The sequence below is a fragment of the Haliotis asinina genome, chromosome 11 (assembly GCF_037392515.1).
Source record: "Haliotis asinina isolate JCU_RB_2024 chromosome 11, JCU_Hal_asi_v2, whole genome shotgun sequence".
NCBI lineage: Eukaryota > Metazoa > Mollusca > Gastropoda > Lepetellida > Haliotidae > Haliotis > Haliotis asinina.
This window is the reverse complement of record NC_090290.1, coordinates 56165292-56237380: the sequence shown is the minus strand read 5'-3', so window position 1 is coordinate 56237380 and position 72089 is coordinate 56165292. Positions and strand designations below refer to the sequence as shown.

At 41.1% G+C, this 72089-nt stretch overlaps 1 long non-coding RNA gene across 1 annotated transcript; it reads left to right on the top strand.

Moving 5' to 3' along the window:
- Window positions 1-47470: 47470 nt before the first annotated feature.
- Window positions 47471-70931, top strand: LOC137255822 (uncharacterized). The gene is made up of 2 exons (XR_010954535.1): window positions 47471-48908; window positions 68957-70931. It is a non-coding gene; the product is annotated as an uncharacterized lncRNA (long non-coding RNA).
- The last annotated feature ends 1158 nt before the right edge of the window (window positions 70932-72089 follow it).

Genomic DNA, 72089 nt, shown 5'->3' with positions numbered 1-72089 from the left:
TGTATATTTACATTAGTGGCTACATGTATATTTACATTAGTGGCTACATGTATATTTACATTAGTGTCTACATGTATATTCACATTAGTGTCTACATGTACACTCACATTAGTGTCTACATGTGCACTCACATTAGTGTCTACATGTATATTTACATTAGTGGCTACATGTATATTTACATTAGTGTCTACATGTGCACTCACATTAGTGTCTACATGTATATTCACATTAGAGTCTACATGTATATTTACATTAGTGGCTACATGTATATTTACATTAGTGTCTACATGTGCACTCACATTAGTGTCTACATGTATATTTACATTAGTGGCTACATGTATATTCACATTAGTGTCTACATGTATATTCACATTAGTGTCTACATGTGCACTCACATTAGTGTCTACATGTATATTTACATTAGTGTCTACATGTATATTTACATTAGTGGCTACATGTATATTCACATTAGTGTCTACATGTATATTCACATTAGTGTCTACATGTGCACTCACATTAGTGTCTACATGTATATTTACATTAGTGTCTACATGTATATTTACATTAGTGGCTACATGTATATTCACATGCAGTCTTATCTTCTTTGTAACCGTATTCCTATAAAAAATCGCTCATGTTCAAAGCCTTAGAAAAACTTCAAAATGAGTATTTTGAGCATCTGCTATGTAACATTCCCCATATTTCAGTTTCATTATATCCCATAAACACATTTGATATCTTCAGCAATTTTTTTTTCAAATATTTTTTTTCAAATACATTGTAGCATTGCTTGTTACATCTTGAAATACTTATGCCCGAGATGTGGTACGAGGTACTGAACAACTGTAAAGTTAACAAAATGTATAAATACCATTGCTAAAAATACACACTGTCTCGATAAAAGTGAACCCTGGAATGATAAAGTGTTGATTTGTTTCTTTCTATTTACCGATATAACCCCGTACACGGCAATAGTTGAGTTACATCAGGGTGGTCTGTAAACAATCGAGATTGGATCAGACAATACGGTGATTGATATGAACATCAGTTTACGTAACTGGGATACGATGGCATGTAGCAACCACGTCAGCGAGCCCGAGCATTCGAGGCCTATAGTCCTCTCTTATGACAAGCGTGGGTTGTTGAAGATCCATTCTAACCCGAGTCTTCACGGGACTCACGGCCGACAACAAATATTCCAGTCAAGAAAGAGACAAACCAGTGACAGATATTATGAACACAGCCCAATGCCACCAGGGCAGGATGGCATACAATCAAGAAAGTGAAAAGTTCCTTCTAACCCTGATCTTCACGAACCGGTGGATGGGGAACAGTAAGGTACGGAAAAGAACATATTTGGTTAAATAAACTAGTCTATAAATAAACTTAAAAACACTACACTTTTAACATAAACATACATTAGATTTTAAACAATGTGTTTAAGTAGGTAGTATGATTCAATTTTCCTCACAAAGTTTCAATTTCGAGATTGTTTGTAAAAAGGTCCGAGGTACTCAACAGGCGGGTCGTCTACGTCATTCCGATTGTTCGCCTATCCGCCGTAGACATAAATATCACTTCCGATTTGCCTCCGGACACGGAAGTGGGTATTATGCGATAGACGAAGGATTAGAAAACTCACCGCCGTATGAGACACAGGGCCATGATGTTAAGGAGAGGTAAATGAAAGGGGATTTTCGGGAGATTTCGTAAACGAAAATCCGAATCAACTTGGCTCCGTTTGAAATAATTTTTTGAGCTGTTTTGAAATTGAAAATTAGGTATCTGTGAGGAAAAAGGCTGGGTCGAACAGCTGCGTAGAGTTGTGTAATAGACAAGTTGAAATGTACATGGCGTGCATTTGTCACGGTAATGAAAGTAATCATCCAAATGTCTAAATATACATCGCGGTGCCATGGTCAGTGAAGATGGTAAACAAGTTAGAGGAACCGATCGTCATTCCAGCCATACCGTGCATGTCGTTGACGTAGACTGGCTCTGTCTTCACGTTATCATCACATTGGAACCGATGTCTGACATAATCTCAGACAGAAAAACATACAACAATGAAATTCTAATTCGGATGAAGTTGCTTAAATATGTTTTCATGAATTTAAAAACATGTAAGGTCTATTTTCAAATTTAAAAGTTTGAACTATATATTAGTCTGGAGCTTTTTTCTAGTCTAGCTCCAATTTTGTCCACAGGCATACCGTATTCATGTGCTGTGTAAAAAGAAGCGCCACGAGGTAGAATTGGTAAAAATACCTCGACAATGATTTGCATGACATTTCTGACAGATATCTGCAACACGCGTTTAAATGATAGATTGGAAACTGTATTAGGACAGCTCGGGGTTGATAAACATTTTTATGCTAAATGTAGGGTGAATATAATGCATGAATACCTCGAAAGACACATTGCCTATGTGTTTTCGTGCACAGCTTGACGGGACGCAGAGAACAGATATTGACACATTATTTGATTCAGACTTTGCTCAAACTCGTCTTAAACATTCAACACTACATTTGTCATTCATCAATGGGTAGATAGAAGTTTGTAGACTGCCAGTATTGAATGTTGGGCTAACCAGTCTGTGAAATACCCTATAAAGAAGGCCTAATGATATAACGCGTATATTCACATCATCCTGAGTTGCATCCCTTAGCCATTCCCGGATGCGCTGATTGTAGGTTCAAATGAACATCTGCAACCAGCATCTTTTTGGCTACTGAAACAGACACCTCGTAATCTGAATGAAAGAACTGAAAGTGGCGTTTTAACTCCTGACCATCACACGTCGTGCAGATCTCACACGTTAGCCACACTGTTGAAGGTCACGATGACATATATAGAGACCTTGGAAATAGTTACCAGCAACTACCAGCAGCTACCAGCAACTACCAGCAACTACCAACAACTACCACCAATTACACCAACTACCTTCAACTACCAGCAACTACCACCAATTACCAGCAACTACCAGCAACTACCACCAATTACCACCAATTACGCCAACTACCAGAACTACAGGCAACTACCAGCAACTACCAGCAATTACTACCAACTACCACCAACTATCACCAGCTTCCGTCGGTCGTGAAAGGGCACCAATGAATCGGGATCGTTGGCTGGGTGTCATCTTCCCGAAGATGTAGGACGCTGACATGAACATCAATCATTGTTTTTTTCTGGACTAGATGCTATCATTTACAACTGGAACATAGTCGAGTCCAAACTAACGACTAGTCTATTGCACTGACAAAACGTCCATAGTGAAAGAAACTAAATGAAATGAAAGGAAGCTCTGACACTTTCTGTAGAAATCTAGACTTACCACATTTTCTAGACTTTCTTGGATATTCTTGCTTCAGGGTCTCTGCGAGAGACTAGGTCGATTCAGACGTTTAACAACAAACGCATGTACAGATTGTATTTTGGAAATTATGACGAGTAAGTTGCTACAAAACACGATGCTTTTATTTCTAAATAGTTTTAGAGGGAGAATGTCATGAATGAATTCAGGTTTTTGCTTGTTATTTCCCTGACTGGGGGAAGCCTCCTACCAATTATTGCTCAACGCCTTGTATCAATCTCGTTTCAAGATCAGCTAGTGTCAGAGACTAAACACGTTAACAGGAGACCCCGAACAACTACGTTCCTCTGTATGCGCAGCGGAACATGTATCTAAACACCTTGCTTTCATCGTAGAAGATAAGACTGTTTGTGTACGCAACGGCATGTTTTAGCCGCAATAATTGAAACCCCCAGACCCGTAGCTCCGTGATGATTAGATCTGCCACTCGACTGCGGAGGACTTTATGAATGAGCGGTGAAACTTTCCTCACCAACACCTTAGCCATGTTTGCACCTGCAAAACATCATGGCGGAATGCGCAGTGACATAACCTGATCACTCAGTGTGCTCTCGCGCCGTCTAGCACGTGCTGAATGTAAACAAAGTAGTCCCGCCCACGGAAGCAGAAGTGCCGAGTTCTAGCGCCCAGTTTCACTCCATGTGGTTCGCGTTTTCATTCGTCCCGTTGAATAGCTTTTGAAGCCTTGTCGCTTTAATTAAGAGCAATGGCGAGCCGTAACTCTATCGAGGATGTGGTTGAGGTGTGAGATATTGCGTCATATTTAGATAAGTCCCTGTTTGTTGTTATATTTCTTGCCTGCCTGTTTATCCAAACTGTGGTGTGTTTACTCTGACTTCGACCGGCGAGTAGATAGCCTTTAAATAGGCTCTACACTTATGTGTATCTGGATATATCTGTGAAGGTCCTTAATCCCGACTGGCGAATGGACAGATAAGTGAGCATAGGCTAGACTGACGAATCAGCCGTTGATCCTGGCTGATGGACGGTTAGTTCTATTTGACCAGCACAGAAGTTAAGGAAAGGTTCTGGTGACTGCTGTTACATACGGGTTGTGTTGACTGCCGTTAAGCATAAGGATGAGTTCTGTTGACTGATGTTGTAGAGCACGTGGATTGATGAGTAGACAGGTTATGTTGACTGAAGAGTAGACAGGTTATATTAAACAATGTTAAGAAACAGTTATGTTGACTGATTTACTGGAAACGTTCTACTGACCGGCGTTAAAGGCAGGTTATCGTGACTGATGAACATGTTGTGTTGACTGAAGGTGTTGTTATGTGGACTGAAGATGTTGTTATGTTGACTGAAGGTGTTGTTAGGTTGACTGAAGGTGTTGTTATGTTGGCTGAAGGTGTTGTTAGGTTGATTGAAGGTTTTGTTATGTTGGCTGAAGGTGTTGTTATGTTGACTAAAGAGTAGACAGGTTATATTAAACAATGTTAAGAAACAGTTATGTTGACTGATTTACTGGAAACATTCTACTGACCGGCGTTAAAGGCAGGTTATCGTGACTGATGAACATGTTGTGTTGACTGAAAGTGTTGTTATGTTGACTGAAGGTGTTGTTATGTTGACTGAAGGTGTTGTTATGTTGGCTGAAGGTGTTGTTATGTTGACTGAAGGTGTTATGTTGACTTAAGGTGTTGTTATGTTGACTGAAGAAGGTGTTGTTATGTTGACTGAAGATGTTGTTATGTTGACTGAAGGTGTTGTTATGTTGACTGAAGGTGTTGTTTTGTTGACTGAAAGTGTTGTTATGTTGACTGAAAGTAGGTTGTAATGTTGACTGAAAGTAGGTTGTTATCTTGACTGAAAGTAGGTTGTTATGTTGACTGAAGAAGATGTCGTTATGTTGACTGAAAGTAGGTTGTTATGTTGACTTAAGAAGAGGTTGTTATGTTGGCTGAAGAAGATGTCGTTATGCTGACTGAAAGAAGGTTGTTATGTTGACTGAAGAAGATGTCGTTATGTTGACTGAAGAAGATGTTATGTTGACTGAAAGTAGGTTGTTATGTTGACTTAAGAAGAGGTTGTTATGTTGACTGAAGAAGATGTTATGTTGACTGAAGAAGATGGTGTTATGTTGACTGAAGAAGATGGTGTTAAGATGGTGTTATGTTGACTGAAGAAGATGGTGTTATGTTGACTGAAGAGGAGGTTGTTGTGTTGACTGAAGAAGATGGTGTTATGTTGACTGAAGAAGATGGTGTTATGTTGACTGAAAGTAGGTTGTTATGTTGACTGAAGAGGAGGTTGTTGTGTTGACTGAAGAAGAGGTTGTTATGTTGACTGAAGAAGATGTTATGTTGACTGAAAGTAGGTTGTTATGTTGACTTAAGAAGAGGTTGTTATGTTGACTGAAGAAGAGGGTGTTATGTTGACTGAAAGTAGGTTGTTATGTTGACTTAAGAAGAGGTTGTTATGTTGACTGAAGAAGATGTTATGTTGACTGAAAGTAGGTTGTTATCTTGACTGAAGAAGAGGTTGTTGTGTTGACTGAAGAAGAGGTTGTTGTGTTGACCGAAGAAGAGGTTGTTGTGTTGACTGAAGAAGATGGCAGGGCGTATTGACTGATGAGTAGGCAGGTTATGATGTCAGACGAATTGGCTTTCAGCTTCACCATTGTAAGACATGTTATATCTGGGATTATACTTTCTCAGTAAAGTACAAACTCTTTTGCCTTTGTTGGGGTGAGATCTGGGGACCATGGCTAATGGGTTAGGCGGCTGACTTTAAGTGCTTGCGATTACGTGCCTGACTCTGAGGGTGTGGGTTCGAATCCTGGACGGTACTTATGTTGAGTCAACTAACAACTTGTCTCTGGAATGAACATATATTACTGAAAAAAGTTCATTGTAAAAGAAATGTAAAATGAAATGGAGCCCAGAGACGTTCTTCATTTTCCCTGAAGCTAATGGAATCTAGACATCTAGACTTGCCACATTTCCTGACTTGCATTTGCTTCAGGGTGTGTACGACAGACTAAATGGGACTCAACCTAAAAAAATATTAGAATCGTCTTTACTAAGAAAGTGAAATCCCAAATATAACATGTGTTACATTTGACCAAATGACAAAGAGCGTTGTGTATTCATTACTCCACCATTGTCCATTCTGACACTGTCGGATCTAGAATGTTCCCGTTGGGTCCAGTAATCAGCAGTAAGTGGTCATATTGTTCCTATTCCGTGATGTCATGTTATGTTTTGGGTTTAACTGATTGGTGAGATGTACTTGGTCATCCCCGTGTAGTAACTGTTGTCTCTGTGAGTAGGTCTGCCACGCTGTCCCTATCATGAGATATAGAATTATACTAGACATAATGAGTAGTCCGTAAACCCCTAACAGTTTCACTTCTGCAGCCACGTGATAGACTAAACTGTCCGTAAGAGTTACTCGGGTATCTCAGACAACAGTCCTCAAGTTCAAATGACCCTGAAGCACCATGTCCAAATGCGCCGTCATGTCCAAAATGCGCCGTCTCCGCTATTGTTCTGACTGTATTCAGTATGAAGTATGCATGACTGTCATCCAAAACGGAAGTTCCGCAGGAAGAATTCCCGATACGATGAAACCACAGAACATTTCAAAATGGCCGACCGTGTCGTCTGCTGCCATCACGTGGTATCATATTTCACGAGCTGTATATGGTTCAATGATGTTTTGACATTCGTCTGTCTTTCTTACAACAGCGTGCACCATCTGACCTCGGGTATGCTGGAGTATATTTGTCAGTGCTGGGTGCACGTTTCGAAGATTATGTCGGGAATGTTCTCGAGATCGTGGTCCTCAAAAGTTGCGTGGTTCCTGCATACTACTCAAGCATCCATTTTCACACACCGCTGTCACGTACGTCTATGGTCTTCCTTGATTCATCTGTACATCTAAGCGGTTGGATGAGGATGGAAGGGAATGTGTCCTGACACTGGAATTTTGTTATCATACACTTGGCAGGGGTAATACTTCATGATCAATAACCCCTTACTGAGTGTGCGTAGTAACATTTACGACGAAGGACCTCCTGAGGTCGGATGTTGACTTCATGTAGACTTTGGTAATTATAGAATATTTTTTCCAACATTTTTACTTTGTTAATTGAAAGTGAATCGGGACAATCGTGAACCACATCTTCTCCGTCTTTACTTAAACAGGATCTATCGACAGCTATTCTGGCCAAGGAATGTATGGGATCTTGAATATATTTTGGTGATATTTCATTGTAGTTAGACATAATTCAGAAGTATACAGCACATATTGTCACAAGAAACATCTTCCAAAATATTCATGACCTTATTTCTTTTTGTTTAGTTTTATTGACTCCAAGTCAATTTAGTGTTTGAAGCCGGGGCGTAAGCAGAAGCTGAACCACTATGATCGCAGTTGAAATGGTGATGGAAAGAATTTTACAAAGGCCCAAAACCAATCTCACTGACTATTTTGTTGAATGCTGACCTTTAACTTAATTCGACGAGTTCCGGGGGTCAGTGTTCTTAAAGATCCTGCAAAAAGCCTGACTTGTAGCCATATCCTGAATACTGAATGCCCGATTTGGTTATGTCGAAACACGGTACATCTGAAGATGTCTTTTAGCATCTCGTGCGTCTTTCCAGCATGAAGGTCCCTGCGCATTTTCCAAAGATTACAAGTAAGTAATACAGCTAGTAGTGGAATGTGGGCACATCAATTGCCTCCGCGGTCGGCGTCTCCAGCAAACCATCAGCCAATTATGTAATAATACTCAGAATTTGCTTTCAGCGTTTCTGATCAAGATGCTGATTGCTACGCGTGCATCGTCTTCCCTGTTATTGGGGAGTTGCGTTGTTCTGCGGTATGTTTCTGGGGGCAAAAGCCCAGCAAATGTCAGGCTTTGTTGTGACAGAAGCTGTGCAAGCCTCATTGATCTCAGAGTTTTCATTAACGTCTCTGATTTGGTGAAAAACTGAGGACTCCCAGACTGGCCGATATCTCAGGTGATACTCCCTCAGACAATAACGGCAAGGAATGGGATGTATTCCGTGCTAGAGCAGGGCGGCATGTTGGTTATCTTGTTATCTTGCATTGTACGTGGGGGTTCCGTATACACAGATAGCCTCCGGCAAATACCCGCATGTCAGTTGCTCGACTGACCCACCTAAGAATCTCTTCCTCTCTCTTTTTTAGACCTGCAGATTACTAGTACTTTTAATAGGTTTTGGTGTTTGACTTTCATCTATGAAAATTGCAGATTTCGAAGATGTATGACAATCTGTAAAGGACAAACGTGCTTCAAATTTGTAAAGCCGTTTGTTTTGTGACAAGGATCGATATTAATATAAAAAACAAACACACACCCAAAAAAACCCCAAACAAACAAAAAACAAACAAAAAAACCCAACGAAACAAACAAAAACAACAACCTAAAAACAAAACAAAAACAAACAAAAACAAAACAAAAAACAAACAAACAAACCGCGTTGTTACAGAAACATCTGTATTTCTGAATACAACACTCAAATATTATTTTCAGATTAAGAATGTACGTAGAACGTAGATAATGGCTTTTCCAAAATAATGAACGGTCCCTTTTTAATGACTATTTTCTGGCAGGTTTGTGCAGAAGGATATATTTCTTTGATAGTTTCCGTTCCTCATACATTAACTCTAACAAGACTCTGGAGCATTCAACGATACTGCCTATTTGGTTGCAGGAACGTAACGTTTCTTACCTAACAAGTCGCGTGTTCTCACGAACACAGTAGCTACGCCACCGCGCACTATTCCCCGCAAGACTGTTTATTTATTTTGACTGGAAACGCGAGCATCTGATGATTTAATCTGCCTCCACAAACCCGCGTTTGTTTTGATGTTACTCGGGCTTATCAATATGAGTAACCTATTTAACACACGGAGTGCAAGGCGCTGACAGTGTGTTGCAGCTCTGTGGTGGAGCTCCGCCAATTTGCCTTTTCATCTAAACTTTGTGTATTGAAGGGTGCAAGATAATTAGACCTGTTTTGTCGCTTTGTGTTTAATGCTTTGTCAGACGTTGTAAGGAATATATGTTATGGATGTGTGTTTAGATCTGATCAACCAAACCCAAATGTAACGTCTTGTTTATTGTGAGTGGTGTATGTTGCGCAACACGCGTCGATATGGGATATCGATGTCTCAAGTACAGTTCCCCGGACGACCTTAATTATGGAAGGACCTGGTTCTGGATCACACGGATAGTGGTATAGGCCCTGGAAAGTTTATGGAATCTGGTAGAGTAGACCCTCTTTTGTCCAGACCCCCGTAATATGCAATCGTTGTCAAGACGATTTCAGCGGCAATGGGATAGCGTTCGCTCGTCACGCCGAAGACCCGGGTTCTATGCACCCCACTGGAACAATGTATGAAGGCCATTTCTGGTATCACCTTCCGTGATATTGCTGGAATATTGCTAAAAGTGGTGTACAACGAAACTCGCCCAGTCATTCCCAGACCATTTCAACTGAGACGCCCACGTAATAATCGATTTATTTACCCGGGAAATTTTTAATTCGACGTAGGGCCTACGTACGGGACCTACTACAGTCGTGTGAAATCCAGGAGACACGCCCCTCCCCTTAGGAACCTACTGAGAAGAATTCCTTTGACCTTCAGCCCTTCTCCTTAACTCACTCATGTAGGGAATCGAACTCAGGTCTTCGGTCTGATGAGCGACCACTTTAACCATTAGACTACCCCACCGACCCAGAAATACATGAACCAGTAAAGGATATTTTACCATCTAAAATAGTCAAGAACGTAATGCAGAGCGGATACAGTCCTGTTTTCTGTTTGGGCATATCATCACTAAAGTTAGGTCAAATAAAGTTAGAAAAAAAACTAACCCAAATGCTATTTAAATAGCTATACCCGTTCGACTATGAAATATTTGTAACTTCAGGAGCTGGGTTAAAGTTTACGTGCATGGAACATCTTGTGATAACTTGGAGGGGCTTGGAGTAGGCTGGGTGGAAATATAACTTTCCAATTCGGTCAGTAGTAGAGTTCAGGATTGGCTACAGGTATCACCAACACTAAAGGCTAACCAACCGACGTCTCACTTTCAAAGGAGCCAGAATCCATAGCAATGACTCTCGTTGTTGGAACCTGTGGACATCAAGGGGAGATACTCGAACCTTCCATATACTTCGCGGTGTTTCTATATAATTGCCTTGTGAAGCATTGATCTACCTATGTCATTCACTGTGTGATTCCACCGACACTGGAGGGTGTTGGGGGAGGATAATTGAGAGGAAGGTAAACCAGTAAAGTGGGGTCAGTTTTGTTGGTTTGACCTGTGACCTCCTCCTTCCCCCACCCCCACCACACACATACACACAGAGAGGCGGTGTGGAAATCGGAGTTAGGGCGCGGAGAGCTACAAATGGAACAAAAGTAACAGACTTCCAGTCAGCAACGTACGCACGCTTCTGTACGATAAGACAAAATATATCCCATCGTTATGCTAGAAAACCAGTTTAGCTCACTAGAAACAAATTATTTTTTCTTCACCTTTGTCTCAAAACCACGGCGCCGAATGAAAGTAAACAGTCGGATAGACGGAACCAAACAGAACCGACTCCCAGGTTTGAGGGTAGCTGCAGATGAAGACGACAAATGTAGTCAATGATATCAACATTATTGCTTTATTAGACCGAAACTATAGACCTTATTAGGTCCGTAAAATATGGACACGTAAATCATTTGATATTAAGACACAGTATGTTATGTAACAATACTGGCAAGACATATTGATTCTGGTTCTGAGTTAAGAAGATAACTTGGCAACTTGGAGGGGCATCCCAAACTAGAGAATACTAGTATTTATGACAATCAATCCGAAGCACGAGGTCATACCAATATATTTGAAGTTAATTATTGCATATACCATCATTGATGACAATTAATTATTGGGTAGTGAGTAAATGTAATCGATAGTAATGTGTTTGATATGGGTAATTTTGGACCTTAAATGTCAGTGTTTCGGCGACAAAAATCACCATGCAACGTTAACCATACATATATCCCACCTTACAGCTGTCCTTTTATGGTAGGTACAGCTGAGGCTGTACTGACAGCTTCAGTGTGCTAGAATAGAGTAATCTGTTTATTCCTTTCGTAAACAAGAACAATGCGATGATCAACAGATGAAGTGAATTAGTCAGCCTGGGTGGTTCCTCGCCATAGGCCGGGGGTAGGTAGATAAATGTCAAGATAACATTGTCGCTGCCATTCTCTGAAGCTGACGGTCTCGTCACTCTCACTGTCTAGTTACTCTAGCCGTCTAGCTACTCTAGATGTCTAGTCACTCTAGCTGTTCAGTCACTCAGGTTCTATAAACTATTGTGTAGACTTGCACAAGCCTCTAGGGTTACAATTAATAGTTTAAATGATACTTTCTGAAACAAAATGGTAAATAAGGTCAGTGCGCATGGGCTTAACATTGAGTGCAAACTGAGGATAAGGCTAACCCGTGTGCAGTGACTGAAGTTAATCTTACTCTAGCGTCAACAGACCAATGATATATCACCGAGGACGTTGCCATGTGTCATCACTAAGATAGCTTTATTGTGTGATTCATAGGTTACGTTTATAGCCCTCTGGAACACAGTGTTCTCACTCCAGGCAGCTGTGGTCTAGCCACTAGATCCAGTCAGCGATCTGCTCACTGCAACTCACACAGACTCACGCCTCATCACAATAGCATGTTTAGATCCATATGCGATCACTGCACTTCATCATACCCGTATGTGATAACTGTACTTCCATAGACACACATTTTATCTCTGTGCGACCCATGTGTGATAATTGACTTTCTTTAGACCTGTGCATGATCGTTGCACTGCAGAACGTTCAGTTTGCACATCACATCACATCACAGTCAATTGCTGTATAGAGAAGTATATTTCTATATCTTTGTACCTGCTGTGTCTATATTTGTACCGTTTGCCACCGTTTCTTCTTGGAGTGCTATGCAGTAAAATATCTTACTTTATCTTATCCTGTCTTAAACCAGTCGAGTGGTATTTTAAACACAAACAAAGAAGATACTGTTTCAGTTCCATTGTATTTGATAAAGGTACATAAGACCTGTACGTTTGTGGTCAAAATTTCAGCAAACAAACAAACCAACCAACCAACCAACAAACAAACCAACCCCAACAAACTGTTTGGAAGGAGTGACCAAAACTATAGCTTGTCTCCAACTTAACATACCAGTGCCCAAGAATGAATGGGTCAAAAGCCTCGTTCTGGACGTCAGTTGTCACGCTGTACAGACAAATCCCTTTAATTCAATTATCACAAAGGGAACATTAAGGAATACTGTTTCTAGATGTCTAAGATGAACTTTGCGATACAAGACATTTGCCGGGAGCATAACACGCGCGTCGGTTGACATTGAAAACAAAATCCAAACGTATAGGCCAGAGGGAGGGTCACGTGGTTTCCATCATCCGATGATGGCCAAAGGTCAGGGAAAGCATCCCCCAGTGAAAGACAATCTAATATGATATGCTTGATGATCCGATAAAAGATTCAGGTTTTGTATAAATTGTATTTGTTCTTGGAACATCACGTGTGTAACCTGTTGATTTCCGGTTTGTTTACCGGAAGTGAAAGGTCAACCCAATTTGGCGGCCATTATGCAATTGGATGATACTTGCTCGTGGAATACGACTCGGTATATCTTTGTGTTATATAGAATCACACCGGAACGACTTCAAGACGAAAGTACAAAGTAATTGCGAATCAGATGTGCGCGTGCGGAGGAAATACTATTTTCCTGTTTCCTATTGTTAATTGTGCATTAAAAGTGCACGCGGTGAAATGAGATATGGCTTCAAACAACGGATTTCAAGTTCTAAATATATTTAAATCTTGTTATTTTGAGATTCGAAACCTGGAAAAATGATCTAAGACCGCTGTCCTTACACTGAAATGTTGCTTCATTCCAGTCGTAAAACAAATCTTCAGCAGAAAATTATTTTATCCATTATTTTTATGTTGCTTTTGTCATGTGTTATATGGGTTTTACCAAAAGTAGAATCCATATATGCCTGCTTATATTTAATCTTTGGGGCAAAGAATCTAAAGCAATTCTGCCCGCTTCAGTCCGTTGGTAATGCAGACTATTTTCATTTAGGATTCATTGACAGTTTTAATAATATCTTTTTTCAGCATTAAGTGTTCTATAACGTTGAAACGTTTTGCATCTTGAATTGATTAGTCGCACATGTGTAGCTTCAGTAACTGTAAGCCCGTCGTAAATATTAATTTAACACAACGATTGAGGGGTGTTTTTAAGTGAGCGGGTTTTAATGCCGTCTTTAACTGTGTTTCAAGGATATCTAGCTTCTTACTAAGTTCAAACAATATTTTAAAAAATATTCGAATGTTAAACTTATGTAAATTTTGGGGTGAAGCACCAGGTAAGATGGATTTCAACAATATTCATGCAAATCCCATTACAAAAATTTAAAATTAAAAACTTTAAAGACATTAGTATGAAAGTCTCGTAATCAGTTCACAGTGGCCAAAACTTCAATTATGTCCCTACTAGAGAGGCAGTTTGGTTTATCGAGGTTATAGTGTTGTTGCGTTATGTATAGTTATATCACGGCGTTGTAGCTCCATGTAGGAATTGATGTAGGTCTCAGGACGGTTGTGGGATTCGAACCCCCAATCACTGTCAGACAACAACAAACTCAAACTCACAAACACCGCCCACCCAAACACACACAAAACGAAACATTAAGGCAAATATAACACAAGAACAAACAGTTTCAATTCACGTTGGGCAAAAACTCATGTGTCACGAATGGTCTGTAATGACAACCGTTTTGACAATCCTGTGACGCTAGTCATGTCATGAACATTTGTATGACGGAGTCAATTTGTATCAGATCATTTATTTTCCTTCTTGAAATTCGAATTCTTGACAATTCATGATAAGGTACTAAAAATGTCTGATGGTTGATTTTTCTAAAGAATACAATTAATTCTTTCTAAGTCTGAAGTGGTATTTTGAGAGTTCAGTTTTTCAACAGAGTACCCACGTATCTTGAAATCATAACACATGACGTGACATTTGAACATGTCAACTTGAATTTCCAAGTACAAAAAATCCCCAAACAAACCAAATATGACCCTAATGCATTTCCGTTGAGAAATATTTTCAGTATTGATTCATAACAGATATTCTAAATCTGACCAACTAACAACGTTTACATTCTCTTTTTTCAGTGTGGACACCAAAAGAACTAAATTCGGCATACGTAAAGAATGTTCAGTTCGTTTAAACAAGGTTCTCAATAAGTCACAGGAGCTAGTTATTCAAGTCGATATATGCTGTGAACTGTAGAGTATATCTCCATCTCATGTTTAACTTCGCGTTTGGCGAAGGGTCTTCTTCGGCCCAGAAAACACCTGTGACCCTAGATTTAGGTTTAGCAGGTGGAGCCAAAAGGTCACAGAAGTCGCCCTTGTTTCAACAGGCGGTTTAGCTCTTTTGAGAAAATATTGATATACAAAGTTCCATATTTTGTCAAAATACCGAATATCATATATCGCTCCCCCTAATTCCCCTAGTCTTTGCACTGGGCATTTCATACATGAACACCGTATCTCGCGCTCGTGGGCAAGTCGGTACCCAGGTGGAGTGCATTACCCAGGGGGCTTCGCGGTTATTTTAATATTTCTAGTGTTTATACACATGGCTTATTTCGACATGAATTAATGTGTTCCATGTTCCCTGATTCCTGTCGAGAGTATTGTTCAGGGAAATAGTATAGCTTCGTGCACTTGGTCACTGGCTCTGAAAATTGGCGACATTTGTTTTTACTTTTGATAGAAGGTGTGACAAGCTCACATTAACCATACGATCAGCTTCTATTGAATCGTTACTGCCCAAAACAACTGTGTAGCGACAAGCCGTTGTTTGTTTGGCCAGCGGTATTTAGAATGGATGGTAGCAATTGTTGGACAATTACACTTGCAAAACATTTGAATTTTCAAACCGGTAGACAAATGCCACATTGTGAATATATCTTCCATCGGTTAAATAAGGGCAGTTTGAAAACGTTGCTATTTACACCATGAACAGGACCATGTGGAGATAACTTGGAGACACGTGAATAGAAATATAAAACCAATCCTAAGAAAGAAAAAGGTTAAGATGTCGGCGCCCTCACTGGCTAACGACTAATTCCAAATGCCTTTTTCAGAAAAGTCACTGTAAACGATTTATCCAGATTTATCATATTTGTGTGTTTTGTTTTATTCATAGGAACGCAGTGTGACAGGAAAGTTATATTTTCGTGACAGCATGACATGAGCAATAATGAGCTTGAAGCCAAATGCGTGCTAGTTATGAAATAGTTTTGTACATTACTGAAAACAATTTCGAAGTTAAAGAATGTTTTTAGATGATTAAAATTCCTCTGTAATAGCTGGTGGGACTACACAAAACAGCCTTTCAATAGACGTACTTTAACTTGTTTTGAGTGGCAATAATGACTGAACTGCAGTGTCCATCCCGAGACATGTGAAATAATGAGTTAAAACATAATGTCACATCGACTGTATTCCGCCATATCGTGGCGACCCGGGACACGTGTACTGGAAATAAATATTTTACATTTAATCGCAGTATTCCCTGTTTGTTTTCAGATTTGCACAATGTAATACATAGCTTGAAGAAACCCTGAATAAATATAGACATATTTGCACTTCCAAGTGTTTCCTTATTTGTGGCCTTCAGTATATTAGGGACCACGTTCACTCGGACAAAGGATTACCAAATGATCACAAGAATCACATACAAATATTCCTGGATGAAAAGCATGGACCAGCAACAAAAGAAGACGGATTTTTATGTCTGAATGTATCTTTGACTATCTTTGACTATCTTTGACATGCACTGAATCGTAGACAGAATGAAATTAGGCAGAGTCATAAAGATACAATATTAGCTTTCGAAACTTCAAAGACTACACATAAACCATCCACCATCTCATCCAATGAAAAAATATTACTACTGTTTATTTTATTGGTTCGTAAATCTTGTCCCCCTTGTCAATAACCGGAAACAGTGTATTCAAAAGGTAAACTCCGAAGTCATAAGAAATCTAAAACTGACTTTTTATGGCAAAGTACGTGATTTACATAATATGGTAGGGCAAGTTTTATACCCTCATTCATCCAACATAGCCCGTAATGTATAAAGCAGCTCCACTATAGGAGGGCAGGAGGTATTACGCTTTACCATACTCGCTTCCCTGTCAACTCCGAGGTTCTCTCTACAGCACGGGAGGTGGATCTGGCCGTGAAATGTTGTGCTCTCAAAGTTTAACAGATATTGCGGCTAACATACGTCATTAGCTACTTCAATGGTTTTCTTGTCGATGAACATAAACTGAAGTTTTAAGGCTGTTTGCGTGGTTAAAGGGATGGGTGTTGTAGCAGTATGTACACCGTACATTGCTTGCCGTTATAGTCGACTGCCGGGTTTGGGGGGTCATATAGGGCGACTTGACACGTTCATCTCTGTTCATGTTATTGATCACTGGATTGTCTGGTCCAGATCCCATTATTTACAGACCGACACAATATAGTTGGAATATTGCTGAACAAACAACCAATCTACACGGAATGTGGTCTTTAGCATTCCATGCCTGTCGTAACACGGGCGTTGATAGTCAGGATTGTCGACATGAATTAGCTCATGTATCTCGTCATATCCCTAATGCGTTGTTCCATGCTTACGACGCCGTCATTGGTTCGTAGGATCCAGACTCGATCATTTACAGATTGATGTCAGATGAAAACAATAAAGCCGGGTGTGGTGTTAAACATCGACAACTGACACTTTTATTATCGTGTTACGTTATTCTTCTTAAGTATTAACGCACAGTGGTAGCTGCAAGGATATTATGATAAAACACAAAATATGTTTGATGGAAAAATCATTCACACTAAAAAGTTGCTTTTTTGATATTAAGAGTTTTGCTATGGATATAGTAAAGTCCAAAGAAAAGCATGTTCCTAACCTTTTCGTCTTTCGGATTATGATTAAACTGCATTGTCCGAATCATTCAGATGTAATAATATCAAGTGTCGTTCAATCACAAAGAACTGTCAATTCAGAAAAAGAGACACCCATCTGTCTGTAATCATATATTTTCATTAAAGACCGATTTCAGTTTGCTCTCGTCACAGTTTCCTCCAAATAAATCATCAGTTCTCTCCAAATAACTTGTGACATGACCGATGAGAGCAACACTTCTCTACAGAAGACAAAATCAACATGGCGGCGATCACGTGACGACCTTTCGTATTTTCACAGGTGTGGAGAGTTCTACAGGTATCATGACGGTGCGCGGAATGCGATCAGGCGGCGAGAGTGTTTGTTTGCAGTGTCATTTTGTTTGTCGACACCTGCTTGGTTTGATCCCGTGGAAAAAGAAGTTATTTTCATTGTTTTCTGCGGAGCTACAGGAAACAGGAGGCGCCCCTGGTGGCAGAAATGTTTAACTATTTCTTCCTGTTGAGGCAAGCACTGATATGTTTCAGATTCGTGACAGGACACGCTGGTTGGAAAGGTTGGAGTTGTGTTTCGAGAGGTCCCTGAAGTATGTGACTATCTTGGCTGTGGAAGATGTATGAATGCCTTTGGCGAAATCAGGATACCATTCACGCTACTTGTCATAAGCCTCCTGCTTATCATCATCTTCTTCATCGTAATGGCCACCACCACCATCATCATCATCATCATCATCATCATCATCATCATCAGCAGCAGCAGCAGCAGCAGCAGCTACAGGTGCAACTTTCTATCAGTCACACCAGCAACACCATAGGCATGATTATAATTACTGCCAGCCTCATCACCCTCATCACCCTCATCACCCCCCCCCCCCACCATCTGTCACATTGATGTATTAAGGGTATATATCCTTAAAGATAACGTAAGAGCAGATCCAGCCACCCATACATGTATCCATTATCACGGCTATCACCGTCATCAATATTAGGACGAAAACTATCATTATCTCCACCTTCACTTTCATCCGTATCGTCAGACTCTGAAACATCCTTCCCTCACGACCTCACCAACAGCCCCTCTCTCAGCAGCCTCATCAAAGCGGGAGGAATCCCACATCAGCGAATGGTTTCGCTCACCACTGATGTCTTGTTCCCATGTTGCTACACGCTTCCTAGACTCACACCACTGTCTCCAGTTGCACAAACAGCTCCCGATACGCTAAGCAACATCAGAACACATGAAGTAGAATTTTCTTACACAACTCTCCGGGGCATTGTATTTATATCTGAGATACTATTTCTATCATATTTGCTAATCAGAAGAGGTTGGCACGACAGGATCGCCATGAAGGAAACAGAACTCTACCAATTTGACACCTGGCTACTAAAAACGAGCACCGAGGTGTGTATCAAGGCAGCAGAGTGCGGAAGTGTGGGGAAGAAAAAGACCTCCAAGGATTTTAATGATAAAAGCGAAATTACCTCACACCTGGTGCTAGAAAGCATTGAGGCTCAATAGTGCTTGGTGGAAGAGCGGCCATTATGGGCGAAAATATTCCACCAAACCAAATATATTAGCCAAAGTTGAATCTAGTGCTATTTATTAAGCAAGGCTTTGAGATTCGCGCCTCAATGGTCTTTAAGCAGCCAAATTAAACTGTACTCCACGACTTCATAATGAGAGGGAGTCAATCCTGTCAAGGAAGCACACAGAGGCGGACCGTTTCGCATAGGGACTTCCGGTTGACTAGCCTCACTTTGAAATCTATTTTCCAAACGAGGTTAACGAAACACCTGTTCTAACGCTGGCCTGAAGCTGTTCCTAACAGTTTAAATGGTTAACTCTTGTGTAATTATAGCCCGTCTACTATGTGCAGGAATTTTTTGTTATGGAAATCACGGACATGCGCGACTGATGCACTTTTAAACGCCTGTGCGCCTAAGTTAAGACGTGGTGTGGAGAGAAAGGCCACTCAATTACCCCAGCCCCCGTCACGTCAAGCTGCGTGTCAGCCATATAACTTATTTTAAAAATATTTTACTGAAAAATCATTTCGAGGGGAAAAACATTCGAACAGTAGGATGTATTTTTTGTTCGTGTCTTTGAAAAAAGCAACATATTTATAGCGTTATAAGTTATTCAGTCGCCAAACGCTTCACTTGTACCATGACGCGACGCATGGAGGGAGAAAAAAACGACAAGGTTGGAAGAGCCATTTTTTAGTCTTCAGCAAAAAGATTTTTTTCTCAAAAGCAAAACAGAGTATAATTCTCAATAATAAATATGTAACATAGCCAGTCTCGGCACTTAAAGCATGGTTAGTTGGCTCCTTAACATCGCACTCACCTATTGTCCAGCTATATGTCGTTGGTCTGTAAATAATTGAGAGCGAATAAGACAATCCAGTGATCAACAACATGAGCTTCGATCTAGGCAACTGGGATTCGATGACATGTGTCAACGAAGTCACCAAGCCTGGGGAGTGTAAAGGGAAAATGATGGTAAAGGTTAAATGTACGGATCATTTAAACACTCATGCCTTTCTAGACAATCCCTAAACTCGTAAATAAAATTTAGGACATGATGATATATTATAGGTAGTCGGGTTAAATTTAAATCCTTTACCCTAAGCTTGTTATAAGAGACATGTATGGATCGAATGGGCAGTTTAGTAAACTTGGTGGATTGCCACAGCGTTGAACGCTACTTATGGCTTGCTCTCCCGACATCCATCACGCGGCTTTAAACAATGCACAACAACCGGTCCTGCCAGTCTTGACCAGTATTTACTTCTCCGTCAGTACCTTTCTACTCCCCAGACCCGCTGACTTGGTTGACACAAGTTGCGCAGCTCGATGCTCATGTTGTTGATCACTGGATTGTTTGGTCCAGAATCGACTTTTTACAGACTGCCGCCATATAGCTGGAATACTAGTAGTGCTGAGCGCGGCATTAAACAATAAACCAATCGACGTCTATCCAAATATGCCACAGGCCTAGGCCCTCAAAGCGTATTAATTCTTTCATCTAAAGGTGTTGAAGCCTTCATGTTGTTTTCTTTTATTGTTGTTTTAATCAACAGAGTGAATGGCCTTCACGTTGGATAATTTGTTTCATGGGAGCGGCGTTTCTCTAGAGGTCAGTACGCATGTCACGGCGACCATAGAATCCATGTTGCCGGCCAGTGGTTAGCTTGTGTGAACTATACATACATTTCCGACCACCGCATTCCGCTAACTCGCCATAATGGACAACCGCTGTCCGTTGTCAAAATGTTTAGCGAAAGCCATTTCTCTTATCCAACCGTCTGTGCGCGTCATACGTAACATATTTACGTGGCCAAGGTGTATGAGCTCAGCGGATGTTTTATGACGTAATCCAATCCCAGGGTTCAATTTTCCGCTTGTTGGCACGTGCCATGCCATGGTAACCAGACATGCATAAGATACGCTGATACGGGAAGATACAACTTTTATATCCAGCATGACCAAAGACACGTGGTTCTCGCCCTTAATGGGAAGGTCAACAGACATCAAAGCCCGGCGCCAGTTATTATTATTAGCTACCTACTGTGCAAAGAGGCGAGTCGGAAAGACCGCTAACTTCTTAAGGAGGATGTACATCATTGTCGAGTGGCTAATTAAAAGACGGTCAGAGTGAATTTATCATGTCTACATATCCTCCGCGAAAATAAATAGCTTCGTTCATGTATATGTAAAATAATACGGGTCCTCCCGCCGGCACTTGGGGAATGAAATTGAGTGAAATATACATCGTCAGTCATCACTCATATTTGACGGGTAGGGAAACAAGCAAGGTATTGGTTCACATACACACCAGTTGACAAGGCTTTCTGTTCTTTAGGGCTTCCGTCACACTGAGGGAGAAGAGGCTAGCATAAGGAAGGCTGTGAGGAAGAGGTTGCATTTGGCTGGAGAAGCACCTATATAGCACATATCAGCAAGGATTTCATTCACTTTGAACGTTTAATGTGCGTAGTGTCACGGACACTATACTATTTCGCGGTCGCTCCCCAATCTCCGCACCTAATTTCCCCCAACCCCACCCCTCGCATCAAGTCATTACCGCCTCTACCCGAATTTCCCACCCCAGCCACTACCACGCTCCAAACCTCCATGCCACCCCTTCCCAACCCCGCCCCAAGTCACTCACTCCCTCGACGACTCACTCCGTCAACATCTTTCAAGTCCACAGTCCCTTTACCTTCAGTTCACCTCTCCCAAATTCCGTGTTAGCAACTCTGCGAGTCCACTTATGCGGAACTACAACATCATTGACGATTCTGTGAATGTCGGACATGCGCCATCAACAGACTGGACAAGCCACGTGTTCTGGACATTACTCCTCCCAGCACTGCAACACGTGTCAGCTGAGACCTGGAATAGTTCAGCGGTAGCGTGCACGGCAAAAGGTAGCAGCTAACCGTGATTGCTATCAAGAGCAAGACGTATAAGAAAACATGATTTAACGATACCTAAAGTTGAGTTTTGTTATGAACTGACGAGCGAAAGAAAAACATAATGGACGCTTTATAATTTGATGAGACCAACAGCTGACAAACGTTATCGAAACGTGACTAGGCTAAGACGCTCCAAACTTGATGTCGCACCAACAACAGCGACACTCGTGTCGCAAATATCGCCGTATGTCCGATTCTTTCTCGTCTGAGTGAGTGAGTGATTTTGAGATTTTCTCAGCTGCATATAGAAAACCGAATGAGGACATCAACCAAATGATTTCGTTCATTTTTGAAAAGCAGTAATAAAATAGATTTTAGCACACAAATATTTTACAGATATATAGGTTCCAAATTAAAGCGTTGTAAATATAAATGAGCGAATGGAGTTTTACGCCGCTTTCAGCAATATTCCACAGATGTAACGGCGGGCAACACTACAAATGGACTTCACACATTGTACCCATGTGAGGAATCGAGCCAGGGTCTTCGGCGTGACGGAGGAACGCTTTAACCGCTAGGCTACCCCACCTCCCTGGAAATGTGAGGATTCTGATTTGGTAAGGTCGTGTTTAAGAAGGTTGAACTGAATGCACAACACAAATAACATCCTTACACCCATGCCGCATCTGTTGATGTAAAACTCCTGTTTAATATTTTGTCTCAGACCAGATCATAACATATAAGATATAAAATAAGACAGAAAGTAATATAAAATATAAAGTAACCATATGCTCACTGTCTAGACAGAGCTAATAGTTGGTTGATTCGTTGTTTAATCCTGGACTCTTATTTCACCCACTGTGGGAGTCTGTAAATAATGTTGTCTGGACCAGAAAATCAGTTGATCAGCCTCAAGTGCATCGATCTACGCAGTTAGGATAGACGGCATCTGTGAGTCAAGTTAACGAGCCTTACCACCTGATCCTGAAGATCAATTCCAACACGGATCTTCTCGGGTCTGTTAAGAAAGCTGGGAATATTTTCGTCGTTTATGTGTTGTTTATCACTCAGCAATATTCAAGATCTGTCTAGGCTGAAAGTAACCTGGACTAGAAAATTCGATTATTGACCACATGAGTGTCAATCAAAGCAGTTGGGACAGGAAGGTCAGTAACCAAGACACCGATCCTGTCCACCCGATACCGTCTGACGCGGCTGAAGACAAACATAGGTTGCGCGAGTTAGTGTAATTGAAACTTAAAGGTTCCATAAACATTGCTCAGTGTTTTGTAGATACTGACATAAGTACAATCTTTTACCACAAACTGACGCACTTGTAGCTTATGACAGGAAGTGAGGTAATAACTTTATCCACGTGATCGCGAGACTTTAGCGAGACCTCACAAGACTGTTGAAAGAATGTGTGAAAGTGTGTTTACTATGTCGACCTGGTTAGACCAGCGATGAGTAATTATATCTGCACGTGTGTCGCTTGCTAACGAGGCGTGAAACGAGAGTCGGCGAGAAAGAAAGAGAACACGTTAATGACTGGATAATCGAGACTGGTAGATCCACAGCGCGGCCATAAAGGTTGTGTTAAAAGTCGACTTGGGAAAAGATAAAACGAATTCGGAGTATCAGTGTGAGGGGAAGTGTACTTGAAGGTTTACGAGAATGCTTTACACAAGGGATGTGTAATTGAAAAGACTCCATAAAACGATACAAGGGTGATGCGTATTTGAAGAGGTATGAGTGCTGTAGGTTTCAAGTCAGATCGTAAGATCTGAATGGCAAGGCCTCATGCTACTGGACAATGGACCACCATGTCCACATCGGAAGTGACGTAAAAACAAAAATACAACAAATAGCGATGTTGCCACTCTTGCTCGCCTTTAGTTAATAATATGCTCAAGTAGCACCACGACATTGTTTTAAATTTCTTTACATTCATCGACTGTACCGAAAATCAATGTGAAGGGTCGTTTCCTTTAGTCGTGTTAGATCTAGGTTAGTCAGCAACATGTCTTTGCCAGAGGGTTTTACCAAGGAGGCAGATGGCCAAGACCACTTCCGACTCGCCTCCTAAGTCAATCTGCTCACGCCATCAGCCACTTGTTTGGCTGGGCTTTGACCCAGGAGTCCTTTCTGCCGCTTTTGCTTGCAGCTACTGGTTTTTGCTGGCCCTGGTTGTGTATTTACTACAGTACTATGTATTGTCTTGTGTTACTATAGGTCTTCTACCTACGTCAGCTCTTTTCAGTCTTCTTCAGTCCTTTCTAGATCCGCTTCACAACATACCACTCTCTCTCTCACCCACCCACCCGAACACTCACCCTTCCATCCACCCATCCACTCACTCATCCACCCAATCTATCAATCACCCACCCACTCACCAACTCACTCACTCAGTAAACCTTTGTTCAAGCATGTCAGTTAGAATCATGTCAGCCCAAATATCGCCCTGAGACATATCCACGTTTAGGGAAAAAAATCCACAACAAATGCCTGCTACATCGTAAACAAAATACGACGAAACAGTTTTACGATGACAGTGAGCCAAATAGCAGTGAGCCTAGGTACTGGATACATATAGACCAGTAGCATCAAATATGCTGGACAAAACTAGTTAAGGATAAATTCTGAAATGATTAATAATGATCTGTTTATTCATTGACACATTGATGAAAAATACCAAAATCCCTAACTGAATTTGTCCAGCGATCCTAATAACGCTAAATAAAAATGAAAGGAAACATAACGTACACTGAAAACCACCAAATAAATACATTTACCAGTAATTTCCATATAACTAATCGGACAAACAAATAATTACTTCAGTGGTCTGACGAAAGTTCTACATAACGCCTAGGTGTGCTAAGGTCACGTTTGACCCAAAGATGGGTTACTCCCCTGGGTTACAGCAGGAAGCTGTATGCATGTTACCACTTACAGTGTGGTCTGATCGTCAACAGCCGGACGGTCAAGTAAACACCATGACGTTGGGCCACGACATCACCTACATGCATGCTACCATGACAACGGTATTTACTGCGGGATACTTTACAAGGCCTATGTATGTCGACAGGAAACAGTCCTGCAGACAGAAGCACACAGCGATAACGGTTACACACTCCGGCATACACACATATAATTTAGATATGCGGACATACAGTCAAACAGTTACACACTCCGGCATACACACATGTAATTTAGATATGCGGACATACAGTCAAACTGGTACACACTCCGGCATACACACATGTAATTTAGATATGCGGACATACAGTCAAACGGTTACACACTCCGGCATACACACATATAATTTAGATATGCGGACATACAGTCAAACAGTTACACACTCCGGCATACACACATGTAATTTACATACGCGGACATACAGTCAAACAGTTACACACACACACGAAGGCACACGCACAGGTCATCGGTTCTCAGATGAACAGATCCATGCTTTTCTGTTGATCACTGGATTGTCTGGTCCTGACTCGATTACATACACATTCCACATAGCTGAACTACTGCCGACTGCGGCGTAAAAATCAACTCACTCACTCTCTCACACACTATCTTTCTCTGTCTGTCTGTCTGTCTGTTTGTCTCCCCCTCTCTCTCACACAAACGCACTCATAACAACAACAACAAAAACAGTCCATAGGCGGCGGGGATCCAGAGGGGTGCAGGGGTGCGCACCCTCCATTTTGTCCTGAAATTTAGTTACATGACCATTGAAAATCTGGTGAAAATGAAGTGGCCCCCTCTTCCCCAAGTATCACACACACACACACACACACACACACACACACACACACACACACACACACACACACACACACACACACACACACACACACACACACACACACACACACACACACACACACACACTCACACACACTCACACACACACTCACACACACACACACTCACACACACACACACTTCCTCAATAGTGTGCAAACACCCCCCACCCTCCTTCACTCCTTCACAAAAAGCTGTATCCGCCCCTGCAGTCAAACATGTACACACGTTCTCCTTCATACACGCACGCACGCACGCAAGCAGGCACGCACGCAGGCACACACACTCAATCATGGGGCACTCACGCAGGGAAGATGGAGATATCTGAACGAACGCATACGCAAACCCAAACGCGCACGTCACACGTACACATGAATGCACACATCAAGCTTTGCCTGCATCATTGCTGTCAGTTTTTCCAGACCCGTTTGTCCAGCTTCTGTCAAACCGTCTCAGGTGCAGTGTGTGCGCACATTGGTCGTGTAGCAGAAATAACACCAGTTTATTTTCACAACAATTCTCCCTGCACAGAATATTGCTTGCTTGCTGGTAAACAGAAAAATGTTGGCCGAGCAACTTTACGAACATAATTACATCACAGACTTCGGTAGGGGCCACTTAATGGTTTATAACAAAACTTCCTGCTTGCGGGGAGTGCTTCACTTTGGAGGCCTTCCAATGTATACTGTGAGAGTGGGGACAAGTGTCCCCCGAGGGTGGGGAACACGTGCACTGGGGGTGAGGTACTTGTGGAGGGGTGTATAGGTTTGGGGAGATAAACAACGCTCCGGCACAGAGAGGGCCCAGTGTCCCAGTAAATACGCTTGTGTAGGTTGTGCATCTACCCACAATTCAGTAGGGTGAAGCGAGAGAGGGGTGTATATGGGCTTGGGGGAGATAAACAAAGCTAAGGGCACAGAGAGGAGCCGGTGTCCCACTAAACACCCTTGTTTGGGTTGTGCATCATCTACCCACAGTCTAGTAGGGTGGACTGATTGATTGAATGAATTGGACCGACGATCTATCGATCGATCGATTATCTGATTGATTCAGCCACGTTTGCTGCTCTGTGGTCCAAATTTTGGATTCGCAACTCCTTGATTCTATCATCTGGTGTTTTCAGTCAGGTGAAGGACATCTATACATTGACGAGGTCTGTCGTGCTAGACCAGACAATCTGATTTTCTTTAGCAAGCTAACATTGTTTTCAATACATAACCGGGTGCAAATAAATGTAAGATCAATGGTGGATTTGTGTTTAACTCATGTGGTCCGTCTTTATGGTTAAATGTTTAGGTTTAAGGTTTGAGGTTTAGGTTTAAAGTTTGAGGTTTAGGTTTAAGGTTTGAGGTTTAGGTTTAAAGTTTGAGGTTAGAGTCTAGTGTTATGTGTCAGGGGTTATGGTTAAGGCTTAGAGATTATGGCCCAAATCAATTGCTAGCTGTGAAACGGAGAGGTTATGATCAAGGGATATTAATTTGGATCTGGATTCTAATTCGGTTTACTAGTTGTTTGTGATATAAGGTTTTGGTTTTGCACGGTATATGTGCTTTTGTGTTTGTTCCATCAGTCCCGGTGTTCCCGGTATGAGTGTCTAAATGACGTCCTGGCAGGTTCGGCTCATGGCTGTGGGGGTGGGGTAGAAGGGGTGGGGTGGTAATGAACATCCCGAGGTTCAAAGGTTGGGGAATTTGTTTTTTTGGGGAGAGAGGGGGTTAGCACTCCCGTAACCGTCTGTGGATCAGTCTCTGCCTGGAGTTGTCTACGAGCCCAACAAAACACATCTGAGGCGCGGTCAACATGACGCAGCAAACGTGGCCTTGCCTCCAATGTAAACGTCCAAGGCATGAACAATTGACAGAGCGTCCTCCATACAACACCGCAGTCGACGATGAACGACCGGTTGCGTTTATGCGTGGCTGATCATAACGATTTAGGAACTGCCTATGGCTCATCTGCGCTGCTGTGCTTTGTCAGAATAACCAGAAGCCCACCTTTGGCGAAACTTCATTTTCAGATCCCCAAACACCCCCCTCCACCTGACAAGGTCAATTAGAACGCTCACAAACACCGTCACTGCAGCACGCATGAACCGCACGTGCATCGGAGGGGGGATGGCATAATTGTCTCATTGGGGCAATAACAGAGTAGGGAACAGACGAAGCGGGAATGCCAATAGGCCTTGTGGGTTGTGTTAGCGAGTGGGAATTATGAAAATTAACATCCCTGCACGTGGGTCCCCATATCATCAGTGACTGTATTTGATAATGAAGCGATAGACCAGAGTCTTGGTGAGGCTTTGAGAAAGTACAGAGAGTGTGGGGGTGTATGTATGGCTAAAGGTTATAAAACAGGTAGTGAGCGGGCGACAGACGACAGAAGTCTGGTACCGGGTTGTATGGTGAGGGTGGAGGCAGTGTGTTGGGGTGTATAGTGAGGATGGAAGTAGTGTGTTGGCGTGTATGGTGAGGGTGGAGGTAGTGTGCCGGGGTGTATGGTGAGGGTGGGGGTAGTGTGCCGGAGGTATGGTGAGTGTGATGAAGGTGTTCATGTTGGGTAGTTTGGGGTATTGTGTGAGGCAGCCTCTGTGTGTGTGTGCGCGCGCGCGTGCGTGCGTGCGTGCGTGTGTGTGTGTGTGTGTGTGTGTGTGTGTGTGCAGTGACGCACAGTTGATGTATAGCGGGACATTATCTCTGTCAGGCCCTGAACTATATTATTCTCCCTATAGCCTATTCCTCCCGTCAGTGCTAGAGCCCTAAATGAATCGAGTCTTGATTTCCCCAAAAGCCTGGCCTGTCTAGGGCTCAATTTCAATTGATTAATTGGTTGCAATCAATATGATACAATCATGGACTAAATATTAGTTTAAACGGTACAATGTGTTATGCCATATGTGGAGATATGCGTAACGTCACAAGGAGCCAGACAGGTTATCATATGTTCTTAACACATTCTTTTACAGAACACAATGCCTTTATCTCCCCACTCCACGCAAATGGCAGGTCCTGGTTACACCTTTATTCTCACACAACATCCGTAGTGACCATCCGGTCAGCAAAGTGATTGGTAAGCTGCCGACAAGGAAGTTCCGCTCCCCACCACTCTGCCAGGACATAGATAGGCTACCTCCCAAACCCATGAGAACCAAATGAAAATGAGTCAACTTAGATCAGAACTGATTTGTCAAGTCCAGATCGTTTAGTTCCTAACGCTGGGACATACTTCTGAGCAGTATTTGGGTTTTACTTGAAGTGTTTATATTGTGGATATATAATTTTAAATAACATAACTTTATTTCTGGAACAAAACGTTATTCTAGGAAAGAATATATGAAGTTCCAAGATATAGCAGACTGAAGGTTGGAACTTACATGAAGAATGAGTGAGTGAGTTTAGTTTTACGCCGTTTTTAGCGACATCCAGCAATATGACGGTGGAGACACCAGACATGGGCTTCACACACACAACCGGAAGACCATCCTCGAGGTATCGACATAGCTCCCTCTTAGATGGTTCAACCGATGACGTACCCCTCGTGTGTTGGGTTTTTGAAAAAAGACATTTAAAATATCTTAAAGGTTAGTTAATTCTTTTAGCTGCCTTTTTAGCTTATCTCTGTTTGTTCTATACAGGGATGATTCCTAGTCAAATTTCGAGAGTCATCGATTTTCGAACCTTTCACTTGTTGGAAATTTAAATTTTATGCACATTTTGTGAATGACAGGTGTTACCGTCAGCGAAGAACATGGAAATCCTTCCCGAGAACACCTGGTGTCATCACTCATTTTCACTGACCCATTAGTTTTCACACTGTTTTCCTACACCAAAAATGGTGAATGTGTTTCCATGAATAATCCAGACTGGCTATTCTCTGTCTTTGACTTTAATTTGTATTCAGTCATTTTGCTCCCTTGCTGTGGATTGTTAATCTAGAAATTTGTTCATTCGGACGATATGTTTTCTCTGTAACTGTTCAGTTGTACATTTTTCAAATATCGGCTTCATCGATCTGTTCCAGGCGGATATATTGAGATGTGCTCAGAGCTGAACGGATCGGAGTGACGGTTACGTGAATTTTACTCCGATTCGAACAGTATTTAGGTGGTCTTTTCATGCCGTGTCAGCTTTAGTGTCAGCTTCTTTAGTGTCAGCACTAGTGTCAGCGTTAGTGTCAGCAAATGCTGGAAGATTTGGCAAAATCGTTTATATTCTTTAAAATACACATCAAGCTAATTAGAAAAAAGACTTTGTTCTTCGCGACCACGGGGAATGCATGGGACATGGACGACTAACAATCTGCTCAGGTCGTAAATTCGTATGGAAATAAACTGATCAGGTGGTCATATTTTTCATATATGTAACTGACAAGTGTACACGACAAATGGTGTTTCTTGTGGTCACCTCAACAAATTAGATAAGCGCAATTCCTCAGATGAGGTAACCACAATACAGCCTTGTGCATGTTTGAGGCGGGGATTCACAAGCTTGGTGTTTTTCCCTGGGTGCGTGCGTGGGTTTGTGCCTGTGACATGAGAGACAAGCCCCGACAACATATTGATGTCTGGAGTTCAACATGTGTCGACTTTGTCCATGGCGGCTTCCGTGACCCGGAAAACCCGTAACGATTTGTAGAGACACTGTGTAGGACTTGTTGACTCATTTGTAACTCACATAGTCGGTATTGTTCAAGTAGTCAATATACTGACGCATATCTACTGTCAGTGAGTCAGTGAGTGCGTGAGTTGGTATTTCAGAGAGAGAAATGTATGTATGTATGTATGTGTGTGTGTGTGTGTGTGTGTGTGTGTGTGTGTGTCTGTCTGTCTGTATGTATGTATGTATGTATGTATGTAAGTGTGAGAGGGGTGGAGGTGAGTGTGTGTGTGCATGCATATGTCTACTGAGGTGTGTGACTGTTCCTGTCTAACTGTAACTGTTGGACTGTCCGTTTGAGAGAGAGAGAGAGAGAGAGAGAGAGAGAGAGAGAGAGAGAGGGAGAGGTAAATAAATCAAAAGAGGAGAGAAAGAAAACATTGATCGAATGTGAAACGTGAATGAAATAGGCTGAGCGAAAACTCAAGGGTGGGAAGGGAAAGCAGAGCGTCATAGATTTTGAGTATTTGAGAGCGAGCATTAGAGAGGTGGAGAGAAAGAGTGAAGAGAAATAAAAAAATGACAATCCTGTGGGGAAGCTAACCAGTCTTTGACGTGGTCACACCATGTGAATAATTCTGAGCAATCAAAAACACAATTACCCCGTGTCTCAATATATCAATACCGACATTCATAAAAAACGCCGAATATATTTCAACTTCAAATGGACCATATGGTTAAATTTATACATATTTTTATCACAGACATATCTCTTACACTAAAATTGAATTAAAATCTCCATACTTTAATGAAGGTGACCCACAAATGTCGAAACAATGGTCATGGGAAAACTCCTCTTCCGACATAATTTCCGGTACAAGTTTTGTACATGGCAGACGTAAACACGTACTTCCGGTTTTCAAAGATTTCTGTCTTACGTTGACATGGCTACTCAGATCATTGGTTGCACATTGTTTTTGACAATTGGCAGTATATTTATCTTGCTTTTTTATTTTACCCATTTATTTCCAAGTGGTCGTGAGAAAGGGCTATCTTGGTCGGATAAAAATAACAGGAACACAAAAATAAAACGAATTAGATCCCACCAATATCAGCATCTGTTGATTCGTGTTTAACGCTTTGTACTGGAATGGGGAGGTGACCAGACTTGGCGTCATTGCACTTTGACATTAACATAATCAGCAAGATTTATGTAAAGATGTTATAACGCACTGTATCTAAAATGAAAGGGACACGCTTACGAACTAGTTGACACCATGAATAGTGAGAGAGCAAGTGAGTGTGATTTTAGCAATATTCTAGCCATATAACGACGGGGGCCACCAGAATTGGTTTCACATCGGGGAATCGAACCGGGTCTTGAGCCCATGCTGTCATCCCAGCGTTACAACCACCCAACTCACACATCCCCATGAACAGAGAACATGTCCAGCATGTTACATGTGGGTGATAAAAATGATAACAACCAACAGTGGATAATTAATGAAACATGGAGTATTATCAGAGAATATATATCATGTTTTTTTTTTAATGAACACATAAATACCCAACTTCTCCCCAAGCCCAAGGACAACACAGATGTGCAATTGAAAGTTGAAAGACAACACAGATGTGTAACTTAATGTCAAAAAACAACACAGATGTAACTCAATGTTGAAAGACAAAATAAAATCATAGCACCAATACATTTTTATTAACAGACATTCTGGAGCAACACAATTACAACAAGATTAAGAGAATAACACAACACCAACACAACATACTTGAACAAAAAGAGCGCATGTAATACCGTGTTTTGGCTTTGCGTGTGTTTGTGGCGGTACTGTTTGGCCAGAATCTGCTCGCACTTAAGTGAACACCTTATTTCAATTTATTCATGAACACACGCTTATCGTATAGTCAGAATCATAAGATTGTTAGCACAAATCTTCTTATGGTCATGGAAGTGTTTTTTGACTTTTTATATTTAAAACCGGCGCTTTGTTAGGTGGAATTTTATGTCATTTCGCCAACGATAGTGTTCTTGTCTATCTTCCGATATAATTATATATAATGTTTAGAGACGCCACGGACTGTAATTCTCCTGTTGTCTGCTGCAGAAAACGCTTGGAAGCTCTTAACATCATTACTCTCTTTGTCTCTCGAACTAGGGTAATTCGACTTCCTCGATTCCGAGGATGTATTTACGTGTGATATGGCGATCGATCGCGACGCATGGTATCGCCTCATGATTAATGCGCGTTTGTTTTTTTGCACATCTCAGTAGTTCAGTATTACCTCGAGATATTTTCAACAATCTGCTCTGAACGAAATTTACAACATACTGACTGACACTTATGAACAATTTCTAAGAAATGTATCTTTGCAAATAGAAATGAAATCTAATTTTAAAACGGTAATGATAACCGGTGCTGTGATATTGCCATGTGATCCTATCAAGCAGTGTTGGCCTGAAATATACCAAACTGACTATGTATATAATTATATGTGTGTATGTGTTAGTGTGAGAATGCGAGTACATGCGCGTGCAAGTGTGTGTGTGCAAGGGGGCAAGTGTTCAAAATTCCTCCGATGTTTTTACTTAATACATATGATTTTGCATTTGTTAGTTTCAGGGAGACACGATTTTCAACACTGTAGCTAAGAACTGAACAGGCAAGAGGCCCACAATTGGCAAGCCTGTGTAAAATGGGCTCTCGAGCTGTCAGTCATTCAGATTTGGACAGGAGAACATAAAACCCCTTAATTACTTAGCAGTAAAAAGTTTACAATCGAAATGTTTTCGTTCTTGTCTTGCTCGTATTCAGATCAAAGGGGGATATTTAAAAAACATTTTAGAAAAGTTTATAAAACCTCCCCGTACGCCTTGGTGGTCTTTACAACATCCGCGAGACAAAATAGTCCGGTCCTTTTACAACCGGAAGTTGTAGAGTCCATCTTTGTTTTCTTTACTGATGGAGTATGTGATGAGTAACGATGTTGAGGGACGCCGTGTCTCTGTGACGTCACAAACAGAAGTTAGAATAAACGTTCTTGATAGTTTGTATTGTAATGTCCAAATATACGTAGCCAGGCAGTCGCTGGCTTGAATAATTGTTTCGTTTGTTCCCCATTCAATACTGGCTTTGCTTTACATTTAACATGTTACTGCTGGGGTATTGTCATGACTTTACCCGGGAGAGACGGAGAGATATAGAGGCAATGACAAACTGATCAATGTCATTGGTGAGATTGAAAACACAATATGCGTAATCTATAGTTTCAATGACGTATGTAAAGGAGCGCTCACATATATCCGCAATAAACAAACAGTCTTGTCGGCACTGAGGGTGTATGGGTAGCTTAGCGCTGCAGGCGTTCGCTCACCAAGCCGAAAGCCTGAGTTTGATTCCCTCTCGTGATTACAATGCGTTAAGCTGATAGGGAATGTCGCTAAAGATAGCGTAAAACATTATTGACTCTCCCTGCATGAACTACCTCTCATGTCAACTGTCATGCACCCTTCTAAAACTACCTGACGCCCAGTCCCGTTTCCCCGCCATCATATTGCTTGAATATTGCTGGAATATTGCTAGAAGCGACTTAAAATCAAACTCACTCACGCTGGCTGTACTTGTAGTAATAGCAACTGCAGATTACTTTATGCATTGTGCTTGATACATACTTGAAAGTACAGTATGTTTGTCCTTTTGTGAATTGAGCACATTCGTAGTTTATCGATTCGTTCAGTTTCTCACCTTGCAGAACAACGATAATCTAAAGATAGTATAACCCCCTCGATACACCATAGCTGGCCGGCTTCGATGTTATTTAGCTAGCGTGCAGGGAAACAACAAGCACCATGTTTTGATATCCTTGGACGCTGCCAGAACATAGAACACCGACCTTCCGCTCCTAGGATGAGGAAACAGAGTTTAGTGGGACTACAGTGATACTGAGACGTCTTCAGTGTATTTACAAAAATCTGTTATCACCCAGTGGGTGTCCGTTGTTAAGGTTCCCATGTATTATTGAGATACCCTCTTCGTACTGACATTTAAGAGCAAGGCACTGCTATTCAATACCACACCTTAAAATAACGGAACATCCGCCTACGCATGCGCCTAACAATTACGTAGAATGCTTTGTTTTCAAACTGCATATTTTACTTGCTGTTGATTGTAATAAGCTTTACTCTTTTATTTGAGCAATGTCCTCGGTATTTGGTTTGGCAAAATGTCGAAGAAAGAACGGTCATGGCCTTTTCATGACAAAATTTCAAATTCCACATCTAATTATGACACGGGCAGATCTCCTCCCGCCCTTTTGCAGGTGCCAGACGTGTTTATTATCTCCCCTTACACCCCCCACACCCCTCTCCCCATCTCTTCTCCCCCCACGATCCCCGTTAGATCTGCCGTCTTCACAGGTGTGGCGTTATTTATTTAGATCCGTGATTCAGTGCTATTTTCCCCCTTCTAATTGACCACGCTGATCCAACAAAGAACCGCCATTCATATTATCTTTGAAATCCAACCGTTCTTATTTGATAACTGGCTTAAAACAAACGCCACAAGCCTATGTTGAGGGACTGGGTTTTTAAATTAGCGACAGGGAATCGAACCCTGCCCTCGTCAATTGGCTGCTGAGATTGGAGTAAAGTTGGTTTACTATTTCCCCCATGTTTGTTTATACTCAAATTTACGACAGTTTGTGTTTCATTGTAAGTTTTCTGTTTTCGAACGCCGGCATAGAATGTTTAGATCAACGCGATTAGATTTTCTCTTGTAAACTCGCAGAAGGAAAGAGAAATATTTAGATCTTAGTGTTCTTAACTTGGGATGGTTTTGATCTCCGGAAACGTGATGTTATTCAAATGTCTGCAGTGTACAACTGTCTAATTATAGTACTTTAAAACCAAAGTGTTTTTAGTTTTAATTTCATAAAGGCGAGGTTTTGTCTCGGTTCCTCTTGAAATCTAGAGTTATTGCAAGATTTACAATGTAGTGAGTAACACAACCATTCTCCAGGTCAGAAGACGGCGATCTACACTCATGTCTGATGGTGACAAACATAAAACAAACAAGAAATGATTATTTGCTATTGATGCATTTACATACTCATGCATCATATGAATCTATATCAAATTGTGAGACATAAATAGACCGGTCGGCCACACATCATCAGCAAGGACTTTCGCTAGTATCGTAAATCAAACCGACATATTCCCGGCTCAAATGGAAACAATGACGATGGTGATGTGTCCAAACTATGATATATATAACCTGGGTGATGTGTCCAAACTATGTGATATACAGCTTGGTTATGTGTCCAAACTATGTGATATATAACCTTCTTAATAATAAATAGGTAACAATTATAATTTGTTTGCACGCATTCAACTTTTCATTATGTTCCTTTTCAGAAATAAACCTCAGCTATCATTCGAAACCTTTGCTGAGAATTCCAGGCGAGTGACAAATAGAGCTCGCCAAAACATCTAATTCTCTTTGAAAAACATCTGTCGAGTTTTACAAATGTTTGAAAACGTCATCGCTGCGTCTAAGTCAACACTCTTCCAAGATTCTTTAAGACCAAGTAGAAGCCAAATTAGTTGAGTTAGCAACTTCCGTTCTGAGCCAGAAGAGATTATTCAAGATGGCGGCAAATTAGTTTTACGAGGGGGTTCTATCGTCTACCAAGGTTCTTTCACTTGACTGGCACTTACCCTATAGCCACACTTTGATCTCAGTTACACGTTCATGTCAAAGTTCATTTGAATACCGTTTTTGCATATTCCAATGTGTCATATCCTGTCGCCACCTGGTGACAGGGGAGGAAAGTAAATCCCAGCTACACGTTTACGGAAGTGTGTAAATGAGATAAAACATCAACCAACTTAAGTTTCTGGGTATGAGCCGGATATGGTCAATACGCCAAGCGGATTTTCCTCGTCCCATTTTCAAATTTCAATTCCACATGAGGATTTTGTGAACGAGTGGGTCTTTGCTGTCCGTAAAACGCCATTTAATAAAGCGGGTAAGCAGGCATATCGTACTCCAATATCAACTGAATTGTTAGGTTCATACCAAATTATTTACAGACCACCCGCAAATGACAGTTATCAACTTAAGACAAACAAGCAATATTTCGGTTTATGTTGGGGCGGCGGGGCAGTTTGGTGGTTAAGGCGTTCGCTCGTCACGCCGAGGACGCGTGTTCGATTCCCCACGTTGGCACAATGTGCGAAGCCCATTTTTGGTGTCCCCTGTCGTGATATTGCTGGAATATTGAAAAAATCGACGCAAGAAAACTAAACTCACTCACTCACTCTGTTCGTATCAGTCCACCCTACAAAGTAACATCGCTTGAAGGCCCCGTCAAGTCTAGCAGATGATTGTTTTTAGTGACATGAAGTACGCAGAAGTGACACAGCTAAACGCAGGCTTCACTAAATTTTGTCACGACAAGAAGGACGGAAGTGAGTTTGTAAAGGAAGAGGTAAGAGTGGGGTGGTGGTGGGGCGGGCATGTTTTAAGTACAATTATGTAACTTGTTTGGTGGTATTTTCGAAGTTAGAACGTACAATAGTGAACACACGTTATGGAGAACATTTCATTTCGTGAGAGCGTTTTCCGATATCCTGCTCCACAGCGGAACACGAATCATCGCGCTCACGAAATACACAAGCGCTTATCCAGTTATAAAGTTTGTTCAATCTTAACCAGATACAGACTAGAAATTACACAGGTACTGTTATCGAATTGTTATGGAAGGTCTGGAGAGGGTGGGGCGCCATGTTAAATGTAACACACCAAGGAAGCGGGCACCAATGCAGTATATTCCTAAGACCAATCACACAATGGTATTGCTGTTGTAATACTGACCAATCACACAATGGTATTGCAGTTGTAATACAGACCAATCACACAATGGTATTGCAGTTGTAATACAGACCAATCACACAATGGTATTGCAGTTGTAATACAGACCAATCACACAATGGTATTGCAGTTGTAATACAGACCAATCACACAATGGTAATGCAGTTGAAATACAGACCAATCACACAATGGTATTGCTGTTCTAATATAGACCAATCACACAATGGTGTTGCTGTTGTAATACAGACCAATCACACAATGGTATTACAGTTGAAATACAGACCAATCACACAATGGTATTGCTGTTCTAATACAGACCAATCACACAATGGTATTGCTGTTGTAATACAGACCAATCACACAATGGTATTGCAGTTGCAATACAGACCAATCACACAATGGTATTGCTGTTGTAATACACACCAGTCACACAATGGTATTGCAGTTGTAATACAGACCAATCACACAATGGTATTGCAGTTGTAATATAGACCAATCACACAATGGTATTGCAGTTGTAATACAGACCAATCACACAATGGTATTGCAGTTGTAATACAGACCAATCACACAATGGTATTGCAGTTGTAATACAGACCAATCACACAATGGTAATGCAGTTGTAATACAGACCAATCACACAATGGTATTGCAGTTGTAATACAGACCAATCACACAATGGTACTGCAGTTGAAATACAGACCAGTCACACAATGGTATGGCTGTTCTAATATAGACCAATCACACAATGGTGTTGCTGTTCTAATATAGACCAATCACACAATGGTATTGCAGTTGAAATACAGACCAATCACACAATGGTACTGCAGTTGAAATACAGACCAATCACACAATGGTATTGCAGTTGTAATACAGACCAGTCACACAATGATATTGCAGTTGAAATACAGACCAATCACATAATGATATTGCAGCTGTAATACAGACCAATCACACAATGGTATTGCAGTTGTAATACAGACCAATCACACAATGGTATTGCTGTTGTAATACAGACCAATCACACAATGATATTGCAGCTGTAATACAGACCAATCACATAATGGTATTGCAGTTGTAATACAGACCAACCACACAGTGGTGTTGCAGCTGTAGCTATTGATAATCTGGAACGTTTCCAGTGTAGAAGCCATGTTTGACCTCCGATGTCCCGATCATCTGTCCACCGGTCCCTTGTGCCAACATTGCATCCCCGATCGTAAACATGTCGTCAGTATGTAATTGGCTTTGATGCATCTTTGTAAACTGTTTAAACATGCGTATGTCGGGTTAACACACAAATATGTTTCCATGGATCTGAAATTTCAGGTGTCATTTTTCAAAGACAAACTAATCTGGCGAGTATACATAAATGATTGAAATGAATAAACAATCAATGTTTGCTCTTGTGAATTTTAAATCTGTGACTGATCCCACAGAATGGAAAATTTCCCAATGAAAGGCAAATTTAGTCAGGGATGGAATACATTAATTAAAGTGTTCAATATTTAAAATTGTCATAAGGCAGTTTATGAAATTGTGATTGCATGATACTCATCATAATTGTAATATTACAGTGAAATATATAAACTCGTCATGTTTCAAATCCCATCCAATAACTGGGTAAAGCAGACTGGGGTACCACATTTTGCAACAACATCTCAAAGTCAATCAAGTACATCTGCCAAGCAGTGGTCGGTGGCAAAGGGGTGAAATATATAGATATTTTTAGTTCATTCTGTTGACAGTGAGTGAATTTAATATTATGCCATTTTAGCAATATTCCAGCGAGCAAGGGGCACCAGAAATCACACATTGTACCCATATGGTTACCCGGGTTTTCGGCATGACGAGCGAACGCGTTAACCACAAGGCTACCCCGCCGAGCCCATTCTGTTGACAGAGGACATACTGACCTAGCGCTCACACTGAGTGGCTCGGCTTGATGAGGAACTTGAAGACAGTGACGGAAGTGATGAGGCGAATCAGGCTGTCTTGACGCGACATTGGAGTTGTCGGCGATGTCGCGGAGATCAGTTCTCATACGTGTAAATGACGGTGTCATTGTTGATGAAGATTGTTGATGTTTGCAACTGTGCAAGTCGTGTTTCTCCATCATAGTGTTATATTTTAGTGCATTTGTTTATTTATTAGTTTATTCATTTGTGAACTGATTTATATCTGAACACGTGGAACGATGGGGTAGCCTACTGGTTAAAGCGTTCGCTCGTCACGCTGAAAGTCCGGGTTCGATTGCCGACATGCGCACAATGTGTCAAGTTCATGTCCCCTACCGTGGTATTGCTGGAATATAGCTTAACACATTATCTCCACGTGGGGAATCGAACACGGGTCTTCTATGTGACGAGCGAACACTTTACCACAAAGCTACCTCACCGATCCTGTGATTTGTCGACACTGTCACGTTGCAAAGGTCAAGTGACAAAAGACACACACCGTCACAGGTTTAAACATACGGTGTTGTAATGAATGAAGATGTTGGTTTGTTCAAAAGTGCCAGGAGCTTGCGGCCTGTATAATAGACAGACTGGAAAGAGTATAAAAAGACCATATCTGTTTACGTAGACTAGCAGCTAGTCTCTGAAATGAACAAAAGTTACGGGAGATATAAGTTTTTAAATTAAAATAAAATGCGATAAATTGGAGGCCAGAGACTTTCTCCATTTTCACTGAAACCGCGGTACTGTGGACTTGCCACATATTCTAGACTTGCATGGGTTACATTGGGTGTATTTGTTTCTGTTTGACAGACTACGCTGACTGGCTCGATTCGTTATTTACAATCTGTCTATCTGGAGGAACTCTTTCATAACTGAGAAAACAGCACTTTAATACGGCCACTCCTTGTTCTTTATTCCTTACTTGGCCCAGGGTTCGTTGATGTCAAGAAGTGTTCAGCAGCAAGACAATTCTGAAGTGAAGACCATAAGAAATAACGTTGTGAGAGCAGAACGGACGTGTACACCCGTTTCCTATTGATTAGGTTCAGTAGGTTCTCATAACCCATACTCTGGGGTCAACAATCGAATGACTGCACAACAGGCCAGTGACTTGTACATCCTTATGATTTCGAACATAGACACGCAGAAAACGTCACGAGGGAACAATTTGGTACACAGGCACTATTTACTGTCACTCCAGTTGTTTGTACCCTCTTACTTTCGCCATCTGTTTCTGTCTTTCTTTCTCTTTCCTTTCTTTCATTTTCCCTCACTCTCCCCTTTCTCTCTCTCTCACTCGCTTTCCGTTCCTATATTTCCATTTTCTCCGTATATTTCTGTTCTCTCTCTTTCTCGTGAGACCAACATCATGTTGGCAATGCCCTCCAACAATCAGACGGGCGTGCCTGGGAAAGTCTTAAGTACCTAGTAGCTATTTCACGATCGGTATACGTACACTACATGCAACGAGTGACCGCTTAAATTTGTCATATCAGTGAAGCCGGAAACAGCAATAGCGGCGGAACTACTACGTCACGCCACAAAGTCCCCGAGTGTGATAAATAGCGACATGGGGGACAACATATTGCAGACGTGAGTCCTGAAGCTGAGATGGACACTGTACACCCGGTTCTAGTGCTGTCGACGCTGGTCGGCGCCTGGGCCTGCTCGCCCATCGGGTACAGGGAAGTCCACATGGATGAGATGGCTCACATGGCGCCTATCATCGCCTATGGAAGGGTAGTGCACAGGTTTCCAGATCACATTTACCCGGAATCTTACACGGCTGAAGTAGAAGTCAAATGTACGTATAAGGGTGGCCCAATACCCGAGAAGATTAACATTTCACTCGCAGGGAATGTACCCGGTATGTGCGGGAACAAGAATTTTACGGTTGGACTAGAATACATCGCTTTTTTACGTCAAGATGGAAACTCCTTTACCCACATGTACGACGGTACAAGAGAAGCTACTGCGGCCATGGACGAACTGATGACATTCTGTGACCTTCACCTTGATTACCCTACCAATGCAACAAATCAAACCACGTGTCCCAGCAAACATTTTAATGCTGTGGGTTGCCATCGATACATTCCACCGACTCGACCGAAGCCACCAGCACTTACTAAGAAACTTCAGGACCTTGAAGGCAGCGGAGAAGACGTGGGGGATTCACTGACAGGGCTTATGTCAATAATGACGTCGACTGACACGGAAACACCGCCAGTGGAAAATACGTCTACGTCGACAGACGATGCTACAGACGAAATTATTGTTGGAATCGTTACCATGGAGCCTACAAAAGTTGCTGAAGCTGGTTCACATAATACCGGGACAATTGTGTCATTGTCAGCTGTTTGTGTTTTCATGACTACTCTGTGTTCGCTGTTTAGCTAGTGATATTTAACACATGAGTGCGTTCTGTGTAAGGGACGTTCGTTGATATGTTGTGCAAGTTGTTCGCATCGAGATATTAGATCTGCGTTCACCACCAAGGCAAGGCTTTGTCACTATCAATCAAACCTGGTTATCCGGACGGTTTCTTTCCAAGTGAATTCGAATATCTGGATCATCGAGTCATTGTTTCATGTAATGTCCTGTGTATATATTCTAAGACTTTCTGAACATAAACCTCGGACAAAGTTAGTATACAGTGTACATATCGCTCAAAGACTGTGAACACTTGTGTAAAGCTATGAACAAATATGTTTCCAACATCACGTTTGATGGTGTAGGCGTGAACTATACAATAAGAACATCATGTTTGATGGTGGAAAGATGTGAACTTTTAATTTAGAACATCACGTTTGAAGGTGGAAGGGTGTGAGCTGTACACCGAGACACCACGTTGATAAAACCCGAGTTTTGACATCACGTCGTTAATCCTACGTGTACAGTGTATATAATAATGTTGGATAAAACTGTTACATTCGGACTGTAAACATTGACATTCAGATCAGCACTGTTTGCATGGGATTGTGTTTGGGGATCATTCCTAATGGTTCAGTATTGTAAATAAAAACACCATAAAGCATTGAATCTGTTTGCAATATTCACAAACTGGATCTGCGTAACTATTTGGGTCCGCTACTACCCCCGACGCACGCACGCACCCTGGACTGACAACTAGTTTTGAAATGAACATATTTTACAGAAAGAAGTTCATAGTAAAGAAGTCCTGAAACTTTCTCTGTTTTCTCTTCCTGGGATAGTCAGAATTTTACATCACTCAATGGTTTAATCCCTTAAAATCACATTACCACAAACTCACAACAATCAACTCTAACCCCACACCTACCCGCCCTAATCCCCCACAAAGGCGAAGCGTTGTACCACTATTTAAAACGCTTATAACGACGACCTTAAACCAGTTCACTCACTCACCCTCAACTGATACACAGGTTATCGGCAATGGCGAGCATGTAAAACATACTAACATCAGTTTACCTTTTACACTCAGCACTCCTATTATCAACGTGTAGTTAAACTTATCATATCTCCCGCGGTTGAGCATCTAATTAATTATCTTGTATTCACCACATGATACGAAATTTCACACGAGAGTTTGATCGAGCAACGTATTTGATAACTGCGACATTGGAAATTGAGTATGTTGCTTATTACATTTAATTACCGTTGTTAATCAGACGGTGGCTGTACGAAGCCACGGAGATGAAGGCAGAATCTTGGTAAAAGACATACCAAACAAACAAAATACTCGGGTTTCCTTATCTAATTTGCCACTTACCCACCAGAGGGCGTTTTAGAAGATGCACTCGCACGTGCTGCGATTTCACTGACGTGTCGTTTTCAAAGCATGGCGCGAGAACATTGTTGATAGCAGTGCAACTGATTGATGTGCTGTTTGTTATGATATAAATTTGGTTGTAAATTTCGTCCCTGATAAGTAGGATTCCTACAGCAAGGCGCAGTGTTCTTTGGGTTTCATTTACAGAAAAAGTGGGCCTGATATTTCATCTCCCTTTCATCTGATGCTGGATGACACCTGGATAGCGCCGTCTTGCGTGAAGGGAAGCATTTTTAGGGGATTACTTATGAAAAAAACTTACAGCCGCAGTATCATAAGTAATCGTAAGATATTCCGCGAAATCCGCTGTTATTGTCAGACTTTACACAACAGATGAAATTTCATCCACGTGCATAATAAATGTAAACCATATGTTATCAAATCGGGTGTATTTCTTCACAAGGAAATGTGCTGGTCGGGTTTTGTCTCTCCCGGTGGGGCGGTGGCTGTAGCCTAGTGGTTAAAGTGTCCACTAGGGTCCGGGTTCAATTTCGTTTTGTTTAACAATCGGTAAAACTTTTATTACAGTTAAAATGTTTTTCATACATTTTTTCTTAGACAAATCGATGTAAATTAACTATGGTGTCTGACTTTGGTCAGAATGACAGACAGGCTACTTAATAAGACAGCGTTTTAAGGGAAACCATTACCCACAAATAGAAAGATTAAAACTGATACGTGATCTCAGTATTCACCACGGAATTATTTATTAACGACAGCAGCGCCATAACAACTCATAAGGGCAAATGATACAGTGGGGCTAACTAACGACGGTCTTGTTATAGGGATAAAGCCTCGTTATAGGGTTAATGTCTAGTTCGTAATGGGCTAGATTTGGACAAGTCTGTCAGGTAAAGATTTACAGTTAAATCATAATTTCTAAAAAATAATATACGAAAGACAGGTCCGCTTATCTAGGCTTGAAGGACAGAATTACTATACATCCACGGGTTCTGACTGTCCGCTTATCTAGGCTTGAAGGACAGAATTACTATACATCCACGGGTTCTGACTGTCCGCTTATCTAGGCTTGAAGGACAGAATTACTATACATCCACGGGTTCTGACTGTCCGCTTATCTAGGCTTGAAGGACAGAATTACTATACATCCACGAGTTCTGACTGTCCGCTTATCTAGGCTTGAAGGACAGAATTACTATACATCCACGGGTCCTGACTGTCCGCTTATCTAGGCTTGAAGGACAGAATTACTATACATCAATGGGTTCAGCATTCAGTACAACCTTGGAGCAGTTCTACTAACGGGCGAAGGATGGTTATCTGACATAACATGGCGTAGAAGTCTGGTTGCATTCTGGTGAAAACTTTACTGGGAGCTTGCTGTGGTGTCAATGTAATACATGGGTTAGTGAGTGAGTTAAAAATTAACGTCACGCTGTGGCAATAACTAAATGAATAAAAACGTAAAACTGTATATAGTTTCTTACAATCCAAACCTTACAAAATACATTCATTTAACCAAATGTGTTCACAGTTGCATAAAATCATAACTAAGTTTGAGACCGCATTGCTACCGCACAGGCACATATATCGCTTCGGGACAGTGATAGATGATGGCTTAATAAAGAAGCTCCGTGTTATAACGGGAGAACTTTTATCGCCTTCTCATTTTTTTACCCCGAAGTTAAACCCCATCGCTCACATCCGTCAAAGGTTGAACACCAACCTTCACATTTCAAGACAGAAGGTTATGTCACTGTTCGTTTCTGTTACGTTCCACATTTTCAGTGCCTTTTGCAGTTGCCCCAGTCTGCGGAAGATGCCTCGCGCTCCGCTCAAAGAAAGACCTATAAAACCGACGGTGGACATTAATATAAATATATTTAGGGAATAGTGTAGCGATCGACGGCTTTCAAAGAATACTGCAAGCTTTGAAACCACTATTACGATGGTTAAGAATATATGAATTCAATATGATAGTATGTATTAAAAAATTGCCATATCCGGTTATTACAAACGCGAAAAGTTGGCTTCGGTTATCAACGAATGATCCTCAAACCTGACAGTCATCATAACTCTAGAACATATGGGTGGCCAAACAGGTGGATACTCTCTCCGAACACCTGGGTTCGATTCCCAATTGTTAAAGCCCATTCTAACCTCCTACCAAAAGCTGCCGTTGGTTGCCGATTGTTATTGCGAGTTCGGGTACCACTTCTAGATTTCCCAGGGATCACAGGAGACTCCCTGCTTTGTCGAACAAAGGATGGCAGGTTAGCATTAAGGTTAAAGTGTTCGCTTGTCATGCTGAAGCTCGGGGTTCTACTCCCCATGTATGTACTATGTGTGAAGCCGATTTCTGGTGACTCCGCCGTGAAATTTGGGGGTATATCTCAAATGCAGCGAAAACTAGATCCACTCATAGACAGCATGACCATCACAGGTTCGTCTGGCTTGACGATTTTCAGATCGTCCCCCCCCCCCCCCCCCCTCCCATTTTAATGTGAATAGTAAACGATTACACAAACCTCAAGTCTCAGAGGTCTCTGTGAGAGTGTGCAGCGTATTCCGTGCCCATGTCTCCCTGGGCAACATACACCGGGGGTGGACTTCGACCTATGATCGCTCGATATACTGACGTGTGACGATGCTGAAACACTGCACAATGTGGGGTCTGTGCCGTTTTTCACCAAACGCCAGGCCAAGACCACTATCATAAAAACAGGAAGAATTGAACTGTGACCCCTCCATGCCCTCTGCTCAAGAAGCTGTAGCATGATAGCAACATGTACCACATTTGATGATATGTGGAGGAGATACTTGTACTTTATAAAACTTTTGACATAAAAAAACAAACAAAACAAAACAATTCCCCTCACCACCCACCCCTTCCCCACCCCCACCCCCAAAAGAGAGAAAAAACCCAAATGTTTTTAGTTTAATATTTTAAAGCATAAGCTTTAAACCTGAAAGTTTTCTTTTATTAAAACAGTTTGCAGTCATGACCATTGTGAAGAACATAATCGGGTTTTTTTAACAGAAAAAATATTGAAATGATTGTTTTCGAGACAATACGGTAAGACTCATTTCCGATGTAATCCTCTGGTCATCTTCTTACACCACCCCACACCGAGCAATATGATTGGCTAGACAATGAGCGAATGTTGACATTGAAATCAAAGTGACAATAATCCTTACGCAATGGTTTATGCGCGGAAAATCATGAAATTTCACACTCTAACTAGTTATAACTAGGTGACTAAGGAACCGATCATAATTAACGGCTGGGGGTGGGGTGGGGTGGGGTGGGGGTGACCTGAGGGGTTGGGGTGGCGTGACGATGGTTGTTATTATGGAGAAGCATGTTCAATGTGAACGCTGAACTCCCCTCTAAAACATTTGCACAACGTAGGTGCACTCCAACCAGCCCCCGTCCCCGACACACACACACACACACACACACACACACACACACACACACACACACACACACACACACACACACACACACACACACACACACACACACACCTAACATCCTGCTTGTTATGTATAAAATTGATGACGCATCCTAGGAACACAATTTCGTACATATACTGAAGAGCGGAAGAAAGTACAATGCACGTCAGTGTTTGATGATTGTTTAAATGAAACAAGATATGTATTTGACCCGGGTATCGTAGTTCTGTTAAAGATATATTGTCTGCATGTTTTTCACCCTAATAACATCTGTATATTCGGTCAAATTCACGTTAATATCTTCTTTCACCCACCAGTTTACATTCAGATTCATAAAGGACATATGTCATTAATAATTGCAAAATCAAAACTATATTTTACAGCGAGAGTCTGATATTATGCCTGGACATCTTTTATTCGGAATACCCTTGCAGGGGACTGTCCTTGATGCTTGAAACTATACGAAACTAGAACAGTACTGCAGCATACCACTTTAAAATTGCTGTTAGTCAGGACTCATCGCACCTCATTATCAAAATACTGTCTCGATTAGAGAGGTTTCACTGTTAGGTACAGTTGAAAATGAAATCAACAACAAGAAGCATTTGGAAAATTATTGTGAATACTGACGTTTTATCCCATTCAATTACTACACAAGTTCGGGGAGTAAAACAGTTTCAAGGGAAAAAATGTGGACCAGATAAAACAGCAGCCCATCTTAAAACGAAATAGACCAAATATCAGCTTCAAAGCCAGCGAACACACCGCCATCAGTAACCGGTTCAAAAGCGAGATAATTTGGCCACTTTTCGTGACAAGAACAAGGGCTTCAGAATTGGCACTAAGAAATAATGTATCATCGGAAGATGCCAGAAAAACGGTGTTGCTCGAGCGAAGCTCCGTGATTGACGGTGCTATTCATAGAATCTGTACCCTCGAAGCAGGAGCTGTCTGCCATGAGAGGAAGAAACAAGCAACAATTCCAGCACATACTCTACACAGTTGGGTCCTTGTGTTTGGCTATCGTGCTGAAGAAAGGGGCGTGATCACAGCTGAATTGGCTCCGTTGGACTGCCCCACTTGTAGAACGTGTGGAGAGTCGTGGTAGGAGTGAGCACGTGTAAACGAAGGATTTAGTGATCTGTGGAAGGCAAAACGGGAGTGTGTAAAACCTCAACCGGTCTGTTTGTCTCGTGTTCAGAGTAGGTTCTGGTTTCATGAGAGACCCGCAGGGGGTACGAGAATTGATCGTCTGCTCGATGTAAGGTTGAAGAATCGGACGGAGGTCGGAGCAGGGGATATTGTTTATACCGGAAGAGATATTATCGTCTGCTTTCATGGGAGAGAGAGAATTAGCGGAGGAATTTGGAGGAATATTTCTGCTGTGCCGATTTCTCAAGGAAGTCGAGAGATTCTTAGGAGAAAAAGTGAGAAATTTCAGTGACATTTCAGTGAAAAGAGCAGACGGAAGATCCAATTTCATTTTAGTGTCGTCTGGTCTCAGTGAGCTGTACAACACTTCCAACTTGATGGATAAGGCAGTGTTGTGACATTGACTGTTTTCGTTAGTGACAATATACGAACCTGTATTCTACCCTGCCTTAGATGTTTTCTACGGAAGATGGTCGGCAAAAACTGAAGACGTTTCCTCTATCCTAGGCTGGTGACAAGCGACTGATGGAACAACTGTTTCAGAGCTTTACCTGTCAAAAGAAAATTGCCTAGATTCGTGTTCTGATCCCTGCTCCGTCTAGACTAGAGAAGAACGGAACTCGAGGAGATCGTCCAATGTGGGAGAAAGATCCGTCTTGCCAGCTATGATCCTATTCACGAACCTCGGGGATATAGCCGCACACTAGGCCAATTTGCCATTATCGTATCTTGAGTGTCAAGGGGGATTGAGAATCTTTCATAATTTGTGGTCAACATCTATTCCCTTCTATTTGAGCACAGCCATAGTGGTACTTGGTTTGTGTTAGAATGGTGCCCGAGCAAGTCCAGGGAACGGAAAGTGCGTTATATCGGATGGGAACAAACCAAGGCATTAGCCTCCACTGCAGCAACGACTCCGAGGACTCCTCCAGCTACGACATCAAGGAAGAAGCTGACTCCGAGGAGGGCGAGGTGTTGAAAGGAACCGACCCTGGACTCGGCAAGAAGCGCTGTCTCAAAACTAACGAGTTTGACGGGACGACGCCAAAGAAGATACGTTCTCGTAAACAGCCACAGACTTACGAAGACATTCAGAACCAACGCATAATGGCGAATGTTCGCGAGCGTCAGCGAACACAGTCATTAAATGAAGCATTCGCCCAGTTGAGGAAGATTATTCCAACTTTACCTTCCGATAAATTGAGTAAAATACAGACTTTGAAATTAGCAGCTAGGTATATAGACTTCTTGTACCAGGTGTTGAGATGTGAGGACACTCCTGATGGAAAGATGTCGGCAAGTTGCACATACGTTGCGCACGAACGTTTGAGTTACGCGTTTTCCGTATGGAGAATGGAAGGGGCGTGGTCGATGACAGAGCACTGATCATTGTCATTGATTATTGGAAGAAATCGATATTTATGTAAGTATCAATATTCAATGATTTATTGAGCCTATATGGGGCATTATTTGTGTCATGCATATTCAAAGGTAATGAATTTACAGTGGGTAATGTTTGGAGGAATTAAAATAAAATTATTTTAATAGATTCAATAACCAAACAGTCAGACATTTCTTTCAAACAGACATTTTGGACCATCTGAGTGGAATATATTGAAGGTGGGTAAGGTATTGTGGAAATCGAAATTTATAGGTGAGATTCAAATTCAATAGTCAGTTGAGTTATTCAACGTAATTATTAAACTTTTGTATTGCATGTGTTCTCTACATTTTATTCAACGAATTTACATTAACGTATTTTAGGAAAATTATATTTTTTGCAAGTATTGATAGGTACATCATTTATCGAACAGACGTTTGACATTAAACATTTCGAGTAACTTTCAGGTAAAGAACTACCTTTGTGAAAATGTTCTTCATATTATATTAAACATTTTGTAGAGCGTCTACGGTACGCCCACTCCGGCAACCATGATTTGCAAGCATTTCTTGTGCGTCATGGTGACTCAGTGATGATGTATAATGACTCACGCTACTTTTAACTAGACATACAAATGATTCGAGGAATGAATATCATGAAATAAATCACATCCTACAAGTTGGATCCACTTTAGACAATTTAACAGGAAATTAATTCATCCTCATTAATGCTGAAGCGGACGCCAACACATATACAACAGACTTGATAGTTGCAGAAAATTAAATCTCTCTCTAGCGAGCCGTAACATATCAATTTAAGTCACTCCGTATTCCTGTTCAGCTCCTGATGGTGTATCGTGGGAAAGTATCTAATCCCAGGCTAAAGTTTCATGTTTTGGGGGAAACACATAATTCCCTCTTTTTTAACGATGTCATGGAGTTAAGTAGATATTCTATTTCCATTCGGTACTAAAGTTTGATATAAGATATTGTATTTCTCACCAGGGAAACTATTTATTTGACGAACTTTGTAAAACCTCTAGTTTGTTTTAAAGAACATATATATTTCATAACCGAGGGTGTCAGTTATTATTTTATCAAATGTTTAGGGGAGATTGTTTTGTTTTGTCGATGAAGTGGAATGTGAAAGACACTGATACGAAATAAAAGCGTTTGTGTGAAAACATTCGACTTGAGTACGGGGAAGTGAAGACAGGAATTCATTCATACTACGAGAAATTCGAGAAATGGGGTATCATATTTGCGATAAATAAGTCGTATTAAGATAACATTTAAGTGTCTGTTGAGAGGTTTGGTCAAAGGCTGTAATAAATTTAAAGGATATCGACAATAAAATTAGTTGATAGTATCAGAATTTTGATAAACAAATCTAGATGATGAGAGTCGTGAAATAAGGCGTGATGAATGGCCTGTTTATTTCACGAGACGCTGCACTCTAAGTAGTGCAATACTCGCCGCTTAACGTGTATATATCAGTCAGTCAGAATATAGATAGCCCTTTAAACACATTCTTGTAAAACTTTATTTGTGCTTTTCGGGTTGGAGTTCAAAAACATGTTCACACTTTACTAGTATTGTAACTTGTAAACAGGATTTGTATGCATGAGTTTCATATGGAATGTGATTTGATTTTGATGAGGTAATATTGACTTGAATATTTCTTTAAACCTATACATCGATCCAATAAAGATAATATGTAATAATTTTGTCCACTATTGTCCAACATTATTATTTTATCTTTTTGGAAATTTACTTTCAGGATGATGATCTTCGAACTATTTCATGCCACGTTAGGTTTACGCTCGCTAAACATAAATATTGAATAAATTCATACTGGTCGGTTGTGACATCGGCTTTAAAGGTATATATCGTATAATTTTTATTTTCATCAATAATTGAGACCCACGTTTATATTATCAGCCCTAGATCCATCCACACAAGAAGATTTTATCATCGGCAATAAATTAATAAATCCATATAACACTAAAAGCATATATATATATATATACTACGTTGGGAAGAAGCCATAGAAAGAAGCACCGCGACTCTAAACAAAGCACACCAGCGGTTCAATATTTATATACTCGAGTAAACGGACAAAATCTCAAATCTCGTCTTGACGTGAAACACATCGGGCAGTGCAAGAGACTGCGCCACCTAGCGGAAACCCATTAATGGTGTAGGCTGTTAACTTCCTTCCAGATGTTTGAAGTACTCACAACGATGTGTCACTTGAAGACACCCCCAAGGGGGACAAGCCAGGCGTTTGTTTATTTCTTTCGTATATCTAATATTCGGTTTTGTTTCTCTTGCAGTCGCTTTAGATGGAATTTAAAATTTGGGGTTCCCGTTGAAGGTGGTGGAAGGTCCATTATAATAAATTAAATTTCACTGTTGAAAAGAACCGTGTGATGTGCTGCTTTATATCAACAAATCAGGCTTTTATATATAATGTAAAATGTACTTGTTAGTGATAACCTGTGAATACATATGATCTCCATATTGCGGACATCCTAGCCACATTAATGTCATATAATGAACGACCGCGGTGACATTGCAAAAGACATACAAGTCAGTCTAATTACTCTATACCCAAATCTTCGAAGGGCATGTAAAAGTGGAATGTATCAGATAAGCAAGATTTATGGATGTAAACTAGAATTCAGCTAGACGCTGACATCCATAAATCTTGCTTTTCTTTTCCTGTACCTCGAGATTTCCGTATAAAGCAAGTTCTGTTATTCGACTATACTACACGCTTTAAAGCAAACACAAAACGGATGTCACAAGGAATGCTATTTATTACAGAAGTGCGGAATTGCGAAGTGGAGGTAACTGACATTATATTATGACACAGTGGTAGGAAAGCTATGTGAGTACTGTGAAGTTCTATGACTGTGAAATATTCACTATAGGTCAGTAGGAAATATGCATGACTAAATTGAAACTAGGGTGAAGTAGTCACGATGAAAATATGAAACTGTAACAAGGTATTAAGGATTAACATGTACTGACAAGTAATGACAGATATTCCGAACACAGACTGAGGACCCCTCTGAAAATATTCAGGATTAAAATGCCAAATATGTTGTGAAATGTCCTTAACGAAATTGAGTGTAGGGATCTTAACCGCTCCCAACATTAGCAAAGTGAGAACAGGGCGTGTCTGGATGATGTGTGAGGGACTGCTGGAAGACCGCAAACCGTAGTGACTGTGATGTTGATAATCTAATCGGAAACGGATGTGGATTATTATAATGAGATAATAAGAAGTGAAGCTCCTTTGACGTGAAGATGTAATAATAAGCCTTCAAATAGAAGGGGACAATCCATTTTGTGAGCATACCATTAGCCAATGCCAGTGCATGCTAGAAAAATGTAATATATATCCATACAGACGAAACATTCCCAGAGGAATGGAATAAAGTGTCATATATCCCTCATTTTCTCTTCTTTCTGTTTCCTCCCTCCTTGGCTTCATCATTTGTAGGTTATCAATCTTGTAAATCCAATTTCCCCAACACTTTTGAATGGCATATGTGAGTGAAACTGTTGTTATATTTATGATAAGCCAACATGGCTGTAATGAAGATGTTTAGTAAGTATCATGTATACACAATTACGTATTTCCTGGTTGTTTTGGTCAACTTAGATGTCGGATGGTATATGTCTCTGTATCCTGCTGAGACACAATAGTAAGTGCTTGAAATAGTATCACCTATTTCAAGCACATGAATGAATAACAACTTGCTCATTACAGACAAACTCTAGGATTCAAATAAATGTAACGGCTGTTCAGTCTAAATACGTTCAGGCGTACATATACGAGTATCACTGCTGGTAGTCATTTGTATTACAATAATATCGGCTTCACAAGTAATACTTGCATCATGAAGTGATAGAGCCATCTGTATCAAACACTGCATAACAAACTGAAATGTTTCAAGGATGCCTGACTCGTCACTGTACTGTACAAACGCCCAATACCTTGTTAGATGCCGATTCTAAAACAAGAATTAAAGAAACAGCAAGTTTTTGTTCAAAACAACGTTCTGGGCTATTTATTATCTTTGTATATAATACATGCTGAGCTGGCTGCCGAGGCATGATGGGACAGGAATGGCGGCTATCCCTGGCCTACCGGCAATGATGCGGAGATGAAGACGGGCATAGGTAGAAAGAAATAAACATCACTTATACGAGTCAATTCAAATAAATAAACAGTGATCACTTTTTGTAATGTATACTATGATAGGACGACTCTTTTGCCGGCATCTACTGGGATAAAGCAGTTCTAATATCACAAGCATTTCGATGAACGTTAAAGTGGACTACGGAATAATGACAAAGAGTTTAAGAAGTAACGGTTAGGTGGTGGTACTTGTGTCCTGCGGGTATGCTATAATCGTATATAGCCACTGCCTGCTACAGGATATGCCATAATCGTCTATAGCCACTGCCTGCTACAGGATATGCTGTTGTTACCTATAGCCACTGCCTGCTACAGGATATGCCGTTGTTACCTATAGCCACTGCCTGCCAAAGGTTATGCTATAATCGTGTATAACCAGTACATTCTATGCTGTAATCCTCTACAACAACTCACTACCTTCTCCAGAATTTTTGTAATTGCCCAGAACCACTACCTTCCATGTGAAACATTGTAAGTACATTCAGGTACTACTTTCTACGGGATACACTGCGATTTTCTATAACCACTACCGTCTACGCGATATGCTGTAATTCACTGTAGCCAGTATACGCTCTACGGGCTTCGCAACAACTCTCTGTAGGTATTAAAATCTTCTGTAATTCTCTGTTGTCGGTACATGTTTTTGAATATGCTCTAATTATACACAAATACTTTGATCTACAGTATCTATTGCGATTCTTTTGGATTACACTTTCTGAGAAGTACTCTACTGAGAAAGTGTTGTCCCAAATATAACTTACGTCACAGTATATCATGTTAATGGGATATATCGTTAATTATAGCCTCTATAAAGCCTTAGGATATGCTGACATGTATAGCCTCTATAAAGCCTTAGGATATGCTGACATGTATAGCCTCTATAAAGCCTTAGGATATGCTGACATGTATAGCCATCATAGTCTATAGACAATTACCCCTACGCTAGATATTGTGTAATCCTCATCCAGTTTACAAAATACTATAATTCTCCACAATAAGTACGTTCTGGAGGCTATGCTGTGATTATTATCCGCATCCTCCATACAGTTCACGAAGATATGCCCTAACTCTGTCTCCATACTGATAATATTATAGGGTATAATTCTCCATAGCATATATATTGTCTATAGGATATACAATAATTCTCAATGGGCTCTTTGTGGTCTATAGAATATATATGCTATAATTGCCCATATTCTCCTTACAGCCCATAGGATATGATGTAACTCACCATAACCTCTGTACACGACATTTCATATGCTGCATTTCTCTTTATCTCTGTTTGGGCTACAGGATATGGTGTAATTCTCTATGGCCTTTATATGGCTCTCGGGATATACAGTAATTCTCAAAAGCCTCGCTATTGTCTATACAGTATGTGCTATAATTCTCTACAGAATAAATTATATGATGTATATGATATGCTATAATACTCAATAACCTCTACATGGTGTAAAGGTTATGTTGTAATTCTCTTCACTTCTATAATATGATCTAAAGGATATGCTATAATACTCAATAACCTCAACATGGTGTAAAGGTTATGTTGTAATTCTTTTCACTTCTATAATATGATCTATAGGATATGCTATAATTCTCAATAGCCTCTACATGGTCTCCAGGATGTGTTGTAATTATCTTGACTTCTGTAGTCTAAGATTTGTTGTACTTTTCTGTGGCTTCTATATGGTCGACAGAATATGTTGGAATTCTCTCTAGCTATATATGGTCTGCAGGATATGCTGTCTTTCTCTCTAGCTCTATGTGGTCTGCAGAAAATATTGTAATTCTCTATGGGCTCTAAATGGTCTACAGGATATGCTGTAATTTTCTATGACCTTTAAATGGTCAGTAGTTTTGACCAGCACCATTAACACTGAAAGTGAAGCATATATGGCAGAGCGTCAACCACGAGTTGCGGGGAACTGGTTATGGAGGTAAGGTTACACAGGTGCTGCAGGGGCGGCTTTGTCTAGGGGAGGCCTCAGTGAGACGCGGTTGGATGACGCTGATGACAGGGGTTGTTAACACGGTGACGACGTTCCTCACGCTGCCGACGTCGTTAATTATTTCCAGAACTCAGATCGTTTATGTTGCTCACTAATACAAAATAGCGGAACATGTATGGATTGTACTCAATTGAACTCCTCAGGAAAAATAACCCCGGCCCGACGTGACACGTGCTTCGGGCATTTATTGTATATTTTCCAGAAAAATGGAAGACACACCCTGTCTAGATGAGCTGTTTATGATTCAGAGAATAAGCCCAGCACGGTCAGGTCGTGTCACAGGGGTTGCATTCAGTGTTGGCTTGGTGTTTTCGTGGAACTGATTACTGTTTGAAATGAAAGTTCAGTTTGAAAAGAGAAACCTCCCAAATTTGTCATCGTGAAGAACTGGATCCTGGAGCTCAAAGGCTCACAATGCATAACGCGGGTTTATGTTTGTGCAAGATTAGAGTCAGAAAACAAACCTCCCATATTTGTCATTGTGAAAGACTAAATTGTGGCGTTTGAAAACTCACAATGGCGAAGTACCTAATTGTGTTTGTTCAGGTTTCACATGGCGACCCACGGTCACGGATTCCACGGTGGGAGTTAGGCTGCGTTCTTTCTAAGAGGGAACACAAAACAAAACAAACATCCCATGTATTGAGTCGTTATATTAACTTTACTTCTGTTCAGATTTCATCACTGACTCTAGGTAAAGAAGGTAATATTTCGATTCTTATATATTCATATATGTACTTCTACTGCAGTAAATAAACAAATATAGGATATTGACGAACACTTGGGTTTATTAAACGGTTGTCTTCTACGAAATGCACACACTGTAAAGAATGATGTTATTCTGATCTTCTAGCTTCTGTCTGTTTCTGATCTTTTAGCTTCTGTCTGTTTCCCTCCTTCTTCTGATCTTCTAGCTTCTGCTTCCCTCCTTCTTCTGATCCTCTAGGTTCTGTCTGTTTCTGATCTTTTAGCTTCTGTCTGCTTTCCCCCTTCTTCTAGCTTCTGTTTTCCTCCTTCTGATCTTCTAGCCCCTGTCTGTTTCCCTTCTCCTTCTGATCTTCAAGCTTCTGTCTGTTTCCCCCTTCTTCTGATCTTCTAGCTTCTGTCTGTTTCTGATCTTTTAGCTTCTGTCTGTTTCCCCCTTCTTCTGATCTTCTAGCTTCTGTTTCCCTCCTTCTTCTGATCTTCTAGCCCCTGTCTGTTTCCCTTCTCCTTCTGATCTTCTAGGTTCTGTCTGTTTCTGATCTTTTAGCTTCTGTCTGCTTCCCCCTTCTTCTGATCTTCTAGCTTCTGTTTCCCTTCTCCTTCTGATCTTCTAACCCCTGTCTGTTTCCCTTCTCCTTCTGATCTTCTAGCTTCTCTCTGTTTCCCTCCTTCTGATCTTCTAGCCCCTGTCTGTTTCTCTCCTTCTTCTGATCTTCTAGCCCCTGTCTGTTTCCCTTCTCCTTCTGATCTTCTAGCTTCTCTCTGTTTCCCTCCTTCTGATCTTCTAGCCCCTGTCTGTTTCCCTCCTTCTGATCTTCTAGCTTCTGTCTGTTTCTGATCTTTTAGCTTCTGTCTGCTTCCCTCCTTCTGATCTTCTATCTGTTTCCCTCCTTGACGTACTTTAGTATACTGTAATCGCTCTCACTCTCTCTCTCTCTCTCTCTCAATATACTGTAATCATCTGTCTCTTTCCCTCCTTCTTTACATACATGTACTTGTATATTTTCTGTCTCACTCCCAGTATACTTTAATCTACTGTCTCTCTCCCTCCTTCTTTACATACATGTACTTGTATATTTTCTGTCTCACTCTCAGTATACTTTCATCTACTGTCTCTTTCCCTCCTTCTTTACATACATGTTCTTGTATATTTTCTGTCTCACTCTCAGTATACTTTCATCTACTGTCTCTTTCCCTCCTTCTTTACATACATGTACTTATATATTTTCTGTCTCACTCTCAGTATACTTTCATCTACTGTCTCTTTCCCTCCTTCTTTACATACATGTACTTGTATATTTTCTGTCTCACTCTCAGTATACTTTAATCTACTGTCTCTCTCCCTCCTTCTTTACATACATGTTCTTGTATATTTTCTGTCTCACTCTCAGTATACTTTCATCAACTGTCTCTCTCCCTCCTTCTTTACATGCATGTACTTGTATATTTTCTGTCTCACTCTCAGTATACTTTAATCTACTGTCTCTCTCCCTCCTTCTTTACATACATGTACTTGTATATTTTCTGTCTCACTCTCAGTATACTTTAATCTACTGCCTCTCTCCCTCCTTCTTTACATGCATGTACTTGTATATTTTCTGTCTCTGTCTCACTCTCAGTATACTTTAATCTACTGTCTCTCTCCCTCCTTCTTTACATGCATGTACTTGTATATTTTCTGTCTCACTCTCAGTATACTTTCATCTACTGTCTCTCTCCCTCCTTCTTTACATGCATGTACTTGTATATTTTCTGTCTGTCTCACTCTCAGTATACTTTAATCTACTGTCTCTTTCCCTCCTTCTTTACATACATGTACTTGTATATTTTCTGTCTCACTCTCAGTATACTTTCATCTACTGTCTCTCTCCCTCCTTTACATACTTCAATATACAGTAATATGTCTGTCTCTCTCTCTCTCTCTGTATACTTTGATATACTGTAACCTTTCTCTGTCTCTCTTAGTTTACTGTAATCTTTCTGTCTCTCTCCCTCCTTTACTTACGTCAGGGTATTGTAATCAGTCTCTCTTACCCTCAAATACCGTAATATACTATTAGAAGATAGTCTCTCTATGCCGCTCTCTCTTTCTCGCTCTTTAACTTTCCTCTCTTTGCACCTTTCTCTATCTCCATCTAATTCAATCACGCCTCACTGCGTCTGATTACACGGCACTGAACGTCTATATGTCGATACTGTTGTCAAGGCAATCGTCATGCCTTAAGAATTCCCCCGATGTTGTGAAAATGTCAGGAAGTGAAAAACTCCCCCCAGAAGAGTTGAAATGAGTATAGAATGACGGCTAATAGAAATGATTGTCTCGCTTGGAGAATCTAGTAACTCTAATTATTCCCTGTATATAAATAATGACGCGAGAAAACTGCACGTGCTTGTGAGAACTGATCCTGACTGACTGAGATCTATTACAATCACAGGGATGTACATTGCAAACCCCATCGTGTCCATTTCAATGTGTCATGTCCTAATTTCAGATAATGGGAACAAAAAGTCCGACATGTCACAGCGAGCACGTGAATTACTTAACTGTATTACACTTTTTTCGTTTATTAAGACAGAGTTTATTTTTCTTGCAATTTTGAAAACAGAAAAAATAATGTTTCTAATGGGAAATGTATTCCGTGTTGTTAGTTCTATTGAAAAGTGTTTCTCATGCTAACAATATATGTTTTGGAGGATAATGTTTTAGAACACACGGCAACACATATCTCAGTGTAAAGATAAATAATGCATGTTTTTACAAACGACCACCCTTTTTGAAAACCATACATGTATATTTCAATCAGTGTGTGGTCACACACAAACGCGCGCGCACACACGCATGTGTTTGTAATTACCATTCCTTAATCTGCACATGAGATCTATATTTTAAAATTATATTCTTAAGAATATCTGAGACATTAAAAATACTTAATATAAAAACTATCATCTTTACCATGATGATGGAATTTTCTCATAATGTTTGGAAATTTGCACCGAAAGGCAGGTGCTCGTGCATTAAGACTATAGCTCAACAACTCATTAAACCACGCCCCCTGAAGAGCTGCTCTAACCCAACAAGCCAACCAAATCTTGATTTTGCAACTGTTGCCTAATTGATTGAAATATCAAAAGTTTTGTTGCATGTTATTGTTGTTAGACAGAGCCGAAGAGGCGCCCGCGTAGTGGGACACTTACAGTGGAGAGTTGCGCAACCCTTGCAGATCGGTACTTAACGTTAAGCCTTCATTGCCGTCACGGTGTTGACGAGAGCTGGGACACTTTGCCCCTTCAAACTGGCCAACTTCTCCAACGTCAAAACAAACATTTGTGTCTGTTTTATATAACGAGTGATGGTTTTCTTCCTCGATATTTCCCCAGTAACTGTGAACGTGCTTTCCCTCTTGTAGACCTGTAATTTCCGATAAGGAAGATAGTATATTCACAGTACGACACGTGTGTGATTGTATGGCATATAATTCACTTGTATACTGATTGTATGAGCCTCTGAGTTTCTGATCTGTGCACGGCGTGTGTCTGAACTGACCTCTGTATCTGTGATATGGCCTCCATGTCTGTGATCTGTAGCTGTTTGTCTTTCTGTCTATGATGTGTCTGTGCTGACCCAAGTAACTACAATCTGTGTAAGTTAGCCTCTGTGTCTATTATATGTGTCTGTAGTGGGCTTTGTGACCACGAGCTATGTCTATTAGCCTCTGTGTCTATGATCTGTGTCTGTTAGAGCCCCTACGTCTGTGATCTGTGTTCGCTGCCCCATGTGAGTATAATCTGTGTTTGTTAGCCTCTATGTCTATGATCTGTGCTGGCCTTTGTGACAATAATCTATGTCTATTACCCTAGCGGCCTCTGCGTTTATGATCTGTGTCTGTTAGTCTCTGTGTTTATTATCTGTGGCTGTGCTGGCCCATGTGATTATAATCTGTGTCCGTTAGCCTCTGTGTCTATGATATATGTTTGCGCAGAACCATGTGAGTATAATCTGTGTCTATTACCCTCTGTGTCTATGATCTGTGTCATATAGCTTCTGTGTCTATGATCTGTGTCTGTGCTGATCTAGGTGAGTATAATCCGTGTCTGTTAGCCTCTGTGTCTATGATCTGTGTCTGTGCTGATCTAGGTGAGTATAATCCGTGTCTGTTAGCCTCTGTGTCTATGATATGTGTCTGTGCTGATCTAGGTGAGTATAATCCGTGTCTGTTAGCCTCTGTGTCTATGATCTGTGTCTGTGCTGATCCAGGTGAGTATAATCCGTGTCTGTTAGCCTCTGTGTCTATGATCTGTGTCTGTGCTGATCCAGGTGAGTATAATCCGTGTCTGTTAGCCTCTGTGTCTATGATCTGTGTCTGTGCTGATCCAGGTGAGTATAATCCGTGTCTGTTAGCCTCTGTGTCTATGATCTGTGTCTGTGCTGATCCAGGTGAGTATAATCCGTGTCTGTTAGCCTCTGTGTCTATGATATGTGTCATATAGCCTCTGTGTCTATGATATGTGTCTGTGCTGATCTAGGTGAGTATAATCCGTGTCTGTTAGCCTCTGTGTCTATGATATGTGCCTGTTCTGTGACCATGTGACTATAATCTGTCACTATTAGCCTCTTGCATGTGTCTTGCATGAGTCCGCCATATGTGTCCTCATGAAGTGTATATAATCTGTGTCAGTGACACACAAGTCTCTGTCCGCGACAGTGTCTGTGAAACAGTTCTGTTAACCTTAAATAATCTAACAATTCCTGTCATCCTTTTAACACCTGCAATGTGTGCGATGTTCTCCACAGACTTCTTTCCCACACTTTGATCTCAGATACTGTCAAGTACCGAAATCGTATTAGCATTCATATCCCCGTGAGCAGAACGATAAGCTAAATACCATCGGCAGTCTCCGGTCGTTTCCGTAAACGGCACCTGCACTCCGCAGGGAAGTTGTTTATGTGTGTCATACTTTGTTGAAATCCTGAAAAAAACTGAAGTTTGTTTTTGAAATGATCGAGCCATACAGCCACACAGTTAAAGATTTGGTGGTATGGACTTCTAATGTGGCGTCTTGGAGATATTATGAAGTGCACAGGCGCATTCCGATATGTTCCACACGGATGTTAGTTTGTATTTGTTGAAATTACATGTTTGTTGAATAAATAGCGTCATGATGTCTTACGCAAACAGATAGGACTATTGATCTTAATTTGATGTATTGCAGAATTCGGTTGCACCGGTAAGCAGTTTGTATATATTCAAGGTCGAGTGTCAGTGTCATTGAAAATATTTACATTCATCAAACAAATATTTGGTTAGAAAGGATAATTTGTTTATCACCGATTAACAGTCTCATCATGTACAATCTATTTAATACGCAATCATGAATGCTGTTTTACGCCGCAGTGAGCGGTGTCTCAGCGCTGTAGTGGCAATCTGAAATTACTGAATATGAGTCGGGCACACTCGCTCTTCCTGTTTTTAAGGGAAAAGAGCCAAGATAAATCTCTAGATGACACAAAACAACATGATGTTACTTTGTAATCCACCGAAGCCTCATTTATGTCTTCAACAGTATTAGAAGAGGGGTATGATTTTTTTTTCTCAACCTGCCATAGGATCATAGACTGAGTTAAAATGTTTGCATATTTCACGTGTATACCGTTGCAGTCTTGGGCTAAAATCATGCTGCATGTATTCTGGAAGAAAACGGTGTTTTTTAAAAATAAATTACAACATCAGTCATGCGTATGAAATGAAAAAGACAACTCGAATACTCAAATCAATCTTCTAGAAAAACACCACAGAGCTCGGTAGTCATGGGAACGACTGCACAGACTTTTTATGACAGGATGTGCGGATTTTTTCCCCATTCATTGGGTAAATTCTTTTACAAGTGTCTGGCAGAGCACGACGTTCAAGTTGCTGTGCCCCCCACAGTCGGTGGATTGGGGGTGAGGCGGTAGGAGCGGGACGCCGTTTGATTTGCCATGTCCGAGGCTCTCTAACCTTACAACCTCACGGATATACTTCAATTTTGGTTTTACGTGATCTGCCGTGATCTTGTTACATGATGCTTTGGGAAATGCGTATAGACATTGTATGTGTGTCCTTTATATTTCCTCAACAGTAAGACTGTATGTGATCGGTAAAATTCAAGATATGTAGGAGGGTGAATATTATATTTCTTTGGTGTCGATTTGACCACCTGTTGCATATGCTATAATTCTGTTCGATTCAATGTCACGGAATATAATAACGAAGGATGAAAATAGACGGACATGCTTTTATCATCTTGGAATAGCCTTCTTAGAACGTTGATATCCACACATATTGCATGTCCAAGACAGGAAGGAAACACGAGTACACTAACAGGTTAAAAAGACACTCATGTCGACAAGTTCTGTCATTTCAAACTTCTTTCAATCTTATTTCGTATTTGGTTTAGTTTTTTAAAAACTGTAAAACAAAAATCCGGAAATTCTAAAACGAATTGGTGAACATATTGTTTTCATGCGCCGAGAGTGATAGTCTACAATGCGACACAATGTAGAATTAATTCATGTTACATCTCACGCAAGCCGACTTGGTCATCGTTTCACTTGTGTTCGCATAAATATTGCCCAGAATAAGCCGTGGCTTAAAGGTCGGGGTCGAATCCCTCCCGCTCCTGTTGACCTGGAGCAGCTACTATGAGCTGTCGGATACCTGATATTGTGGGTCTATATGGAATCCTACTCATTAATCATGTTTTCAGTTCCGTCTTTCTCACGTGTCTCCCCGTGTTGAATCTTCCCCCTGCTTGTGTTCAGGGATAATGAACCTTGGGGTTAGTTTTCAGCTTAACGTCTTTGCTATGTGGACCGTATCTACCTCACTGCATGTAACACTATATGGCTCCGGCAGGAAACATCCACGTCCACAACAACTTTTACGGCAGCCGTTGCAGGTGCTGTCAATGCTTTTTTGATGCTTAACGCCGCAGTATACCAGACGGAAAACGGCGCCTTGTACCTAAAGTCAGAAGAAGACAATTCACTGATTGATATTATTCAGGGTACGTTGTCACCAATCAATACAATGGTCAAGCCTGACCACCTCATCCATTCTCAACATATGCTGCTAAGTATCTACTACTACAATTACTACTACTACTACTACTACTACTACTACTACTACTACTACTACTACTACTACCCGAACCCGTGATTGACGTACGTTACATAATCATTGCGGGTGCAGCACGGAAGAAAGGACGGAATAATACCATCTGACCTTGACGACATACTCACCTTGCCAATTTTCGAGGAAATAAGAGTCCATAACTTCAAGTGTCAAGTGTCAATGCCAAATAGCATTCCTTCTTCACTGACGACGTGTTCGAGTTGTAATGCACTATCTGACGTCTCAACGAAGACCGTATGTCAAGGTCATGTTACATCTATATAATGCTTGGTGTACAACTAATTATATGTGTACCTCCATGAACCAGAACTCCCATCACACAAAAGCAGTGTATCTACTGTCGATGGCATGTCGGGAGCTGATGTGTTCTGACAAAATATGATACTACTATAAATAATACATAACTTCATTTGGGGAGATATGTTGTGAATGTCACGTCAAGCCAAGTCGGTTAATGTTTGATCAATAGGTCTGTGTTTACACACGTTTATTTGCACCAATACACGTATGTAAGCAAATATTGGTAGGCAAATCATATATCATGCTAACCTAACGACTGTTGTCAAAGGAGTTAGAGACTACATCGTGCTAACCTAACGACTGTTGTTAAAGGTGTTAGAGATTGCATCGTGCTAACCTGACGACTGTTGTTAAAGTTGTTAGAGATTGCATCGTGCTAACCTGACGACTGTTGTTAAAGGTTTTAGAGATTGCATCGTGCTAATAACGACTGTTGTCAAAGGTGTTAGAGAGTGCATCGTGCTAACCTAACGACTGTTGTCAAAGGTGTTAGAGAGTGCATCGTGCTAACCTGACGACTGTTGTTAAAGGTGTTAGAGACTGCATCGTGCTAACCTAACGACTGTTGTCAAAGGTGTTAGAGATTGCATCGTGCTAACCTGACGACTGTTGTTAAAGGTGTTAGAGATTGCATCGTGCTAACCTGACGACTGTTGTTAAAGGTTTTAGAGATTGCATCGTGCTAATAACGACTGTTGTCAAAGGTGTTAGAGAGTGCATCGTGCTAACCTAACGACTGTTGTCAAAGGTGTTAGAGAGTGCATCGTGCTAACCTGACGACTGTTGTTAAAGGTGTTAGAGTCTGCATCGTGCTAATAACGACTGTTGTCAAAAGTGTTAGAGACTACATCGTGCTAACCTAACGACTGTTGCTAAAGGTGTTAGAGACTGCATCGTGCTAACCTAACGACTGTTGTCAAAGGTGTTAGAGACTGCATCGTGCTAACCTAACGACTGTTGTTAAAGGTGTTAGAGACTGCATCGTGCTAACCTAACGACTGTTGTCAAAGGTGTTAGAGACTGCATCGTGCTAACCTAACGACTGTTGTCAAAGGTGTTAGAGACTGCATCGTGCTAACCTGACGACTGTTGTCAAAGGTGTTAGAGACTGCATCGTGCTAACCTGACGACTGTTGTCAAAGGTGTTAGAGAGTGCATCGTGCTAACCTAACGACTGTTGTCAAAGATGTTAGAGAATTCATCGTGCTAACCTGACGACTGTTGTCAAAGGTGTTAGAGACTGCATCGTGCTAACCTAACGACTGTTGTCAAAGGTGTTAGAGACTGCATCGTGCTAACCTAACGACTGTTGTCAAAGGTGTTAGAGACTGCATCGTGCTAACCTAACGACTGTTGTTAAAGGTGTTAGAGACTGCATCGTGCTAACCTGATGACTGTTGTCAAAGGTGTTAGAGACTGCATCGTGCTAACCTGACGACTGTTGTCAAAGGTGTTAGAGACTGCATCGTGCTAACCTGACGACTGTTGTCAAAGGTGTATGACTAAGTAGCAGCATTTACCTGCACATGATGACTTGTAGAAACAACTGGCGTGTCCATCGCGACAGTGGTCTCCTTCATGACTGAGGCATACACAGTCACCAAGCTGAATATTAGTTTGTATGAAGTTTAAAACCTGGTTCTTGTGTTTATCGCAATGTAATATACAGTACTACCATGACTTAAATCGTTGATAACTTGCTCACTAAAACTGGATACTTTAAATGTCACCTACTACAAACTTCATTTACCAGCAAAACGTTTGGGATCTGGAATCACAACTGATCATAGTTCTACTGTCGCATAACGGCTTTTATGCAATAGGCCATATATCTGCACATGGGTTCTTTGTATGCATGTGGGGTACTTTGTCAAGTCCATGTCTGGTGTCCCCCATCGTGATATATGGGAGTATAGCCAAGAGTGGCGTAATCCCATGCCCAGTCACGCAGTCATTTTGGGCATATATCTTGAAACAACTCACCAAAATAGCGACAAATGTCCTAACACAGCTTTCTTCCTGAAACTCTTGTTTATAACGGCGACGATCTCGAAACAACAGCCGTCTGTCTTACTGGTAGATTCGTTATGATGAATGAGTGAGTATGACTTGACGCCTCCAATAGCACTAATTCAGCAATATCAGCAGGGACACCAGAAATGGACTTCACGAATTGCACTTAGGTGGGTAATCGAACCCGTGTCTTAGGCGTGACGAGGGAACGCTTTAACCACACGGCCACCCCAACGTCCCCGGCTCATTAAAGACTTGACAGTCAAAATTGAAAGTATTTCTGCGCTATGTTACCTGTTCTTTGGTGATGTAGGTTACATTCCACACACCTTAAGTAGAGGGCGGTTCAATGTCAGCACTGGTGTAAACTACTCCGAACATTTAGGCACTCACCACCCATACGAAAGCCATTTTTTCGCCTCCTCTGTTTTATATCGGGGAAATTCCTGTTACAATTTTGCTGCGAGTTCTTAAAAAACATCACTGGGTACATCAATCATGTTTGTTTGTTCAACTGTTAGGAAAACAGCATTTGTGCTTAACTAATGTGTTATACATGCCATAGTTAGCGGATGAGGGTCACGAGACAGATAGAATCAGTTGTGCATCGTACATAACCGTGTATTAACAAGCTACCTGTCTTATTGTATCACTAGGATAGCCTAGTGGTTAAAGCGTTCGCTCGTCACGGGTTCGATTGCCCACATGGATGGGGAATTGTTATGCCCATTGTTTGTGTCCGAGTAGTTGTAGGGAAATAATATTGTTCATCTTTCATTGTTGACGGTCATGAAGACCGTAAATTCAGTCCTTGAACCTTGAGAATTGCATGAAAACGACCACGAATAAAGTCTGCATCCCATTCAGCACTGCATCCCATTCAGATTACAACCCCGGCTTGACAATACTGTATCTCAATCAGATTACAACCCCGTCTACACCTGCACTGCATCCCATTCAGATTTCAACCCCGGCTTGACTTCACTGCATCCCAATCAAATTACAACCCCGCCCTGACAGCACTGCATCCTATTCAGATTACAACCCCGCCTTGAAATCACTGCATCTTATTTAGAATTCGCCACTGCCGGAAGCAGAGTGTCAGTTGTCGTCTGCAATCATTAGTTTGCAACATACACTCTCAAGTCTCACGAGATCTCATGTATACTCTCATTGTTAGTGACGTGTAGAACAGGTGCCAGGGTGTCAGCAGACTCTGACAATCCCAGATTTCCCGCCTCGTCTCCTGCTTGTTTTCCTGTATTGATGCGAATGTTTTGTTCAGTATTCCTAGATGATATTAATTGTGTGGTGCGGGTTTTGTACATTGGTATTGACATGTTTACGGTGATAATGTTTTGAGCTTACAATGCATTATAACAGACCCGCATTCAACATGGCCAAGAAAAGAACTGTTTGCGGAAACTGCTAGACTAACAGCTAGTCTCTGAAATGAACATATTTTACTGAAAAAACTTTCATAATGAAAAAATATAATATAATGAAATGGAGCCCTGAGACTTTCTTCATTTTCAGAAGCTAAGGAAATCTAGACTTGCCACATTTTCTAGACTTGCGTGGGCTTTCTTGGATATATATATTTCAGGGTCTGTACGACAGACTAGGAAACTGTATGCAATGTTCTAGTTGTTTATCTCTAAAACTAGATCAGATTTACTCTCTATAAAATATAACGTGATGATTCGCAGACCAAAGCAGTTTTAGAAGTACGTCAAAACGGCCAATATCTTCATCAGATGTAATTGTCTCAAGTGCGCCGAAACGCTTACCTACAAATTCAGAATTTGAACCTGTGTAACATGAACATTCCAAATCAAAATATCAAAACAATTGCAAGTGCGATCTTGGTTGAAACACAGTTGGACAGTTAACAATAGATTAGATTAAATTATATATAAACTGACAATCATCCCCCTTCTTTAGACCCCCATTTTCCGAGTTAGATGTTTATGATGAACAACGACATGACACGTTCCCTAAACTGGTCCCGAGTCTCTGAGCCGGTGGCAGTTCCTGCCTACAAGTGTGGTTACTCATTCCTCTTCACGGTAATTGTGTGTCTGTTGGTGGTGGGAAAATAAGCTCTCTTAGAAAGGCTCTGGCGTTCACTCAATATGCTGCCTGTCCAATCACTTTATCTGAAAGACAGCACTGCGGATATTTATTGTGTGGACTCTAAGAGGCTTAAACAGCGTTTCAACTCAAGTGGGTCTGTGGTTGTGGTCGGTATTGTAGTGGCAGGCTGAGACATAAACTTGCACCAACTAAAGCCACACATTGTAAATTCTCTTAGTCTCTCTCACATATTTTCCCTACTACCTAGCCCTCCCTGCAATGCTAAAGACTTACATGAGTAAGTCTAGATTTCCTCAGGTACCTGTTATGAATATTAGTTCTTAAAGCACAAAAGCACCTTTTAAATTTAAATGGGTATATTTATAGACTCGGCGCTACTCCATACCTTCTCTATACTCGCAATGATGTAAACCCCGAGAAGCATACCTTCGCCAGCTATATACCAATTTACCTAAATCATACGCTGACAAGTCGTTTGTTTGTTATTCTATTTTCCTGCTTCTAATTTAAAAACCTGACTGGGTTCATGCTATATGTCACCGATATAGCGATATAGCGATGTGACTGCCTTCACAAGCGGACAGAAATCTACAGTTTAGGAAATGAAGAGACAACTGCCTTGTTTATTCTGTGGAAACAAGAAAGTTGTTTGCATCTCTCGAGTTTTTGAAAGCGTTCACATATGACATTAGACCAAGTCTGCATCTTCAAAGATAGGATTCAAGAACGAGACTGCCAGCAGAGCTGGGATTGTTCCCTGGCAAACACCTGCACTAACAAGGGGCCGTTCCCATATTACAGGAATAAACCTGCTTTGATTAAACCTTTTTGATTCGAGAGGTGTTGGGACATGAAACAGATGCTTATTGTTCATCACTTGTAGCACTTGAGGTGAATTATTTGTTTTTTCCACCGCAAGATTCAATCGGGGGAAGAAACAGTTATCTTGACTTTTAAAAGCTGTTGGCCGACCTTCTGATTTTTGCGAGAATTAGAATTCATCGCACAGTAGGTGAGATCCACAGATTTCGACTTCTCCCCTTCAAACATAGTGATTATTGACAACAAGTTGACTCAACGACAAGTCAAGTAGACTCTAGGTTATTTCATGATACATTACAATCATATACCATCGTTATAGACTTACGGCGCTATATTGGTGTTCTAGTGAGCTTTGCACCTATCACCAATTTCCGGTCTCCGAAGGGAATGTAACATGGCTATTCTGACGACAGTGAGTGGTTTCATTTATTGAATCACTATGTGACCTTTCTCGAAATACGACTTTTAGTTCATGTTCGTTTTAATCCCACTTTGTTGCATTCTGAACCAGTATCGCACTACAAGATACAAGATACGAGATGCAACTCTCTCTATTATATATATGGGTTCGTTGTTGCACAGGGGTGCACGGAAGTGATGACGATCAACCGCTCCGCATATTTGTCTAAGCGTATTCCGCATGGGTACTTCCCAAGGATGGCAAATTTTTACCTGCAAATTCCAAATGAATGCTGTCGTATTAATGTTATCTTTATTATATCTCGGATTGTAAGTAATATGTTTCTTCTCTACGTTTCAGAACGAGTGACATCGAATATTTGAGACTACTTTCAAGGACGGTCACTTGAGTCTCGAATGTGCCCGGCAGGTGGCGCTTCAAGAGAAGACGCATGTGCATGATGAGTAAAACTGTTGACACTTAGGACTAGGATGCACATGTGTGAGAGGAGACATTCGTTCCTTCAGGGAGTGGGATCCCAGATTCTGCTCTACGTTGTTTTTTTCACGACCTCTTCTTCACCGCAACAACGATGTCCTCCGTCCAATGAAGTTGTTGTGATGTTACAGGCATTTGCCGTCATATCTCATGTCAGTGCCTTTACCGTTGTGTTTGCCACACAAGTCCCATCCAGACAATCTCACTTTTTCACAACAGTTGTGGGGCAGAGTATGTTAATATATCATTTATCAAGAGTGCCTTCAACAGACATTCTCAGGCTCAAACTGTTTCAATGTCCAACGGTTATGTCAGCAAGTGCGCTTCTTCAATATACCAAGCTAGAAAGAGTCAGGACAGGACGTCCACTTGGACATGGAGAGAGAACCGACAGTATGCCCGACCCCAGGGCACCTCCGCTGGAACTATGAGTGTCTCACCCAGGGAGATCTATTTGTCACTCCAGAACTAATTGCTAATGACTTCCATATCCGGTGTCAGGACAGCTGAACTGTCGTCTGCCTTTTGCCGCGCGTGCGAGCGAGGCACGTGCAGCTGCTCTTCTAGACTGCCAAGGACCACAAACACATTTCTAACGATCTCGTCGGAAAGGATCGTTGGATGTTTTCAAGTGGCTCTATTAAATCATCCTTGAAAAATTCCAAAACGAAAAGACAGATGTCCAAAGCTTATTCCAATTAATTATGTCTAAGTCTCGATAAGATCGGTTTGAGGATGTATGCCATCTCCTGCATGCTGTATGGTGAGATGGGTAATTAAGCTCTCATTACATTTGTTAATTAAAGCAATCAGAGCCTGGAGAATGTCATAGTTAAAATACATCTGGGACCCACGCTTAACAGCCCAGATGCCTGGATTGAAATGAACGCATATTCCCCCAAAATGCATCTCGGATTTGTAATAAGTCTACAGGGAGACATTACCCTGCCACGCCTTGATTATATGATGTTCTCGATTTGGGCTCTCGTGCGTGACCGTCTGGTCCCCATCAAGCTTCAACTATCGTCTTGGTCTAGCAAACTGATGTGAAGACGAAAGGCAAACGTCCCAACATAAAATACACAAGAAATTAAGATACGAAAAAGCTTCAAGAAGTTCTTTTGACTGGAAGTTATTTCATTTCGTTGCAACACATTCATTAACTTTACTGCTGTTCACCTGATCACATATTTAATGACTGGTTCACCTTGTGTGTATTCAGAACCAACATCAGGGTGTGTCGAATTATCAAATGTTAATTATCAAGTCGTTAAAATGTTAATTTATTTCTGGCGAGTGAAAGGAACAGTCCATTATGAACGAGGGTTATGTAAATTACATCATCTTAAAGTCTGGATGTGGTACGACCTAGGCGAAAATGATGGTCGCTTAGTGCTTTGAAAACGATAGCACGTGTACATTCTTTTAGTGTGTTCAGATGGTAGACTGGTATCAGACGTCAGTCATCAAAAGAAGAAATTCTCTATTTCTGGGTTCGAATCCTATCTTGCTTGTGGATTTCACTAGTTCTGCGACATAAGACCGCTTGTGTTTCTCATCAAGCTGAAGCGACATGTACTTTTCAGCTCACTCATTCTAACCTGAGCAGCGTCCCTTCTGGGATCTCAGTCAGTTTGCTTTCATACTGTAAATTATTGCAAGTGAATTTTGTCCATTTAATGTTAAGACTGATGTGAGATTTGCGTTTGAAAGATACACTGAACATTGTACATAGACAGAGTATTTACCTAAACATTTTCCTATTATGAAAAAGTCGCCTATTTTCCTACATCTGTGTTCACAAAAGGATTTTCTAAAATAAACAATTTTAAACTGACTTGGATGTTGCTGTTAAGTTAAAACCATTGCACATCCCAGCTGGAGAACTTGGCCGTTCCTCCTTCTACCACACCCTCACCCCAAGAGACGGGCTGTAGCAGACACGACGCATTTGTTTCTATGCAATAATGACATTCCGTGAAGTATATAAGCTCATATCAACACGGCTAGTCTATATTTCTGGTTGCACCCTGGTTAAACAAATGGACAAACCAGTTCGATTTTCCAAGAAATGTAATATTATTTGTGAAGCGTTGTAGCCGGCGAAACACACTTTGCTTTGTAAGATAACTCTATGCTACACGTAACATAAATCACGTAAGTCATGCTGCAAATATTTAAAATCAGCTTAAGAAGTCGCACCAGATAGTCTTACCTAATGTCAAGGCCACAGGATAGGTTTCTAGTGAGTGAATGAGGTTAGTTTTACGCCCAGCAATATTCAAGATGTATGGCTGCGGTCTGTAAATAATCGAGTCGGGGCCAGACAACCCAGTGATCAACAACATGAGCATCGATCTACGCAATTGGGAACCGATGACATGTGTCAACCAAGTCAGTGAGCCTGACCACCTGACCCCGTTAGTCTCCTACGACTCCTACGACAAGCATTGTTATGGCATGCATGAGTTGCTGAAGGTCTATTCTACCCCGGACATTCACGGGTCGGATGGGTTTCTAACTGCACGTGTTATGTAACAGGAAAATCAATACTGGTGCTGTTAACTCTGAAATACCTTACCCCTGAGATAAGTGTTAGAATTGTTCTTCAGGTTCTAATGGGATCGGGTAGTCAGCCCCGGTTGACACGTCATCATGTCCTATTTGCGTAGATCGATGTTCATGATGTCGATCACTGGACTGACTGGAGTCCATTGTTTAGAGACCGCCACCATATAGCGGGACCATTGCCGAGTGTGGCGTTAAATAACTCTTTACCATAATCCAGACTAACCTATCATGAAGTGCATTACAGGCAATCTTACATCATTTTGACGGCAATCTGCAAATGACCAAGTGTAGATCTGGCAACCCAGTGATCAATATTATGAGCATAATTCTACGCATTTGGATGAAAAAACGGGTACCGGTAAAGTCATCAAGTCAAACAACCAGACCCACTTCAGGGGGCTCTTACGATAAACCTGGGTTGCTG